This window comes from Eriocheir sinensis, chromosome 40 (genome assembly GCF_024679095.1).
Source record: "Eriocheir sinensis breed Jianghai 21 chromosome 40, ASM2467909v1, whole genome shotgun sequence".
Lineage (NCBI taxonomy): Eukaryota > Metazoa > Arthropoda > Malacostraca > Decapoda > Varunidae > Eriocheir > Eriocheir sinensis.
In genome coordinates this window covers 7,969,748-8,041,433 of record NC_066548.1, presented here as the reverse complement: position 1 = coordinate 8,041,433, position 71,686 = coordinate 7,969,748, and the positions used below count along the sequence as shown (strand labels likewise).

At 43.0% G+C, this 71,686-nt stretch overlaps 1 protein-coding gene across 1 annotated transcript; it reads right to left on the bottom strand.

The window, feature by feature from the left end:
• Window positions 1-41,536: 41,536 nt before the first annotated feature.
• On the bottom strand, window positions 41,537-63,761 carry LOC127009425 (salivary glue protein Sgs-3-like). Its single transcript, XM_050882519.1, has 2 exons — window positions 63,726-63,761; window positions 41,537-41,935 (listed from the first exon to the last, which is right to left on the bottom strand). Exons 1-2 carry the CDS (start codon window positions 63,759-63,761, stop codon window positions 41,537-41,539), a joined length of 435 nt encoding a protein of 144 aa, XP_050738476.1.
• Between the last annotated feature and the right edge of the window lie 7,925 nt (window positions 63,762-71,686).

Below are 71,686 nucleotides of genomic sequence, written 5' to 3'. Positions count from 1 at the left end.
GCGCGAGGGACAACACGGCGCCGACAGGGGGAGATGAAGAGGGAGTTTGTGTCTCGGTACGATAAGTTGGGCGGGTCCCGAGGCTGCCGGCGGTGTCTGGAGGCGCCCGAATGTGTGCTTATGTGCGAGGTGTGTCAGATGTTGCTCCGCGGCGCCGCCCATAAGCCCGGCAGTCAGGCGCGTCACACGGCTCTGTAAAAATATCCGAAAGTGTGCTAAGAAGGGTTGAAGGCACGAAGTGGATGGGTTCAGAGGGGAGAAGAAGAGTGAAGGAGGGAAAGGGAGGGTTAGAAAACATTGAAGGGGAGAGAGAAGCCAAAGAGAGATAGGAAGGGTAGGAAAGGTTGCAGAGGAAGAGGGAAGGGAAAGATAGACAGGGAAAGATTATAAAAGGTTGTTGTTGTTTTACGTTTTTGTTTATCTTTTGTATCGACTTTAAAAACAGTTTGAACCGAATATATTAGTTTGTGTTATGTTTAAAGGGTTTTCTTGCTGTTTTTTTCCCGCGTAGATATGCATTTTAGTGTTTTTAGAGTTGATTTTTCTTTATATTTATTCTTTCATTTTTTTCATTTTTGTTTTTGTTTCTGAAGACTTCTCACATTACCTTCTTGCTCTTCTGCACCCTCTTTTACCCTCAATAAAGACATTCTCATTCTCCTTAAACAGTAAAATTCCTGAGAGAGAGAGAGAGAGAGGGTAGAAAATTGCGAGTCGAATCTAAAATGTTTCATAGAAGTTTCTGATACTTTTGTTTTTGGTATGATATGAAATACGGTGAGAGAGAGAGAGAGAGAGAGAGAGAGAGAGAGAGAGAGAGAGAGAGAGAGAGAGAGAGAGAGAGAGGACAGGAGGAAAAGGTCTCGACATGAAGGGAAGCCAATATTTAGTTGTATTCTTCCGCTGGTCCGCTCAAGTTGATTCTCTGAAGAGGGTCCTCGAGGGAGTCTTGGGCGCCGCTGATAGAAGAGATGGGGAAGGAGGGAAGGGAGGGGGAAGGTAGAGGTACAGGAAAGGAGAGGAAGATGAGGAAGGAAGATGAGAGAGGTAGAGGGGCGTAAAGAGGGGGAGGAACGAAGGGGAAGGAGGGAGGTGGAGGAAAGGAGAGGAAGGAAGAGGAAGTAATATAGGGAAGTAAGGAGTGGATCAAGGCGAAGGAAAGAAGAGAGAGGTGTAAGGGAGGTGGGTGAGAAGAAAGAGGGTGGTAAAGGATATGAACCGGAGGGAAGGAGGGCTGGTGGAGAGAAAGGAAGAGAATGGAAATAGAGAGAGGAGAAGGGAAAGGATGGGAAGGAGGAATGGAGAGGAGAGGAACGGAAGGGAAGGGAAAGGAAAGGAAAGGAAAGGAAAGAGGAGAGGAAAAGAGGAGAGGAGAGGAGAGGAGAGGAGAGGAAGGAAGAGAAAGAGGAGAAAGGAGTAGAGGAGAGGAGAGGAAGGAAGAGAAAGGAGAGAAAGGAGTAGAGGAGAGGAGAGGAGAGGAGAGGAAAGGAAGAGAAAGGAGAGTAAGGAGTAAAGGAGAGGAAGGGACAGTAAACTCTAATGGCTTTCCACACCACATTTGAGTATCATGCAACCTCCTCCTTCCGTCTCTTCCTTCCTTCCACACCTTTCCCTTCCAATTCCATCTCTCCCCTTCCAAGTCTGTCTCCCTCTCCTTTCTTGCCCTTCCATCTTTCCATGCCTATCTCTCTTCTACCTCCATTTCCTTCCTCCCTTGCTTACCTCCCCTCCCATTTCATCTCCTTGTCCCTTCCCTCCTAAACAATTTCACCTCTACTCGTACCCTCTGCCCTTTCCCTCCCCTCTCATCCTCCCTCCCTCGGCTGCACCACCACCCAGATAGTAAGGGAGATTAGGGAACGGGAAGGAAGGACACGTGCCACCTTAACCTGGGGTGCATAAGTCAAGTTGATGCGTGTTGGTGCGTGTTGATGCATGAAAAGAGAGTGTGCATAGGGCAGAATGTTAATGATGGTGGAGGAGTGCATTAAGGGGCCTATCTTCCTCTTTCTTTTCCTTCTTCCCTTTTCTTTTTACAACAAAGGAGACAGCTCAAGGCCACAAAAAAAGGAAACAGTAATAAAAAAAAGCCCACTTCTCGCTGCTCCTAAAAAGAGTCTACTACTACTACTATTACTCTTAATACTAATACCGTGAGATGATTCATTACTACCGCATTTTGGTCTGGATGAGATGATGAGCTTGACACGTTTTGCAAATAAGTACCCAATTACGTTATGGGAACATTGTATAATAGTTGGGCAAATATTTTTTCCTTATTCTTTTTGTTTTCTGTAAAGTGTTGTATTTATTTAATGGCGCTGAAATATAGAAGTGCATTATCGCAACGTTTTGTGATAGCTGTGCAAACCTTCCCTACTTATATTTTTTTTCCTGTGAGCTTATTTTTTTTTTTTCGTCATGGATTTAACACAGACAGACAGGTGAGGCGAGACAGGCGAAGCTTCTCGCCTGCACGTGTCGCGCTAATTAGTTCACCTGAGTTAGGACTTCGCACGCCGCCGAAAAGACTGTCTTAATTCTCTCCCAGTCATTAGCGGGGCCACGAGGACCACCTTTTATTACTTACCTTTGTCGAGCCGCTTTTATTTCGCTTCGTCGTGTCTTTGTACTTTTTTTTTTGTATATTTTTTTTTAAAGTTTAGTATTTCGTTTTGTTTATTATGATTCAGGTTTTGTATAATTTTCTTTTTTTCTTTTTTCCTTTGTTTTGAGTTTCTGTTTTTCTGTTTGTTTCTGTGCGTGTGTGTTTCCGTGTCTATGTGTTTGTCTGCATGTACTCTCTCTCTCTCTCTCTCTCTCTCTCTCTCTCTCTCTCACTGGACGAAATATTTCTTGAAGTTCCCCAATTCTCATCTGCTTCCACATCGCTCTGCCTTTCCTCCTCCTACCTCTCCTCCTCATTCCTCCTCCTCCTCCTCCTCCTTCTCCTCTCCTCCTCCTCTACCTCCTTGATCTCCCTTCCTTCCTTCCCCCCCTCCTCGACCTCCTTCACTCCCTTCTTTCCCCTCGTCGTCATCGTCGTCGTCCCCTTCTGCTGAATATAGTTGGTCACTCATTGATATGCAGGAAGGGAGGGGAGTCGCCTCAATTTCCGGCCCAGCCCAGCCTGCTCTAGACGCCGACCCCGGGGAGACATCTGGCGGCGCGTCCCTGTAATAATAAACTCGCGCCCTCTAGGTAGGAGCTTGCGAAGAAAGTCTCATTACGCGCCGTCTTGTCAGAGAAGAGTGTTGTTGTTGTTGTTATGATGGTAGTGTTGTTAAGAAAGAAGGACTACGTGTATTGTTAAGTTTCCATGGTTACGGTTATTGAGGTGGAGTTTCAGTGTTCTTGAGTGTCTTTTGTTGTCGGGTGAGTGTGTGTGTGTGTGTGTGTGTGTGTGTGTGTGTGTGGGGGGATATATATGTGTGTAAGGGGGTGGATGTGTTTTGTTGTATACTTTAACTTTTTCTTGCTTTTTTATGTCATATCTTAAGTAGTGGGTGATAAAAGTAGTTTAAAATACAGGAACAAGAGTGTAAAAATGTATAACAGCACACACACACACACACACACACACACACACACACACACACACACACACACACACACACAAACGCAGATTTACGTAAGTTGGATAAAGTATATGTTATTCTTTTCCCTTGCAACACACAGTTTTCATCTTCATCACAACCGTCTTCATCATGATCTTTATAAGCGTCACCCTTTCTTCTTTTGTCTTCCTTTTCTTTTTCCTCCTCCTCCTCCACACCCACCCACACACACATATACAGTTTAGCATTACTGTCGCAACCATCATCATCATTATAATTTTTTTCTTCTTCTTCCCGTCCTGCTTTCTCCTCCTCCTCCTCCTCCTCCGTCGTCTTCACCAGATCATCGCCAGCTGGGACACTCGTAAGGACGCTGGAGTGACGGAACGTGGACGGATCGTTGTCTTTATTTACGGGCGGGAGGTGACAGGGTGCGTGCGGGTGTGCCTAGGGTCGCGGCGTGGGATGAGGCGAGGCGAGGCGCTAGATGAAACACGCTGAAGGGATGAGGGGGGGGAGGAGTATGAATTTATTGCAGAACACCGGAAGGAAGGAGGGAATGGATGAAGGAAGAGTTGAGACATGGGATGACTTTGAGGATGAGAGAAGGGATGAGGAGCAGGATAAGAAGGGATGAGTGTATTACAGTGGAAGGAGTGAAGGAAGTTATGAGGGAAGACGAATCGGTGTGAGGGATGAGTTGATAGGTGGGGTGGCAGTGAGAGTGAGGAAATACATGAAGTTTGGATGAGTTGTGTGAGTTTGTTGCAAGGAACCTGAAAGAAGGAAGGAAAGAATGAAGGAAGAAGAATGAATTTGAGGAAAAGTTAATGGTTGGGATGATTTTATGGATGAAAGGATGAAGGGCAGGATAAGAAGGGGAATGAGTTGACTGCAGGCACCAGAAGGAAGGAAGGAAGGAAGGAAGAAAGAGAATAGGGGCAAAATAATAGGTTAGACCGTTAGATGAAAGAGTTGATGGGTGGGATGATTTTGAGAGTGAGGGAATGGATATATTGTGGATAAGAGGAAAGAGTACATTACTAATAACTGGAAGGAAGAGAAGAATGAGGGAAAAGGTTTCAGGGAAGGGTTGATAGGTGGGGCATTTCTGAGGGCGAGAGAATTGATGAAGTGTGAATGGATTTATAGCACAGTAATATTAAGAGAGATTCGTGTAGAAGTTATTGAGTGGGGTGAGAAATAATTTGAGGATTCTTTCTTTATTTAGTTATATTGGATTGGGATTCAGGGTTAGAGATGGTGTAGATGGGATCGGATTTTGGCATGTTGATGTGAAGGACGAGGAGGGTGACGGGTAAAGAAATAGGGAGGACTGAAAAATGGATTGGGGAAGGATTGAATGATAAATATGCAGATAAAAACTTTTACAACTGTAGTCCTGGCAACACTGCAAGGATGTTTATGGCCATCCTCGGTCTGACATGAGCGTGCACGTGGCCGCCGGTTGGAGTCTAGTAAACTCACCTCTTCACGTTTCTTATAACGGGGCCGAGTTGTCAATTGGATTATGTGTAAAATGATGGCTTGCTGCGTGGATGAATCTCGTAAAACAGTTTATCCTTTATATATTTTTAATCTGTCCGAGGCTTACTGCATGATTACCTCAACATTCACTGATCTTTTGCTGATCGTTGGATTTTTTTTTTTATGAATGTTTTTTATTATTTTTCTCCTCACCGATATTTTTTGTTTTAGTTACGCCTTTCGATTTTACACATTTATTCGTTTATTTTTTACTTGTTTTATAGTTCCTAATTCCGTATGTTGTCAGTTTAATTATTTTTCAGTGCATTATTTTCGGTTTATTTCTTAATTTTTATTGCTATCCTCACTGATATTTTCTGTTTCAGTTACGCCTTTCGATTTTACACATTTATTCGTTTATTTTTTACTTGTTTTATAGTTCCTAATTTCGTATGTTGTTAGTCTAATTCTCTTTCAGTGGGTTATTTTAGGTTTATCTTTTAATATTTATTGCTACGTACTCACACCTTCGTCCCATGCTATAAATAATTCAAAACAGACGGGTAGAAGAAGTCCTCGCACGACGGCTCCACCGCTCCCAACAATGGACGCCTGATCGACAATTGGATTATCATGCCGACTCTCTTTTCAAAGTAGAAACGTCGAAATCAGGAACTGCAGAGCTCAAAATATCCTCCAATTGATCACTCATTTTCCGTCTCCACTGGGGGGCTTTGGGAGGCTCACCCCGTTTTCTTCTTTTCCTTTAGTAGCGCAGAGACAAAGAAAATGGGATCTGGCGAGAGGGCCATTAAGTCCTTAGTCCGGCGTGCCAAGTGGAGCAGCGGGCCAGTAGAACAAGAGAGATTCAACAAGCTGGAAAAAACTAATGGCTGTCGCACCTCATTTTATTTTATTTTTATTTTGAATGAGTGAGCAGGTTAAGAGAAATGCCAAAGAATTAAAGAAAAGAGAAAGGAAATGCGAAATACAGCAGTGGAGATGAACAGAAGGCTAGTAAGGTATGGAAAGATACTAAAAAGATTGAACTATGTATACGTAAATTCAAGAGAGAAAATGGGAAAGGATAAGAAACTAAAGAAAAGAGGAAGGAAATTCGTAATACAGCAGTAGCGTTGAAAAGGAGACTTGTAAGGTATAAAAAAGATCCTAAAAAGATTAAACTATTATTCGTAAAGTGAACAAAGAAAGTGGGAAATGGATTAAAAGGTGAGGAAGAAGATGAAAAGGAAGAAAAAGAAGAAGAAGAAGAAGAAGAAGAAGAAGAAGAAGAAGAAGAAGAAGAAGAAGAAGAAGAAGAAGAGAAGAGAGAGAGAGAGAGAGAGAGAGAGAGAGAGAGAGAGAGAGAGAGAGAGAGAGAGAGAGAGAGAGAGAGAGAATCACTTATCTTTACGAGTATACCCATTAATAATTAAGAAAAACGGAGGCCATGTGTTTGTAATATAAAGAAGAAAGCCTCATAAAAGTACCCTTATAATTTAAACAAACGCCCATTGTCTTAGGTGATTTGTTTTGAGACGCGGGAGACTGAGGGTTTTAGAGGTGAAAGGGGGAGGAAGTGATGGAGGGCAGATTAGGAGGAATGATATAAAGGAGTCTGAAAAAGAAAGTAAATAAAGGAATAGAGAGGAAGAGGAAGGAAATAACGAGGGCGGATAAGAAAGTACATAAGTGGAAGAAGAAGGAATCAAAGAAGAGGGGGAAGAAAAAAAGGAAGGCGGAAAAGAAGGTGACTAAAAGGAAGGTGGGAAGAGAAGGAAGCAAATAAAGTAGGACGGAAAAGAAGGTGACTTAATGAAGGTGTGAAGAGAAGGAAGAAATATAGAAGGGCGAAAAGGAAATTAATTGAAAAAATGGAAAAAAAGGAGGGAAGGATATGAAAAAAAGTCAGGCAAGTAACATTTCTGAAACCTCTTTGTATTTGATTGCCTTCCTAAACTTATTTGCTAACTTCTTTTGTCTTTGAATAATGAGAAAGGTGTGTGAGTGCGTGTGCGTGTGTGTGTACGTGTGCGTGTGCGTGTGCGGCGGCGATTGCGAGAGCGAGAGCAGAGCGAGAGCGAGAGCAGAGCGAGAGCGAGAGCAGAGCGAGAGCGAGAGAGAGAGAGAGAGAGAGAGAGAGAGAGAGAGATGGAGGGAAATACTATAGCTTTTTTCTATCTCGGCTTTTGTAGGTGAGAGGAAATTGTTTTGCGTGTGTGTGTGTGTGTGTGTGTGTGTGTGTGTGTGTGTGTGTGTGTGTGCGCGCGCACGCGTGTGCATGTGTGTCTGTCTCTCTGTATGGAAGCGCGCATGTGATTTAAACATTTTTTCTATCCCGGATGTTGCTGTTGGTAGGCGGAGGTTAAAGAGAAGAGGAGAGGGTGAGGTGAGGCCCGAGGTGGAGGAGGAGGCACAGGTAAAATGAGGAGATAAATAAGGGAAAGTGGGTGTTTGCAGTGTTTTGTACGGGGGCAGGAAGGCATAACAGGGCTGAGACTGGTGGCGAGGGAGAGAGAGATAGAGAGGCACAGAGCTTGCTTTTTGCTTGTATATTCGCACATGTTTTTCGTTTATTTATCAGTGTGTTTATCTTTTATTACAGAGTTGGGTTTTCGTTTGAGTTGAAGGGTTGTTTGGATGAGTTTGATGGAAGCGTGTGTTTTAAGGGGAGAGAGAGAGAGAAAGGGAGAGGGAGACGTTGTGAAATTTCATATATACAACTTCTAAAAAATCATTCAAGAAATGAAATAAAACTAGTCTTTGTGAATGTTACTTGCATATATATATATATATATATATATATATATATATATATATATATATATATATATATATATATATATATATATATATATATATATATATATATATATATATATATAGTGTCTTTCGGAGGATTAGGAGGCTGTGTTAAGTGCTTCGGCTCGCTTTTAAAAATGATATGCTTTTTAGGTGGGTTAATTTACATGGTTTATGCTCTTTTTCATATACGTAGTTCCCCGTATCTTTTTCTTGTTTCCATCAGATTTTTGTATCTGTCCCTTTTTTCCTACCCTTTAAACGGAGATGAAATCCTCTAAACATCCGTGTCAAAACATATGAGCTTTGTTTCTGCTTTGATGTTAGTGAAGGAATTATTAATGTGCATTCAGGAAATCAACCTCATGTGCAACCAGGAAGGGTCATCAACAGGTAGTGATTATGAATTTACAACACATTAAGTTCCGTGGGGCACTGCGGAGGCTTCGATGAGGGTGCTTACTAATTGACATTGGCGTCTGTATAAGCTTCATTAATGTTGTGTTTATTGTTATTTTTTTTTATTTTGGTTATCGTTGTTGTTGTTGTTGTTAGTAGTAGTAGTAGTAGTAGTAGTAGTAGTGATAGTGATAATAGTAGCTGTAGTGTTTGTTGTAGTTGTAGGAGTATTAGTTGTAGTTGTAACTTTTTCTCATTTCTTTTATGTATATATATTATCATTGTTATTATTAAATTAAATGATGAAGGTACGTAAATTGGGAAAACTGGGACCACTGTAAGTCATCTGTAAACACTATTCTTAGGCAGTATTCGTGTTCCGTGCTTAACATGTGTTCTGAGGCAGCGTTGTAGTGTTCATCGGCCCTGCTCGGTAACGTTGCCAGATTTTCGTACTCAGCCGCTTATATTTACCGACTTCCGACCCAAAACTGTCTCCTGGGCCCCAATAACGAGATTCACTTAGAGTTATCGTTAAAATAGTTAATTCCTGATGTATTTTGGGAATAATTAGGCGTCAGAATCCGGTAAATGCTGTGCTCTGAGTACGATAATCTGGCAAGGGTGCTTCTCGGTCAGTCCTCGGGTTGATATAAGCGTCGTGCGGCGGAGGGAAGAGGAGGAGAGAGGGAAGGGGGGAGAAAAGACCGGATTGGGAGAGGAGGTAACTAGGTGAGGGTGGTGAAAAGAAGAGGAAAGGGAGAGATAAAAGGGCGGAAGTGGATTTACTAGGTTACAAAAGAGGCCATTATCTGTCCTTGTCTCCCATTTACTCAAGTCTTTGTTGCCTTTATTTTCCTTCTTTCCTTTTATTCTTTCTTTCCATAATTTTTTTTTCATTCTTGCTTTCCTTTTCTTCTTTGTCCTTTTTTTCATTTTATCTTCAGATTTTCACTGATGTCTTTTTATGTAGTATGTCAATTTATCTATATTTGTCTGTTTATATATTTATCTATATCTATTCATTTATATATCTATTTATCTCTGTATCTATCTATATATCTATCTGTCACTTTATTTACAATTTTGTCGCTCTATCCATATTTGTTAATCTGTCGAAAGATTTGTGTATTCATATTTTGTAATTTACATCAGTGTGTGTGTGTGTGTGTGTGTGTGTGTGTGTGTGTGTGTGTGTGTGTGTGTGTGTGTGTGTGTGTGTGTGTGTGTGTGTGTGTGTGTGTGTGTGTGTGTGTGTGTGTGTGTGTGTGTGTGTGTGTGTGTGTGTGTGTGTGTGTGTGTGTGTGTGTGTGTGTGTGTGTGTGTGTGTGTGTGTGTGTGTGTGTGTGTGTGTGTGTGTGTGTGTGTGTGTGTGTGTGTGTGTGTGTGTGAGAGAGAGAGAGAGAGTGTGTGTGAGAGAGAGAGAGAGAGAGTCGCCGCATTATGTAGGAGTGTAATAAACTTTCTTATATTTACCTGCTGCTGCACTTTTCCTGATATTTGCCATCGTCATTTCCTTTCCTTATGAGATGTATGTGGCCTCGCTCTGGTGTTTGGGAATTGTGCGAGCCTGCATACCCTATTTTACCTCGTATGCATCGTCTAGATTAACTTCAACAGAATTTTAGAGGAAAGTAAAGTAATAGAATGAAAGAGTTAGAATAAGAAAATAAAAGAAGAATAAAAGAATTAAAGAATATAATAAAAGAACTCAATCATAAAGCGTATTCAAATAATCTTCAACAAAAACGATTAAATTTTAGTGCAAAGACTTAGTGTGGAATTAGAAAACCGATTCAAGCTGCTAGAGAACGCATGGATCACGTTAATCAGTAGTAGAGAAGGGACACTTGTTGTAAGGTGACGGTCATAGGTAGGAAATTTAAATGAAGGCGTCGTTGATGTTGACTGTAGTTATAGTAAGATCCATCAAAAAATCCTTCATATTAACTTGCCTCTGTTGATATAAATGTTTCTTCCAGACTATGGGCAAAAATTAAAAAGAAACACACAGCCTTTCCTACTCGGCTACCCACAGTTTTGATTTAGCTCGGGTCTCAGTATTGCCGATGCTCTCAACTTGTTTACTCATGAAACTTTTATTAATCTCTTGATAAAATAGTTTCGGCTTTTTGTATCGTCTGTTCTAAAGCTTCTGAAACGGTGAAGCACTCTTTTATGTTTGTGGAATTATACCATTGTTGCATACGGGGCTGAATTTATTTTGTTCATGGACTAACCAATCACCAGCTTCACAGTGTACGTTGGTCAGTAATGGCTGGCTTTATATAGATGCTTCATTTGTTTTAATTAATTGTGTGTGTGTGTGTGTGTGTGTGTGTGTGTGTGTGTGTGTGTGTGTGTGTGTGTGTGTGTGTGTGTGTGTGTGTGTGTGTGTTCGTGCGCGTATGTGTAATCTGCTTGCTATAAATAAACGCTTCATTCTGGTAGGAACCCTTTCAGTTTTGTGTTGGGAATAACAAACAATTATTGCTATGTAAAATATTAATCTTTCCTTTCTTTTTTTTTTTCATTGTCTTACTACACGACAGAAGGCTTCCTGATGACTAGTGCCGCCGCATTCGTAAGAAAGAATGACTCGTGTATTGGAATTTTCGGAATTTTTTTCAACTAAAGATGTTGATTTAATTTTTTTTTTTCACTACAATGGTCATTACTTATTAACTGCTCGTATTCTCTGCTTTTTTTTATTACTGAAGTCCTTCCTCGTTTTGTATATTAATGGTTAGAGTACACTGTGTTTCCTTACCTCCATTCATGAGATAAACATCGTATTAGGTTACTCATTGTTACAGGTAATGAGTCAAGTTTTTTCGTGTATTTTATTTTAATTTTACCTTTTGCGTGTACTTTTTTTTTACATTTTCTATTCATGTAACTCATTATTTTCTGTTCTCTGACTGTGAATATGTAGTTTTTTTTTTACATTTTCTCCTATTCTAGTAACTTTTTTTCTATTCTCTGACTGTGAATATGTCGTTGTTGTTTTTTTGTACATTTTCTCCCATTCAAGTAACTCATTTTTTTTTCTCTTTTCTGCCTGTGTGAAATGTGTAAAACTTCCTGGAAATAAATATTAAATTCTCCCTCTGTTTTTTTTTTGTGCTTGTATTTTGCCTCCTTGTTTTTCCTTGTTTTATATATGTGTATATATATATGTGTATATATATATATATATATATATATATATATATATATATATATATATATATATATATATATATATATATATATATATATATATATATATATATATATATATATATATATATATATATATATATATATATTTATATATATATATATATATATATATATATATAAATATATATATTTCTATATTCTTCCTTAGCTTCTCTTTTTTTTTTTTGTATTTTGCTTTTTTTTATGTTTGTTTTTTTTGTATTCTTTCTCTCCTGTACGGCTAACTATTTTCCATTTTCTCACTGTAGGTATATATGAAACGTGTATAACCTCATGGAAAATTGTTAGGTTCATTCTCTTTTTTTTTGTGTGTGTGTGTGTGTGTTTGAATTTTGGTTCCGTTTTCTTTTTGGTTGCGTCATTTTATTATTTTCCTTTTATACGAATAACTTTAATTTCTATCCTCTGTTGACTGAGTGTATGTTAGTTTCTTTCTATATATTTCTGTTTTTATTTTATTTCCTCGTTCCTCTTTGGTTGTAGATTTTTTTTAATTATTTTTCTCCTATTCTTCAACTTGTGTTTATGAAATGTATAAAGTTCCCGCAAAAAAAAAGGTTAGTTTCTTCCTCGTTGTTAACTCCGTGCTTTTTAGTTTTCGTTACACACACACACACACACACACACACACACACACACACACACACACACACACACACACACACACACACACACACACACACAGACACACCGCAAAGCTCGGAGCTAAAGAATGTAAAATGCATCAACTCCCGTTTTTTTGTGTGCTATCCGCGTCTCCGTTTTCGCTCCCACTTATGTATTCTACCACCTTTTTTCTTTTTTTTTTCTTTTTCGTTCAGGGGTAAAAATATTATCTGGGGTGGTCTGGAACAGAATGGTCAATGGGGGTTGTTTTTTGTGTTACTCAATTCGTCCCTCCTCGCTTCCTCGCCTCCTTTCCCCCTTCCTCGCCTCCTTTCCCCCTTTCCTCGCCTCCCTCCGCCCCTTCCTCGCCTCCTTTCCCCCTTCCTCGCCTCCTTTCCCCCTTTCCTCGCCTACTTTCCCCCTTCCTCGCCTACTTTCCCCCCTTCCTCTCCTCCTTTCCCCCTTTCCTCGCCTCCTTTCCCCCTTCCTCGCCTCCTTCCCCACTTCCTCGCCTCCTTTCCCTTCCTCGCCTCCTTTCCCCTTCCTTCCTCCCTTCCTCCTCCTCCCCCTTCCTCGCCTCCTTTCCCCCTTCCTCGCCTCCTTCCCCACTTCCTCGCCTTTCCCTTCCCTCGCCTCCTTCCCCCTTCCTCCTTCCTTCCCCCTTCCTCGCCTCCTTTCCCCCTTCCCCTCCTTCCTCCTTTCCCCCCTTCCCCCTTCCTCGCCTCCTTTCCCCTTCTCGCCTCCTTCCCCTTCCTCGCCTCCTTTCCCCTTCCTCGCCTCCTTTCCCCTTCCTCCTCCTTCCCCCTCCTTCCCTCTTCCCCCTTCCTCCTCCTCCCCTCTTCCCCCTTCCTCCCCTTCCTCGCCTCCTTTCCCCCTTCCTCCTCCTTCCCCCTTCCTCGCCTACCTTCCCCACTTCCTCGCCTCCTTTCCCCCCTTCCTCGCCTCCTGTCCCCCTTTCCTCGCCTCCTTTCCCCCTTCCTCGCCTCCTTTCCCCCCTTCCTCGCCTCCTTTCCCCCCTTCCTCGCCTCCTTCCCCACTTCCCCTCCTTTCCCCTTCCTCGCCTCCTTTCCCCTTCCTCCTCCTTTCCCCTTCTCCTTCCCCTTCCTCCTTCCTCGCCTCCTTTCCCCCTTCGCCTCCTTTCCCCTTCCTCGCCTCCTTCCCCTTCCTCGCCTCCTTTCCCCCTTTCCTCGCCTCCTTCCCCACTTCCTCGCCTCCTTTCCCCTTCCTCGCCTCCTTCCCCTTCCTCGCCTCCTTCCCCTTCTCCTTCCTCCTTTCCCCCTTTCCTCGCCTCCTTTCCCCCATCCTCGCCTCCTTTCCCCCTTCCTCCTCCTTCCCCTTCCTCGCCTCCTTTCCCCTTCCTCGCCTCCTTCCCCTTCCTCCTCCTTTCCCCCTTCCTCGCCTCCTTTCCCCTTCCTCCTCCTTTCCCCCTTCCGCCTCCTTTCCCCTTCCTCCTTCCTTTCCCCCTTCCCTTCCTCCTCCCTTCCCCTTCCTCCTCCTTTCCCCCCTTCCTCGCCTCCTTCCCCTTCCTCGCCTCCTTCCCCTTCCTCGCCCTTCCCCTCCTTCCCCCTTCCTCGCCTCCTTTCCCCCTTTCCTCGCCTCCTTTCCCCCTTCCTCGCCTCCTTTCCCCCCTTCCTCGCCTCCTTCTCCCCTTCCTCGCCTCCTTTCCCCCCTTCCTCGCCTCCTTTCCCCCTTCCTCGCCTCCTTCTCCTTTCCCCCCTTCCTCGCCTCCTTCCTCGCCTCCTTCCCCTCTTCCTCGGGTCCTTCCTCCCTTTCTCGCCTCCTTCCTCCCTTCCTCGCCTCCTTCCTCCCTTTCTCGCCTCCTTCCTCCCTTTCTCGCCTCCTTCTCCCTTTCCTCGCCTCCTTCCCCCTCTTCCTCTCCTCCTTAATTCCATATTGACGTTATTCTCTTTCCTTTTATGTTCAGTCTGCCCTTACTTTAGGCCATTCGTGTTCCTTTTGAAGTTATCTACCTTTACGAACTCTTAATTAAAACGTTGTACTTCCATTCCGTACCTTTCTTTATTCTTATTTTACAGTTTTTCCCTTTTGATATTTAAGTTTGAATGCTTTTCTTTTTCACATGGACATTTTTAGCCTAGTTCTTCTTATATATTTCCTGACACTTTTTAGCCTAGTATTTAATTTTTATCCTAACACTTTTCAGCCTATTATTTATTATTTTTCTAGCCTAGTCTATTTTTACTGACTTCTTAGCCTAGCACTTATTATTTTCCAGGCACTTATTAGCCTACTATTTCTTATTTTTCCTGATACTTTTTTTTAGCCTAGTCGTTATTATTATTTCCTGACACTTCTGAGCCAGGTTATTATTATTATTATTATTATTATTATTATTTTCTGGTTTGTGTCTTAATGTTTTGTCTCACGCCGTTCACCCGTTTTCTTTCCTTCAGAGCTGGGTAGTGGAGGAAGACACCGGCGCTGCCCATTGTGTGAGTACCCCTTCTTGTTCCTAATTTTTTGTACATTTTCATGGGTTTAATTTTTGGCGTGGATCCGTTTTTCTTTGTATCAGATAGAAAGCTACGCAGCCGATCTACCATTCTCTTGCTGCCGATTCTTTTGGTAGGTATTTCCCCCCGACTTTGAACTTTATTTTTTATTCAGAGGTTTTTTTGTGCAGGTTTTCCTCTCCTCCTGTTGCATTATTCTGCCTCAAGGTCTGAGTGATGATTTTTGTCTTGTCTCGTGAATTTCTTAGAACTTTAGTGCGCGATGATTTTTTTCTTTTTCTTTTTCTGTTTTTTTCAATTCCAAATGTTGCGAGTTATATATTTATTTACTTTTATATTGGGGGCCACCATTACCCTTTTCTTTGGGGAGATTTTTTTTTGTTTTGTTTTGTTTTGAGGAATCTGATGGTGCTGGATTGTTTTGGAGTTGTTGTTTTTTAAGCTCAGTACTTGGCAACATTTTTTTTCTTCTCGTTGAATTTTTTTTCTTATGCATTTTCTTTTCATTTTACTCTGCATTTCTTTCATACACATCATTTTTTTTTCCTTCTCGCAGCTTTATTTATTTTTCGTGTAATTTTTCCTATTGTATTCTGCGATTATTTCATACATTTAATTTTCTCCATTCTTACCATTTCCATTTCGTTTACATCCTCATCTCATTTAACTATCGCAACGTATCCCATCTTTTCTCTCTTTCCCTCTCTTTTCTCTCTCTCTCTCTCTCTCTCTCTCTCTCTCTCTCTCTGCATTTCTAGATCTATGAGTCTATCTCTCTCTCTCTCTCTCTCTCTCTCTCTCTCTCTCTCTCTCTCTCTCTCTCTCTCTCTCTCTCTCTCTCTCTCTCTCTCTCTCTCTCTCTCTCTCTCTCCCCTCTATTTCTTACTCTTTTATACTAGTCTTATTTTTTCCTCCCTCCATCTCCTCTTCGTTTACATCCTCTTATTATTTCACTCGCAACCCATCCCACTTGTTACCTATCCTTTTTTCCTTATCCTCTTTCTCTGCATTTCTTTCAAACTTTTTTTCATACTAGTCTTTATTAGTTTTTTTTCCTCATTTTCCTCATTCTTGGTCACACTCTCCTCCTCTCATTTCCCTCTCGCAGCCTGCCCTATTTATTACCCTTTTCCCTATTTTCTTTTCCTCTTTTACTTTGCTTTTCTTTCATTCACGTATATTCAGTTCGTTTTCACTCACTATCTCCATGTCGTTCACAACCTTCTCTCTCGTTTCAGTCTCGCAACGCAACAAATTTATTACCCTTTCCTGTTATTTTCTTGTCTTGTATTTTGCATTTCGTTCATTTACGTATATTCAGTTTTTTTTTTTTTCACTCACTATCTCCATTTCGTTCACAACCTTCTCTCGTTTCAGTCTCGCAACGCAACAAATGTATTACCCTTTCCTGCTATTTTCTTGCACTCTTCATTGCTTTCACATCCATCCACTCATTTCTTTTTCACTCACTATCTTCATTTCGTTCACACCCTTATCTTATTTCACTATCGCAACCTACCCTATTCATTACCCTATTCCCGTATTATTTTTATTTTCCATTTCTGATGCAGCGGCTGGCTATCCTGGAGACCTATACCTACATTTTACCGCAACCTCGTAGCTCTCTTTATACGGATTAATTTTCTTGTAATCAGCTAATTGTCGCATCGCTACGTACACTTTTTTGCCGTAATTACCGTTTCCTCACGGCCGCGGGACAGGGACAAATGGAGCGGCCCACGTGAGCTCTTATGATGATTGCCCTCACTTGCCCCCAGGGACGGACTTGAGGTCGAGGTGAGGGGGGAGGGTTTGAGGAAAGGGTGAAGAAAGGATGTTAGGGTAGGGGTAGATAGAGAAGGAGAGGAAGGGGAAGGAAAGGGAGGTCAGGATAGGGTTGATCGAGTAGGGAAGAGAAGAGATAGGAAGGTAGGTTAGTGATGATACAGAAGGGAAAGTCATGGAAAGGGAGAGAGAAGAAAGGGGTGGCAGGCAGGAGAGGAGTGGAGGGAAGTAACTGCAGATACTGTTGATAAGATAAGAAAGGGTCATGGGAAAGAAATCGAAGAAAATAGGAAAGGCAGGAGAATGATTAAAGAGTAGGAAATGGCATGAGCAGGGAGGGAGAAAAAAAAGTTGGCAGGATAACATGATAAAGGAAAGGGGATGGGAAGGAAGGCAGAGAAGAGTGGGATATCAAGATGACGATGGATGTTGGAAGGAAGACGGGGAAGCCAGGATAAGGGTTAGGATAAGGAAAGGAAGGGGAAGGCAGATAGGACAGGGGTTAATAAATGTAAATAAAGAAGAGATACCAGCTTAACGTTCGTACAGGATAGTTTAGGGAAGGTAGAATAATGGTGAGGAAAAAGAAAAGAAGGGTATGGCATTTAGGAGAAAGGTTAACTAATGTAAATAAAGAAGGGACACCAGCTTAACGGTCGTACAGGATAGTTTAGGGGGGGTACAATAACGGTGAGGAAAAAGAAAGGAAGGGTAAGGTATCTAGGACAAAGGTTAATAAATGTAAATAATGAAGGGACAGCTGGCAAACGGTCTTACAAGAGAGTTTATAAAAAAATAAACAGGAAAAAAACACACCGAAAACATCTGAGTTCGAGGATCCTATCACGTACTTCCCGACTGCTTCCTTGGCGGTGTCGTGGGGTGGGGAGGCGAAGGGGCGGCTAAGGTGAAGGGGAGGGTGGAGGGGCTGTGACAACCAATAACGAAGCAGCCGCCGCGTGATGTATGGCTTTTGGCTGCATAAGTTAGCTACTTCGAGTCCCGCTGATCCGGCACGCGTTTTTAATGTGTCCACGAGTTGGAAGTTGCCTCGGCGCTGTCAGCTGGTCCGAGGGCACAGAGGACGGTAGGGACACACACACACACACACACACACACACACACGCACACACACACGCACACACACACACACACACACACACACACACACACACACACACACACACACACACATTATTATTATTATTATTATTATTATTATTATTATTATTATTATTATTATTATTATTATTATTATTACTATTATTATATCATTAATATCATTATCATTGCTTTTACTGTTATTGTTGCCATTGTTGTTGCTTTTGTTTCTGAGGTTGCTTAAAAAAAATAATGTTCGTGGTGATTTTTAGAGTAAACAAATAAAAATACAGACAACTTTTTCTCTCATTTTTCCCTCTATTCCCGTACTTCCCTTTAAGTAACTTACCTAAACGACACTATCTGTTTATTCCCTCCTGCTTTATACCCGGTCATTCCCCTCGGTCCCACCCAGTAAAAGACACTCCCAGCTTACCTAATAAAGCCGCTTATTCCCTCCTGCATCACCCGTTCATTCATTTCAGTCCCACCCAGTAAAAGACAATAAAGCTGCTTATCCTCCTGCCTCTCACTCATTCCTTCCTTCTTCACATCCAAAGACGCAGGAGCTACCTAATAAATTATACCTTCCTCCCCTGCTCACCCGTTCATTCCCTTCAGTCCCACCCAGTAAAAGACACTCCCAGCTTACCTAATAAAGCCGCTTATTCCCTCCTGCCTCACCCGTTCATTCCCTTCAGTCCCACCCAGTAAAAGACACACCCAGCTTACCTAATCCAGCCGCTTGCTCCCTCCTGCCTCACCCGCTCATTCCCTTCAGTCCCACCCATTAAAAGACACACCCAGCTTACCTAATCCAGCTGCTTATTCTCGCCCGCCTCACCCGCTCATTCCCTTCAGCTCCATCCAGCAAAACCTTCGCTCCCGTCTGCTGTTTTCCCGCCCGGCCGGCAAGCTCTGCGGCCTGACGTCATGACACCCGCCAAGCGTGGAATTCGCGGGGCGGAGAAATTTGCGTGTGTCCGCGGCGGCAGCGAGAACACGGAGGCCGGAGGGAGGTTAATGAAAGAAATTCCTGTGTGTGTGTGTGTGTGTGTGTGTGTGTGTGTGTGTGTGTGTGTGTGTGTGTGTGTGTGTGTGTGTGTGTGATTCTGCAAAATCCGTGAATGTGCATTTTTTTTTAACGTTTTTTTTGTTTTCGTATTTTGCTTTTGCGTTTTGAGCGGTTGTTTTTTCTTTTTCTTTTTCGTTGTGCTGATTTTTTTCCTTTTTTTTAGGGGGGGGACAGCAGAAATTATGGACACACACACACACACACACACACACACACACACACACACACACACACACACACACACACACATATATATACACCGCTCCTGTAGCTCAATCGGTTAGAGCGTCGCGCTGCAAGGCTTCACGGCCAAACAGGCGGCGGTTCGAGCCCCGCTCAGGCCGGATTCTTTTCGATGACTAGGAGTGGTTACTGTCCCCCCATGAGCAAGGGGGATGGGGCGTGTGGTGTGTGAGGTCGACAATAATGAGCACTTGCTTACATCGTGATGGTGCCTGTTGGCGAAAGCGAGTCCAACTTGTGATCAGGCCGTGGTGAATTACACACACACACACACACACACACACACACACACACACACACACACACACACACACACACACACACACACACACACACACACACAAGTTAAGAGGCAAAACTACCGGGGAAAATATATACAAAACGAAAATAAAAAATAAAAAAAGAGAATTGCAAAGAATGAAAGAAACGAAGATCAAACAACATTCAATTTTATCCCAGTTGAAGAAAAATACAGTTGTCTTTTTTTATGTGCACTGAGAAAAAAACAACAACCGTAAATAACGATGGGGGATGAGGCGGAGGAGGAGGAGGTGAAGGAGGAGGAGGAGGAGGATAAAGAACAGGAGGAGGAGGAGGAGGAGGATAAAGAACAGGAGGAGGAGGAGGAGGATGAGGAGGATAAAGAACAGGATGAGGAGGAAAAGAAAAAGAAGATTAAAAGAAAAAGAAGCAACTCCACACTGGGGTTTCATGGTATAAAAGGACACTCAAAAAAGGTCCGCCCACTAACAATACACTGTGAGCGGCGAGAAAGAAAGGCCGGGAAAAACGTGAAATGGCCAGTTACTGTGTTGTCATTTGAGCCGCGAGTGAAGAGGAGGCGCCGCGAGGACTGAACGGGCGCGGAAATGACGCGGAAAGGATGCGAACAGCGACGAATGGGAACGTGTGGAATGGGAAAGCTTGAACAATAACAGAAAAGGAGGGATGTGAGAAACGAAATGGGAGTGGAATGAGTTGCGTAGCTGTGAAATGGAAAACCTGGAGCAGGGAATACGAGATGAGTTATGTGTGGGAAGAAACGTGCAACAATAAAGAAAACCTTGTGAAGAAAACGAAATGTGGACAGCGAAAGGGGAATACGAGATGAGTTATGTGTGGAATGGGAAACGTGTAACAATAACAGAAAAGGAGGGATGTGAGAAACGAAATGGGAGTGGAATGAGTTGCGTAGCTGTGAAATGGAAAACCTGGAGCAGAATAACAGTCACACAGAACGTAGAAAAGTTGACCTTGTGAAGAAAACGAAATGTGGACAGCGAAAGGGGAATACGAGATGAGTTATGTGTGGAATGGGAAACGTTTAACAATAACAGAAACGGCGACGGACTGAAGAAGCATAGATGTGAACAGCGAATAGGAAGTGGAGGATGAATTACGTTGCTGTGAAATGGAAAACCCGGAGCAGAATAACAGTCACAAAGAACGTAGAAAAGGCGGCGCAGTGTAGTAGTGAACGACAAATGGGAACTGTGGGTGTTTGAGTTACGTGGATGTTGAGTGGAAAACCTGAACATGAAAACAGTCGTACAAAGCGTAGAAATAGCGAAGGAGAATGGAATGTGAGCATCGAATGGGAACTGGAATGGGCAGCGTATGGACTAAAATATCTGGCACTGCATGAAAAAAAAAGATATCGCCAGGAAAAAAAAGGAAGCAAAGGGAAAATGTTTAATTGTGGATGCATGATTGTTTGTGTTGATGTACCTGTATGGATTTTTTTTTCTGTGTATATATCTATGTATTTTTATATGTATGTATGTATATTTTTACTGTATTTCTGACTGCATGTATAACTATCAAAATGCAAGTGTGCGAGTCTTCATATACGCGCACAAAAATATTTCACCTCGCCGGCCGGAGCATTAAACAGGTGGACCATGAACGCGAGGGTTACCTGGCGCTCACCTGCCCGCCTGTCACGCCCAGAGCAAGGTGCGTAATTGCGCTCTCATGGTCTTGCCTAACCTGCAACTACACCCACACCACTGTCGTCTCTTTACCTTTTCTCGCATTTTGTTGTTCTTTTTTTTTCACGCCATTACCTAACTTTCAGCATTCGCGACCTCCTTTTTTAACCGACCTCATATGCTAGTATTATTTTTGTTTTGTTTTTTACTTCCTTTCGCTACGGCCACATCCAGTATTTTCTTTTTTTTGGCGTCTTGTTTACCTGTTTGCCTTTCCCTAACCATTACTCTGTTCAGTTCTCAGTATTAGCTCTGTTTTCTGTTTTCACATTCTCTCTCATTTGTTTGCCTTTCTCTGGTTTTCAATGTGTTCAGTTCTCGGTAATTTACCTCTCTGCATTGTTCTACACGCTCATTCTCTATCTCTCTATCTCTCTTTTCCTTTCCTGATCTTCGGATTCCCTCTTATCTTCTTCCGTCCTTCCTTCCTTCATTAACTGCTTCCTTCCTTTCAGTCTTTCCTCCTTTCTCTTTCTTTCTTCTTCACCCTCCTGACCTTTAATCTCTTCCTTCCCTGACTTCTCATTCTCTCACCTCTCATTCTCACACACACCTTCTCTCAGCTACTTCCTTCTGTCAGTCTTCCTCTATGTATCTCTATGTAGCATTAACTTCATTTTCTCTCATCTCCTATTCTTTCGTTCTTTCTTCCTTAGCTACTTCTTTTCTTTCACTCTTCCTCTCACTCCTCCTTTAAGTATTTTCTTCCCATCCCTGTCTTTTCATTTTCTCTCATCTCCCATTCTTTCCTTCTTATTTAATCTTCAGCCATTTCCTTCCTCTTACGTTTCCTTCGTCAACATCTTCACTCACTCACTCACTCCTCCATCGCCATTCTCGCTTCTCCACTTCCTGCAGCTTAATCCACTCTCATTCGTCTGTTGAACGCTCCCACTTTCATCCACTCCTATCCACTCATACTTCTCCCGCTTACAATATCCCACTGCCTCCCTACCTCCCACCTCTCCCCTCCAAAGCCTTCCTCTTCCTCTTCCTCACCCAGTCACCCTAACTCTCTCCTGCTCAACACAGATTAAAACGATTCCTGCACATTTTCGTTCTGCCGGAAAAAGAACTGTCGGTGTCCTTTTTCTCATTTTTCTTTCTTTTTTTTTTTCGCTTTTCCCGGAAATATGATGCGTGGCCGATGGCTCGTTTATTTATATTTTTTTGTGTGTGTTTTTACGGAGATCGTTAAGTGCTTAGTGTTTGTGTGATACTTTTTGCTTCATATTTTATCAAACGTCTCTGCTAAGCGGACGTCATTTTATTTGTGTTCGATATTTGGTGGTTTATTTTCATTTTATTTTTATTTTTATTTTTTGATTGCGCACGTGTTTACCTGAGCGGCAGACCTGTTGGCTTTGTTTATGTATTTATGTATGATTTTTCCTTTTTATTTCTGGTAATTTATGCACCCTTCTCTCTCTCTCTCTCTCTCTCTCTCTCTCTCTCTCTCTCTCTCTCTCTCTCTCTCTCTCTCTCTCTCTCTCTCTCTCTCTCTCTCTCTCTCTCTCTCTCTCTCTCTCTCTCTCTCTCTCTGTGGCCCTACACACTCACATTGGAGATATAATGAGCTAAAAGATGTGCAAAATAATTATAATCTTTGGTAAAATGTTTCTTTATAGGAAGTGAAAGAGGAAGAAAATAAAACACAGGTTGTCTGGAGCGTGTGAGCGCAGAAAATAGATGACGCATGGGAAAACAGTGAAGAGATAACTGAACAGACAAATAGAGAAGAATGTAAATTGCAAGGAAATGAATGCGTGAGGATAAAATAGGAAGAAATATTATATGAAGAGGATAGAGTCGTGACACATAAAGGAAAACCTGAATTATTCTATGGATTTGCAAATCAGAAGGTAGAACAAAGTATAATATGATTAAGAGAGGCTAATAGAATGTAAGAAGAACTGAAATAAGTGAGTGAACTACTAATTATGAACTTTTTGAGTGTGTTTACGAAAAAAAAGCTGAAATTAGCCTGCCGCATCGAGCGAAGAGAGACAAATGTGGAAAATTAGGTTAAAATGGGAAAAAAAGATACGGCAAATGTGGAATTTGGAGGAAAGAAAATAAATAGGAGCAGACTGGGTATGAGGACATCTTTTATGGGAGTGTAGACAGCAGCTGCTTGAACCGATCTATATTAAAGTTGAGTGGTCTAAAAAAAAAAAAAAAAAAAAAATCCCGGAAGCGAAAAAAGAGCTCATGTTATCACGAGTTATTGAAATAAAAGAATCATTGAATAGTGAAGTATATAAACCTTCAAATAAAAGTTACCAAGAAGTAATTGACAGACTATTTAGAAAGAAAAGATATATTAACGGACTTTTTAGATTTAGAAAAGGAAGATCATGCCTTACTAACTTATTAAACACGCAGGAGGAATAGGGACAGTGCAGAAAAAAGGCCTGGCGGACGGACGGACGAATGCATACATGAACCTAGAACTAAAAAAAGATAGTGTCCCATATTAGAGATTATCATGGGAGTTGAAAAATACGAGGTGGCTGAAGGGAACAATTAAAATCTGGAAAAAAATGAGAACACTGGGAAATACAAAGAAGTAGAAATGGAGGACGAATGCATATTTGAACCTAGAAAAAAAAAGATAGTCTCCCTTATTAGAGACTATCATTGGAGTTGAAAAATACGAGGTGGCTTAAGGGAACAATTAAAATCTGGACAAATGAAAACACTGGAAATTACAAAGAAGTAGAAATGGAGGAAAACGATCGACAGTATCACTCAACATCACTGGTATTTCATTGTCTTATACTGATGAATCTTTTTGTATCTTTCTCACCCCGGCAGTTATCAGACTTTCTTAACTTGAGCGGCTTTGTTAAGTATTATAAAGTTTAGATTCTTCACCTTCATCCTCTTTCTCTTCCTCCTCCTCACACTCCTCCCGACACCAGTACTCTTTCTTCTTATTTTCTTTATTTTTTTTTCCTTCTTTTACCTTCTTATCGCTTTCTCGATTTGTTTTGTTTATTTAATTCGTGTTCCTTATTTTCTTTTCCCGACTCGCTATTATCTCTTTTTATTTTTTTCTCCGTCACGAATTCTTTTCTGTCTTTTCTTCTTTTCACCTCCATCCGCTGTCTCCGTCCTCTTCCTCATTATCCTCTTAACGCCCATTCTCTTCCCCCTTATTTTCTTCCTTTTATTTCTTCCTTTCGATCTTTTTATTCTTTTGTATTCATTATCTTGGATCAATTGAGGAATCGCCCCCCCAGAGTTCCCAATTGAAGATTCGCCCCACCAACTCTGCTCAACTGAAGAATCCCTCCCCCCCCCCCACCACCACCACCAACTAGAAATATCGGAAATTATATATTATATTTGGTTTATGCCATTTATTATGCATAACCTTTTATTCTATATATTGCATTATTTATAACTAATAGTTTTATTGTTATGTAAATGTATACTAAATGGGTGTGAGAATACACAGCATATGTGAAACACTTTATTTTTTGTATTTTTCACATAGGGAATTGAGTGGGAAAAATGAATACACTGATTTCCAAATGCATTGTCAAAAAATCGGTCGCACCACATAAATTCCTGCAGATATGAGTGAAGAAAATCGATGTTGTTTAAGGCAATTGATGACAGGCAAAGGATCCTCAGTCAGCAGAGGGAGCACGACAGGCTTGAATGTGTCACGGGCCATGTCGAACAATAGACAGAATACATGAACCCAACGGTGCTAAAACTGATCACAAGTTGTGTCAGGTTAGTCAAAAATGTTAGGGTGAGGTTTTGATCCTCTGATGTCAGGTCCACCGTTGAGGTGAGGCTTTGATCCCCTGATGTCAGGTCTATACCGGTGAGGTTTTGGCCGCCCGCTGTAGTCCTGTCATCAACTGAAGAATTGCCCCCCAACTCTGCCCAACTGAAGTATCTCCCCTCCAGAGTGGTCTGGGTGGGCAATTGCTCAATTGATCCATTATCGTTATTCTTTTCCTTCCACGCTATCCTCTTTTTATTTTTCTCCTCCCTAATGAACTCTATCCTGTCTCTCCTGCTTTTCCTAGTCCTCCTCCTCCTCTCTTCGTCCTCTCGTCCTCTTCTCGTCCTCATTCCTGAATCGGACCGACCACTATCTCTGTCGCCGGCTAATTCACTAATGTTCCGTATGTGTGTGTGTGTGTGTGTGTGTGTGTGTGTGTGTGTGTGTGTGCGTGTGTGTGTGTGCGTGTGTACGTATGACTTTCACTCGCTAAAAGCAGCTCGTGATAACTCTGATTGCACCGAGGCCGCCTAATGTAGATCCTGGTGATTAATGGCGCGGCTCTCTCTCTCTCTCTCTCTCTCTCTCTCTCTCTCTCTCTCTCTCTCACACACACACACACACACACACACACACACACACACACGCATACACACACACACACACACACACACACACACACACACACACACACACACACACACACACACACACATTGTTGTCGAGGATTAGCGAAGCAGTGTTTCCCCGCTGTGTCATAGGGGAATGAGGGGAGGGGGAAGGGGAGAGGAGTAGAGGGGAAAGAAGGGGAATGGAGGGAAGGAAAGGGAAGGGAACAGAATGGATGAAAGGGGAAAGGGATGGGAGGAGGGAAGGGAACGAAGGTTGAAGGGGAAGGGGAGGGAAAGGGAAAGGGGATGGGAAGAGGGGAAGGAACGGAAGGGCAGGGGAGAGGCGAGAGGAAAAAGGAGGAGAGGGAAGGGAAGGGAATGAAAGAGGGAGATTAGGGAAGGTAGAGGAAGGTTTGGAAAGGTAGATGAGGGAAAAGGGAGGGGGAGAGGGAAAGGCGACAGGAGGGATTTGAGAGGGGAAGGGGAGGAAGATAAGGGAAGAGAAGGGGAAGAGGATAGGGAGGGGGGATAAGGGATGGAGAGAGGAGAAAGGAAGAAAGGGGAAAGTGAGGAGGGGACGGGAAGGAGGGGAAGAGAGCGAAGGGAAGGAAGGAGGGAGAATAAGAGAAAGAAGGGAATTGGAGGGGTGAGGGGGGGACGGGAAGAGAAGGGAAAGGAAGGGAGGGAAGGAAACAGGAGGGGAAAAGGAAGGGCAGGGGAGGGGAGGGGAGGGAAGAGGAGGAGGAGGGGGGGTAAGGGGTTGGGAGGGGAAAGGGGAGGGCGCAGCAAGAGGGGAGGAGGGAGTCACTAGGCCTCACCTTGACAGAGAGGGATTTATGGAATTGCAGAACACTTTGGGTGATGTTTTTTTAGTTGTTTGTCCCTGTGTGTGTGTCTGTGTGTGTGTGTGTGTGTGTGTGTGTGTGTGTGTGTGTGTGTGTGTGTGTGTGTGTGAATCTCGTTGTCTCTTACCTATCTATCTATCTATCTATCTGTTTACATGTCATTATTTAGAAGAGAGAGAGAGAGAGGAAATAAGAAAGAAAGCGAGGGAGAGAATCAGAGTCAGAGTCGGAGAAAAGAAGTCTTGAAGGTGGAAATTTCGCTCATTAAACAGAACTCCGTCCCGTGTTTCCTTTTGACGTAGTGGCAGCTCATGGGCAAACTTTTGTAATGCACGGCGGGAAAATACAATAATAAGCTCCCCCATTTCTCTCTCTCTCTCTCTCTCTCTCTCTCTCTCTCTCTCTCTCTCTCTCTCTCTCTCTCTCTCTCTCTCTCTCTCTCTCTCTCTCTCTCTCTCTCTCTCTCTCTCTCTCTCTCTCTCTCTCTCTCTCTCTCTCTCTCTCTCTCTCTCTCTCTCTCTCTCTCTCTCTCTCTCTCTCTCTTCAACCCCTTTTTTCCCTGTTCTTGCCTTTCTTTAACCCTTTTCACCCTTTTTTTGTCTAATCTTTTGGGGAGCAGGGACATAGTGGACCTTTTTTTCTGCATCCTTTTTTTCCCTTTTTTTTATTCCCTTCAGTCTCCTTCTTTACTGTCAAAACAACGATCCCTTTTCTACCGTTTCCCTTCCCTCCTCTTCTGAAAATTGAGTCTTCGTTCCCTTCCTCACCTCCTGATCTCTGTCTCTTTCCCTTGCAGACCCTTACCACCAACCCTTTCCTTTCCTTCCCTTTCCTCTCTAATATTTAACTTTCTCATCCTTTTTACTCCCTTTCCCTTTCACCCCTTTTCGGAAAATCAACGCTTCTTCCCCTTCCTTCTCATCCCTTTCACTCCCTTTCCCTTTCACCCCATTTCCGAAAATCAACCCGTCTACCCCTTCTTTACCTCAACCCCTGTGCCTTCCTTCCAAACCCTCCCTTTCTTTCCTTTCCCATGACTAATACCTAACCTCGTCATACTTACACTCTTTCCCTCTTACCCCTTTCCGAAAAATCAACCCTTCTCTCACTTTACCTTCTTTCCCTTCTTCTTCCTTACCTCAACCCTTATGCCTTCCAACCCCGCCCAGACGTCTGCCAAATAAGTTCGAAATTACTTAAAGACTCTCCGATCTCTGGGCCTTTGTGAGGGGAGTGGGGGATGAAGGAGCGCTGGACAGCCCCTCCACCTCCCTCTCTCCCTTCTCCCCCCTCCCCCCCCTTCCCCTCGCTTTACCGGACTCGGCCGCCCGTGGCAATAGATAAGCCTGAGGGGGAAGCGGCGGCCGGGAAGAATGACTCGGGATGCCTCCAAGAAACGCGAACTTCAGCCCACTCTGTCTCCTTTTATTTTTTTTTCGTCTTCTGTTTTCTTCTTCTCCTCTTCTCTCTTGTTCTCTGTGTCTTTATCGGGTTGTCTGTCTGTTTGGCTTCTTTTTGTGTTTTTCTTGTTTGTTTTTATTTTTATTTGGCTTGTTTATGGAGTTTCGCTCACTTTATTTTTCGTCGCTTCTCTTTTTTTTTTTTCGTTTTTTACGTTCTCATTTTTTTTTTTTTGAGTTCAGTTCACCTTATTCTTTCGCTTTTTTGTCTTTTTTCAGAAACATCAACTTCTCAGGCTACATTTTTGTAGTTTTTCTTGTCTTTCTTGTTTTCTTTCTCTGTCCATCTATTTATCAATCTTTCTGGTTTCTTTTGTCTCTTTTTCGTCTTTTTTTCTCTTCTGCTTGTTTTTGTAGTTTAGCTCATTCAATTCTTCGCCTTTTTCTCCTTCCCCTACTTCGTTACTTCATTGTCTTTTATACTTTCTCTCTCATCTGTTTTCTTTCGTTCTTTTCTTGTTTTTTTTTTCGGATTTATCCTTTTTTTTTCAGACTAGACATTCTTCTCTCCTTTTTTTGTCTTTTCCCCTTTTTCGTTCTCCTTCTCCCTACCTCATCTTTTTTTTCGTCATTTTCTTTTCTTTTTTTCTTTTTTGGTCATTGTGGATTTTTTAGTTTAGCTCACTTTATTTTTCATCCTTTTTTTGTCTTTTTCAGAAACTCAAACAACAAGCTACATTATTATTTTTTTCCCTCTTTCCTCTTGTTGTTTTTCTCTCTATCTATTAATCAGGTTACTTTTGTCTGTCTTGTTGTTTTTCCTTTTATCACATTTGTTCTTGCAGTTTCATCCGCTTTATTCTTCTTCATTTCTCTGTTTTCGCCTTTTTCGTTCTCTTTCTCTCTTCCTCTTCTTCTCTTTCATCTGGCCTCTTTCTCGTCCGTCTCTCCTTCTTGCCTTTTGTTCTTTTCTTCTCATGCTTGTTTGCAGTGTAGCTGACTAACTTTATTCTTTTCTTTTGTCTTCTTCAGTTTGCTATGTGTACCAGTCACTGAGAATCTCTTGTGTCTGTCTTGCCCGTCTGTCTGTCTGTCTGTCTGTCTGTCTGTCTGTTAGTTGGTCTTGAGTATACAGTCATTCGTCTTCGTTTCACACTTCTTTATTTTTCCCCGGTTCTGTTTCTCTTCTTCCATTAAAACAAGACAATACTTTTTCTTTATCATTGTCTTTTTTCTTAGTTTTCTGTTCTTCGTGTTCACTGTGTCTTCGTCATATTCCTCTTCACGATATGCCACACTTTCTAATCTTCCTCTCTTTCCCCCTAGTTCTTATTTTCCTTGCCTTTATAACATGAACTAAGATTTTTTCCTTTATCGTGTTCTCTTCTTTCTTCTCTTCTTCGTGTTGGTCATCATCTTCCTCGGCCATGTTATGCTTCACCTTCTCGCATCCTCTCGCATCCCTTTCTTTCCACCCCTTACACTTTTCCTCCTCTTCACTGTTTATTAATTTACTTACACAATAATACACAAGGAGACTACATCGTTATCTTTCTCACTTAACCAACAATCTCATTACCTTTCAAACTTAATTACAATCTTATTACCTTATTAACTTATTTCCCTTTTCATTACTTCACATAAGGCTGGTCGGTATACATAAGGCAGCTTCCCTTCCCATCATCCTAAACTCTATCTAATCTCCATTTAAAACTTTGAATAGGGTTACCATCACTTAGATATCTGCTTACTTTGTTGCAAACTTTTACTATACCATTTGTGAAGCAGCTTTTACCTATTTACGTTTTGAGCCTAAATTCACTGAACTTATACTCAGCCATTACTGCGTGTTTTGATATATCTGTTTTCAGTCTAAATCGCCCTTATTACTCACTTTAACTTCATTTGAATATGTACTACTACTACTACTACCGCCATTAACCCTAAACTATTTCCACCACAACCAAAAAGAAAAATAACCAACCTTCCTCGACCCTTCTCTTCCCCTGTCCCATACCTTCCCCTTTCCCTCTCTCATCTCCGCCCAAACACATCCTTCCCCCTTCCCCTGCCCCTCCCCGCTCTTCCCTGACCCCCTTCCCCACTCAACTCCCCTCCCTCCCCTCTGGCCTGTCCCCCGAGATACATGTGTTTTGTTTGGCGGGCCGGCTAAAAAATCTGATTGTAAGTCAGGGTTTCCCATTAGCCGGCTTTCATTAGTCACAATTATCTATTTCGGTGGGGCCAGACTCGGAAAGTTAAGAGATCACGAGCATCCCCCGGGTCCCTTCTTTTCCTCCTTCCTTCCTTCCTTCCTTCCTTCCTTCCTTCCTTCCTTCCTTTCTTTCTTTCTTCCTCCTTTCCCGCCCCTACACTTTTACTCTCCGATATTCCTTACTCATTTTTAATTCTCTTTCCTTCCATTCTTTCTTTCTTTCTTTCTTCCTTCTTTGCTTCCTTCGTTCCTTTTCGCTCCTACACTTTATTTCCCTTTATTCCTTAGTTCTCATATTCTATTCCATCTCTTGAGTTCCATATTCTTTCCCCCATTCCTTCCTTCCCTCTTTCCTTCCCTTCTTCCTTCTTTACCGTCGCTATACTTTTACTCCTAACTCTTTATCCCCTAAACTCTCCTACCCTTCCTCCTACTTCCTTCTTTAATATTTTTCCTGCCTTTATTCCTTCCTTCCTTCCTTCTTTCTTTCCTTCCTTCCTTTTCCTTTCTTCCTTCCTCTCTCTTCGCCCCCACACTGTTACTTCGTTTATTTCTTCCCTCTTTTCATCTTCTATTCCATTTTCCTTTTTCGGTTCTTCCTCCCTCTCAGCCACTCCTACTCTTCTTAACCGCCAACCCTTTTTCATCTTTTATCACATCCCCTTCCTTCTATTCTTTCTTCCTTTCCGCCCCGTACATTTTTACTCCATTTCACTGTAACCTCCCTTTTCATCTTTTTTTCCATCTCCTTTCTTCCCTCCTTCCTTCCTTCCTCTTCTACCCTCTTCTACCCTTTTCGTTTAATCTTCTACTGCATCTTTTTTTTCCCTTTGCTCCTCCTTCTTTACCACTTCGCTTTTCTTTTTACTCCTTTTCTTTTTTCAACAACCCTTGTCCTCCTTTTTATTGCTCTTCCTCTTCCTCGTTTTTGTTCCTTTTGATACCTTCCCCTTTTTTCTTCCTTCCCCTTGCCCTCCCCTTCTTTCTATCTATCTATCTATCTTTATCTCCTGTAACTTCTTCTTGGTTTCCTTTCCCAAATTTTCCTTATTCTTTCTCACTTTATCAATAACTCCCTTCCTCTCCTATCGTTTTCTTCCCCTTCCTATCTCAATGTTTTTCTCCTTTTCTTCGTTTTGCTTTCCCCTTTTATCCCCCCTTCCCTTGTCTACCTCTTTCTCTCTCTATCAATATTTCTTTTTCATATTGTCTTCTTCCCCATTTCTATCTTGGTATTTCCCTTCTTATCTTCGTTTTCTTTTCACCTTCATATCCTTTCTCTGTCTACCTTCTACTTGTTTTCCTTCTTATCTTTTCTCTTTACCTTGCGATCCTTCCTTCCCTTCTGCTGCAGCATACTTACGTTCACTTTGCAAGGATATTGACTGAAATACTTCGATACCATGTTGCTTTGAAAGAGGCATCGGAGGAGGAGGAGGAGGAGGAAGAATAAGAGTAGAAGAAAGACGAATTGAAGTAAGGAAGATAGGAAAAGTTGGCGTAAGAGGAGAAAAAAAAATGAAGGATAAGAAATTGCATAAAAAGAAGAAATTGGAGCAGAAGGAGAAGAAGGAAAGACTGATGTAAAAGGAGAAGGAATTGGAATAGAAGAAACAGGAGAAATTTAAAATAAGAGAAGGTAGGAAGGACGAGGATAAGAGAAGGAGGAGAAGGAGGAGAAGGAGGAGGAGGAATTGGAATCGGAGAATGATGAAGATGAAGGGAGAGACACAAAAAAGAAGAGAGAATAAGAAAAGGGTGAGAGAAAAAGCAAGGAGGAGGAGGAGAAGGAGGAGGAGGAGGAGGAAAGACAGTCAAAAGGTGCAAGATGAGACGGAAGAGGAGGAGGAGGAGGAGGCGTTGAAAGAAGAGAAAGAAAGGTGAGAAGAGGAGGAAGCAAAAACAAAGAAGAACAGAAGAAAAAGGAGGCGAAGGAGAAGGAGGAGGAAGAGGAGGAGAATAAGTGGAAGAAGATGAAAAAGAATGAATATAGAACAAAGAAAACAGAACATGCAGAAGAAGGAGAAAGAGAAGAGGTAACTATACAAAGAAGAACAAGAATAAAAACAAGAACAAGAAGAACAAGAAGAGAAGAAGAAGAAGAAGATGAAGAAAAAGAAGAGACAATAGAAGAAGAGTATTGCATCGTCAGGGATAGTGAGAAAAAAACGAAGGAAAAAGACGAAAAAAAAACAAGTAAAGAAAGATGGCAAAGAAAACAAGGAAGGAGACGAAGAAGAAGAAGACGAAAAGGAAGAAGAAGAAGAAGAAGAAGAAGAAGAAGAAGAAGAAAAAGAAGAAGAAGAAGAAAAAGAAAAGAAGGGAAAAGAAAAAAAGAAGAGAAAAAAAGAAAAAAAAAGAAAAGTATAAAGAAGAAAAACGAAAGCAGGAAAAGATTGCAGCGTCAGGGAGAGGAAGAGAAAGGACACAGAAGGATGGAGGACAAAGAGAGGTTGGCAAAGAAAACAAGGATGAAGAAGAAGAGCTGGAGGAGGAGGAGGAGGAGGAAGAAGGGCAGGAGGAGCAGCGCCTTTGGCCTTGAACGAAGAGCTCTGAAGGCGAGTGAAGGAAAGAGATAATTGCATCAAAACTTTCCGGCCAAGATTTGTCTCATCAATAACAGAGCCAGACCGAAATTTTGCCCCAAGAGGAACCCGAGTCTCCGGAGAACGCTCTTTTAGTGTTAGTTGAAGGATGTTCTCTCTCTCTCTCTCTCTCTCTCTCTCTCTCTCTCTCTCTCTCTCTCTCTCTCTCTCTCTCTCTCTCTCTCTCTCTCTCTCTCTCTCTCTCTCTCTCTCTCTCTCTCTCTCTCTCTCTCTCTCTCTCTGTTTCTATATCATCCTCTCCCCTCTATGTCTATCTGTCTATCAGTCTGTCTATCTAGGAGTTCTGTTTATTTACGAAGATCAGCGTTAGTCTTCTGAGAATGTTATTTTATTGTAACTTTAAGGGTGTTTTTCTTTCTCTGTCCGTCTCTATTTTTCCCTCTGTCCCTTTTCATCTCTATCTATCTTCCTATCTATCTATTTGTCCGGGAGTTCAGTTTTTGCACGAAGAGGAGTTTAAGTCTTTAGGGAATGTTCGTATATTGTTACTTGTCGGGTCGGTTTCTTTCTTTCCCTTTGTCTATCTCTTTCTACTTATCTATCTCTGTATTTGTCTTGGGTTCTATTTTCGAGACTAAAGTTATTATGATGTTTTCCAGACTGTTTCGGCACGATATATCTTCATCTTATCCTTTTTCAGTGAGACCTCTTCTTGCCTTCTTTGTATCATGATGACTTCGATGTCCTACTCTACCGAAGTCGAACTCGAAACAACTACTTGCCAGAGAACGTGTGAATGATCTTCGGACTTTGAACTGTAGTTGGAAATATTTAGAAAAGTGTAGTTGGAAATATGTAGAAAAGTGTAGTTGGAAATATGTAGAAAAGTGTAGCTGGAAATATTTGGTTACTTATGGACTTCGAACCAGAGACACCCACGTTTGAACCTCTTCCATGCAGTGCTGACAACACGTATTGGCCTCCCTATTGTGCCTGGGTGGGGAAGGCATCTGTGTGCGTGTGTGTGGAGGGGATCTGCGTGTGCGTGTGCTCGCGTTCGCTGATGTGGCACGCCGTCTCCACTACACGTTTCAATATCTGGCTCTCCTTTGCCATTGTGACGGGAAGTTACTGCGAGTGTCTGGAAGTTAGTCCGCCTGACGAGGACTTGAAGTGTCTGGGATGAGGCTTAAGTTTGCGCCGAGTAAGCAGAATTAGCTCTCAACCCGCAAACTCCCGCCGCCATTCTTGAAGACCGACTACAAACACTCCGTCAGGATATAATCAACCTGCCGAGTCGCTGCGGGGAATAATAAAGCGACTAATTTGACTGACTAATTTTGCAATGTTGATGTCGATTATTGTTGCAACTTAATATTGACGCCACCAACTCATTTAAGTCTTTTTTTTTTTTTTTTACAGTAACAGCATCATCTCAAGGGTAAAATAATAAATGATAGAAAAAAATAAGCTCCTATAGAAGAGAGTAAAAATGTGTGTCCAAAAGAGAGGTCAATTTCGGGTGGAGAGTCGTCTCGATACTTATTATATTTTCCTTTTATTTCATTTTACTTATTATTTTACTTGTTTTATTTGACTTATTATCAACACCACCAACCTTTTTTACGGGCTTTGATCTCTTATGTTATTATTTAAACTTATGTATCATGCACAGAGAAAGATAGATATGTAAATAAATTATGATAATTCTATATATTGTAACCGCTAAGAAACTGCCCTGGAGTATAGTGGATTCTTACCCGACATAATCAAAGGCCAATGGGACGGAAATGAGCACTGAGGCTACGCGCAACTTACCTTACTTATACCTTACTGATAACGTACTGAATTTACTAACATATTTACCTCTCTATTATGCGTGTAAAATAGTGTTCGTGTGTGTGTGTGTGTGTGTGTGTGTGTGTGTGTGTGTGTGTGTACTTCATAGAAAAGCTTCGATTATCTGTTCCACCAGTTCTCGTTACTCAAGCTTTGCACGCTCCCCTCAGCTTTAGTGTGCTGCTCCTTGGTGTCCGGAAAATGGCATCCTGAAGGCTCCTCTTAATGCGCTTGGGATACATGCACGAGTTTGTTACCGTCTACTGTTATGTTTTCCCCTACACCTTCCAGTTTGCTATTGGAAGAGCGTCTGAGGAGGCATGCGCGAATTTGTTACCTTCTACTGCCTTGTCTTTCCTTATGCCTTCCAATTTGCTAGTGGAAGAGCGTCTGAGGAGGCATGCACGATTTTGATATCTTCTACTGCCTTGTCTTTCTTTACGCCTTCCAATTTGCTAGTGGAAGAGCGTCTGAGGAGGCACGCCTCATGCGGCTACCCAAAGAGTCATAGTTACTCCCGAGTCTCTTCTACTCGCTTGTCTTCCCCTACACCTTCCAATGTGTTAGTGTAAGTGCGTCTGGGTAGGCATGCACGATTTTGTTGCCTTCTTCTGTTATGTCAGCCCCTTCGCCTTTCATCTGGTTGTGCTACATGAGCGTGTGCGTGTTGATTTAGCGGGGAAGCTTCCTGTAGGTCACTGGCAAGACAAAGTTGAAAATTCGGCTGAGAAATATTACTTTTGTCAAGAAATACCTGGATGATAAAACTATGAAGATGCTTATATATAAACATGTAACTAGTAAGCTGGATTATTGTAACTCACTTTATTGTGGCCTTCCTAAATATCTGCTGAAGAAACTACAACTTGTTATGAACAGAGCTGCAAGGCTAATACAGGGTCTGCCCCCCCGTGAGATAATAACACCTGCACTTATAGAATAGTCTACAAAATGTGTCTTGACTTATCAAGCAACGCGACTTGGTAAACCTGGATATTTGAGAAATATACTACAGGATTTTTATTTGGACACCACCATGTCAGTGAGACAGTACAGAACGGTATAGACTCTATGAGCCCAGGGTCAACCTGGGACCCGGTTTCAGAGCATTTGAGAAGAGTGCCCCGCGGCTCTATAATGAGTTACCCGGGGATGTTAAGAACAGTGACAGTCTGGCAATCTTCAAGAAAGCGCTGAAGACTCACTTATTCACTAAATCCTACGACTTAACAAATATGAGGATTGAGGACAACTTTAGGTGCTAATATTACTGTTATAATGTTAGTGGCCCTGTGGAGCGCTGCTACGGCGGCGGACCGGGGCCTGAAACCTCATCAACGGCATCAGCGGTATTCTTTCAGTGTTTATCCGCTTAGTATTTAGCTGTGTAGGGCTACAGAGCGTAAGTGTGCAGGCTGTTGCGGTGAGCAGCGATCCTCCCTCCGTCAGCAGTACATGCCCCGCCCTCTGGTGATGACGGCTAGACCCAGGCTGGAAGGAAACACAGAATTATCTCGTTAAGTCTCCCTCGTGTGTGTGTGTGTGTGTGTGTGTGTGTGTGTGTGTGTGTGTGTGTGTGTGTCCCTCTGGTGGTGATAGGAGGCAGGAGGAGGGAGAAAAAAAAGGTGATGACTAAGGGAGAGAGGAGAGAGAGAGAGAGAGAGAGAGAGAGAGAGAGAGAGAGAGAGAGAGAGAGAGAGAGAGAGAGAGAGAGAGAGAGAGAGAGAGAGAGAGAGTCGGTCAGTCTGGGCTCGGTTCCAGGGTTTGGGTCACAATTCCCTTCGTTTATCCAATCCCGGGCCTGGGAATCCCCGACTTCTCTCTGCCTCGAGGGAGTGAATCAAGGAAACAAGGCGCACGACATCACTTTTTAACCTTCAGCCTTTAACCTTCACCAAACTTATAATGCGGTAACAGGTAAGTTTAATCTCCCGGGTATTATTTAGTGTTTGTTTTGAGTTTATTTTGAAGTGCTAATAACTCCCGGAAAGTTCAGGTATAACATTATTTCTTAACCTCTACTAAACTTATAATGCAAGAACACGCAGTAGTAGTATGTGGGCTTTTTTTTGCGTTTTTTTTTTTATTATTGTTTTATTTTTTTTCTACGCCCTTGCACTGTCACCTCTGCTGTAAAAAAAGTAGTGCTCCAGATACTGATGAAGGATAAGAAACTGCGTAAGGAGAAGAACTTGGAGAAGAAGGAGGAGGAGGAGTCTTCTTCTTCTTGTCAGTCTTTTTCCATGTATCCCTCTCCGTCTTTTTCTTCTTCGTCTTCTTTCTCTTCGTCTTTTTCCTCGTCTTCATTTTCCACGTCTTCGTCTTCATTCTTTATTTCCAAAAAAACTAATGAAGTAAAGTATCTATAACATTTTTCTTCAACGTGTGATGCAAGAAAACACAGGATCAGGAGCAAAGCATAAGTGATGTCTGTGCTGGTTTTAACATCTTTCTTTAACCTCAAATGCAAGAAAACTCAAGGAACGGTTGTGTTAGTAGTGTTCCAGGCATCAATAACGTATTAAAGTGGTGTATGTGCTGGCTATAACATTTTTTCTTCAACCTCGAATGCAAGAAAACTCAAGAAGCGGTTGTGTTAGTAGTGTTCCAAGCATCAATAACGTAGGAAAGTGGTGTATGTGCTGGCTATAATATTTTTCCCTCTCTATTGCAAGAAAATCCAAGAAGCAGTCGTATTTGTATTGTCCCAAAGATCAGGAGCGAAGTAAAAATGATGTTTGTGCTGGTTATAACATTTTCTTCAACCTCGAATGCAAGAAAATCCAAGAAGTAGTTGTATTGGTATTTTCCCAGGGATGAAGAGTCAAGTGTCTTCAGCCTCTAATGGAAGAAAATCCAAGAAGTAGTTGTATTGGTAGTGTCCCAGGGATGAAGAGTCAAGTGTCTTCAGCCTCTAATGCAAGAAAATCCAAGAAGTAGTTGTATTGGTATTGTCCCAGGGATGAAGAGTCAAGTGTCTTCAGCCTCTAATGCAAGAAAATCCAAGAAGTATTTGTATTGGTAGTGTCCCAGGGATCAAGAGTCAAGTCTCGTCCGTGCTGGCGCTCCGATACGTAATGGTTTTCGCGAGGGCCTGGAGTCGACGGCCTGATGGAGAGGGTGAAGGAGGCGTCTATTTGGAGCTACAGTTGAAGCCTCGAGGTAATCAGACACCCGCACCCCGAGCCCCGTCCCTCGAGGCCTGGCCCCATGCCTACCTTTCTGCCAAGCCTTTCACTTCTCGTTTTCCTTTTGATTAAGTTTCCTTTGGCACGTTGCTTCCTCAATTCCTTACCTTTCTTCTCCTTTCATCTTGCTTCCTGACTCGTCCTCTCTCCCTCTCTTTTTCTTATTTTCTTTCTTATTTTCCTTTCCCGTTCCTTTTTCCTCCTTCCTTTCTTCACTATTTTCAGCTTCTTTACTCTTTAGCTTTCTTCTTTCAATCTTACTTCCTGCCTCTCCCTTCCATCCATTTTTTCCCTTATTTTCCTTTCCTTTTTCCTCCTTCCTTCCTTTCTTTCCTCACTACTTTCATCTTCCCTACTCTTTATCTTTCTTCTCTTTTCATCTCGCGTCCTTCCTCCTCCTCCTCCTTCCCTCCCTTTCTGTTCTTTTTTATTTTTCCCTTCCCAATTTTTCTCCTTTCTTCCTTCACATCTTTACTCTTTACCTTTCTTCCCCTTTCATCTTGTTTCCTGCCTCGTCCTTTTTCTCCCCCATATCTTTTCTTCTTGTTTCCTTTCTCCTTTTCTCCTCAATTTCTTCCTTCACTAGTTTGACCTTCATTATTTTATTTTATCCTTTTCATTTATCTGTTTTGTACTTTTCCTTCTTAGTTTCATCTGTTTGCATTCACATTTCTTCCATTTTTCTTTTACTTTTCTACCTTTTAACATATTTATTCTCTCTCTCTCTCTCTCCCTCTCTCTCTCTCTCTCTCTCTCTCTCAACCAGGTAATGTAAGAGCGCGTCCTTCACTCACTGTCCAGGTGCTGTTGTTTACCTTTTCACCCAATAATTCTTTCTCACCTTTAGCGCCGATCCCAGAAATGAAATATGAACTCGGATTTCCACACACACACATTTTTGCCTCTTTTCATATTTCCCTCGTGTGTGTGTGAGTGTGCGGGCGCGCTTGACTCTCCCTGACTTCCTGACTCAGTCCTTCTCTGTGGTGATTGATGGAGTGAGTGACTGACTGACTGGTTGATGTGGTGGTGGTTGTGGGGGTGATGGTGTGATTTTTGGTTGCTGTGGTGAATCGTGTTGGTGATGTAGAGCTTAGGTACTGTGGTGGTGGGTGTGGTGACTTGTTGGTGATGATAGTAGTAGTGGTGGTGATGGTGGTGGTGGTTGTGATGGTGGTGATGGTGATGGTGGTGGTGGTAGATGTGTGGCGCGTAATAATTCATTTCTAGTTGGTTGTTTTCTTCTTCTGCTGCTCTGTTTTCCTGGTTATGTATGGCTTCTCTCTCCCTCTGTGTGTGTGTGTGCGCGCGTGTGTGTGTGTGTGTGTGTGTGTGTGTGTGTGTGTGTGTGTGTGTGTGTGTGTGTTTTATTGAGTGTGTGTGCATCCATGAGTACTAAGCAAGCGGCGAGCAGGGTGTGAGAAGGGTCCACGTTTGTTTGATATTCCGCGGTGCTGAGTGGCGCGAGGGAGGGAGTGTGTGTCGTGCTGTCCGCTGTTCCATATTACTGAGTGCCTTATCAATATTTCTGCCGGTGTGTTTAGGATTAGCACTGTAAGATTTTTGTTTCTCATGTTTTTGGGGAAAGGGAAGGTATTAGGAATTGTAATTTTTTGTGTGTTTGTTCAGTTGTCATCAGTTTTCTGTATTGTTTATGTGGACGAAGGAAGGAAGGAAGGCAGTTAGAGTTAGACAGTTAAGAGACAGTTAGGGACAGTTAGAGCATGATGAGTGGAGAGGAAGAGATTGGAATGGAAGTGTGCAGGTTTAGAGGATGAGGAGTGGAGAGGAAGAGATTGGAATGGAAGTGTGCAGGTTTAGAGGATGAGGAGTGGAGAGGAAGAGATTGGAATGGAAGTGTGCAGGTGGAAGAATAACAAACAGTAGTAACAAAGAGAGGAGGAGAGATGAGCAAGACCGAACCTCATCTGCAGTGGTAAAAAAACTCTGGAAAATACATGCGGTTGTAAAGGTGAACGGAAGGTCAATAGTTGTGTTTTATTTTGCGAAACCAGAAGCGACCACCCGAAGCTATTTTTGCCATTTTAGTCATCGAAGTCTTCTGGTGGTGGTACCCTTCCGCGACCTGACTCCCGAAAAAAAAACCCTGAAAACTTTTACTTTGAAATATAGGGGAGAAAAAAACCACGGCCACTCGATATCAATCAGGCCACGTAAAAATATCACGAGAAAAACACCGTGTTAAAAAAATATAAAAGTGGTTAAATGCCCTCACTGACTAAAGATAAAAACACATGACTGCGTACCTTGTGTATAAAAAGGGACAAAGAAAATCGATAGTCACCGCGAAAAGGTGCGCCGCCACGTGACTGGTCCACGGCGCTTCCGATCCCGCGGTCACGACGATCCCGGACTGACGGATGGGAGCGTCAGGCGGATCGACACCTTCCTTCAAACTCATTACTTGTGATAATTACTGGCCGGTAGACGAAGATGGGGGGAAGAGGGGGAAACGGGGGGGAGGGTGAGAGATAGAAAGGGAATGTGAGGGTGGTAGAGTGAAGTTAGGAGAGGGGAGGATGGCAGTGGGAAAGGATGAACGGAAGGGAGTGATGGAGGAAGGAAGGAAAGGAAGAAATGCGATGGAGTGCGAGTAGGTGAGAAAGGATGGAAGGAAGGAAGGGGGCAGTTAGTGAGTGAAAAAGTGGAAGAAGGAGAGTGGAAGAATACTGATGGAATGAAATAGGGATGTGAAGAGTTAGTGGGAATATGGGGGAGACTAGACGAAGGAAGGAAGGAAGGTAAAAAGGAAGGAAGGAATGGTGACAATTAATGGGTCGGGAAGTGAATGGAGGAGAATGGAAGCCAGAAGGTGAAAGTAGGATAGTAGTTGTAGTGAAAAGTTAGTCAGGAGAGTGAATGGAGGGCTTGCAGAGTAATGTAAGCAGCAAGAGAGTTAAAGGGAGAAGTAGGAGAGTTACAAGGGAGAGTAGGGATGTGAAGAGTTAGTGCCGAGAGAGTGACAAGGGAGAGGAAGAGTAAAATAAAGAGTAAGAGACTTCAAAAGGAGGCGTAGGAGAGTTATGAGGGAGAGTAGTAAAGTGTCAAGAGTTGCTGGAAAAGTGACAGAAGGGAATGAAAGAGTGACATGAAGAGAGGAAAGATGAAGTGAGAGACCTTGACGGGGTAACTGGATTAAGTGAAGAAGAGGCTGAGAAGAGGAAGAAGAGTAATGAAGTGGAAATATTGTTAACTTTGATGTGAGTGATGTGAGTCTTATGTGAGTGTGAGGTGACTGTCGCAGAACTTCCTTACCTAACCCCCCAACCCCACCCCAATCTCTCACCTCGCCTCACCTCACCTCATCTCACCTTGACGTCTCCGTGGTCCATAGCGTGACGGCAGGATTTCAGGCCGCGTCTCTTGCCTTTCCTGTGACTGGCTGATTGGCTGTCCCTCTTCAAAGGCCTCCGCCAATCCCTTCATGATTAGTTTCAGAGCCGTCAAGTGGTGGGAATATAGTTGTCGCTGCGGCCGGCTTGTGAAGGGGAAGGGAGGGGAGGGGGAGGGTGTGGTGGTGGTGGTGTGGCAGGAAGGGAAGGAGGGGGACGGAGTGCAGGTGACGTGAGGTTGTGTTGATTGATGGGTGGATGGCAGGTGATGTGTGATGGACGCGGTTACAGGTGTGTGTGTGTGTGTGTGTGTGTGTGTGTGTGTGTGTGTGTGTGTGTGTGTGTGTGTTTGTGTTTGTTTATGGAACCTCTTAAACAAACAAAAGGCGCATAAAAAGCAGAGGTATTTAACCATACACACGCACAGTCCAGGCCATGGTTCTCTGTGTATTTAGGTTCGTTGTTTAGAGAGCACAGTGTTCATGCTCAGTCCTTCCTCCGTAAATATATGTTTCGCCACGAAGAATAATGTTAGTACTTTATTGAAGAATCCGTAAGCGAAACTAGTCAAGAATACCCTCACCTTACTACACCTACTACTACTACTACTACTACTACTAATAATAATAATAATAATAATAATAATAATAATAATACTGCTGTTTTCTTCCTCCTCTACCTTACCCGGAACACCAAACAAACATGGACGTAAGTAGAGTAATTTTGCTCTGGTCGGAACGAAAAAGAGAAATTCCACAGTACTGATTTTCCAGCCTTTGATACGAAGCTTGAATGATTAATCCGCGACAGCATGTGCTCGTAAAGCCATAGTCATTTATCCAAACCCAAGAGACAAGGCTAAAAATAATGGTAAAAATCCAGATTCTGAGGTAGAGATGTAGACAAAGGTCGGTCATGGATGTGAAGGTCTTAGGTCACTCATCAAAATTGAAGATCTCTGAGTTAGTAGTTGTCGGTGATGAAAGGCGATGCGTTGCCGGGCTCCCACAGCTGTTGGACGGCTCGGCTTGGCTTCGCTTGGCTTGGCTTAAATTGGCTTGGCATGGCTTGGCTTGACTTGGCTTAGCTTAACTTGGCTCGGCTTGGCTTGGCTTGACTTGGCTCCGCTCGGCTCGGCTTGGCTCGGCTTGGCTTGGCTTGGGTCAGCTTGGCTTGGCTCGGCTTGACTCGGCTTGGCTTGGCTCGGCTTGGCTTGGCTCGGCTTGGCTTGGCTCAGTTTGGCTCGGCTTGGCTTGGTTTGGCTTGGCTTAACTTGGCTTGGCTTGGCTTGGTTTGACTTTGCTTTGCTTGGTTTGGCTTGGCTTGGCTTAGCTTGGCTTGACTTGACCCGGCTTGGGTTGGCTTGGCTTGGCTTGGCTTGGATTGGATTGGATTTTCTTTGCTTGGTTTGTCTTGGCTTGGCATGACTCGGCTCGGCTACGGTATCCTGGTCTTGGATGGAGGCGAGGCGAGAACTGTATATTCTTCTTTCCTCTACCCTTTTTCTCTTTTCAAGAAGATATCAAGACAACAAACTATTTGGGGTGGTGGAGGGGGAGCACCTTATCTCTTTGTTTAGTGTGGAGGGAGCATGTGGGTGTGTTCACATAGTTGTATTTTACAGGATTTGAGTCATATATTTTTTTTTGTCACCGGGCTTTTTTTTTTTTTTTAGCAGAGTTTGATTTTTGGTGAAGATTTTTTCTCGAGCTGCTTCCTTTGCTGTTAAAAAAATAGCCGTTTTGTACAGACTCCCTACCCAACCCTCCTTATGCAACACTCACCTTCCTTATCCAACACTTTTAGACTCGTGAATATTCCTCGCTTGAGCCACCTCGGGATTGAGACAAATGTATCCTTTTACCAATTAGTCGTCAACACATCACTCACCCTTTGTGTTTTAACCTGGCGGGGACGTCCTTTCTCATGGCGGCGGCGCTGCTTCTTCGTTCCCTTCCTTGAATACCTCCACTTACACCTCCTCCTGGAAAGTCTTACCTCCCCCTCCCCCGCACCTCCTTGTGATCACGGGGACCCTCCACACCTGTTACCTGTTGCCCGTCCAACCTAATTAAGCCTCCGATGGAGATTTATTCGCAAAATCTTTTACCAAAATTCGCAAAGTTACACACGTGGAAAATTTTGCTGTAAGAGTTTGTGAAGTTTCTTAATTAAAGCGTATTTTTTTTCCGTCAAGATGCAACGGATCACATGTGGCAGGAAAGCGCTGAACCGAGAGGACGTGGGGGGGGAGGGGGGGAGGACGTAGGGGGGGAAGGGAAGTACGTAGGAGGAGGGGAGGAAAAAACATTGGGGGCGGGGTGGCAGAACGAGATGGGTGAAGGGAAGAACGTGAGGGTAAGGGAAGGGAAGAACGTAGGAGGAGGGGGTTGAGTAAGTGGGTGAGGGAGGGAAGGGGGTGGAGAAAGTGGAGGAAGGGGGAGGGAGGGAAGAACAAGGGGAGGAGGAGAAGAACGAACAGGGACGAGAGTGAACAGGAAGGAAAGGAAAGAGATAACAGACGGAGGGAGAATGGACAATGGGAGTGTAAGGAAACTGATGAGAGAGAGAGAGAGAGAGAGAGAGAGAGAGAGAGAGAGAGAGAGAGAGAGAGAGAGAGAGAGAGAGAGAGAGAGAGAGAGAGAGAGAGAGAGAGAGAGAGAGAGAATCTTCCCCACAAACCTAAGGAACAACACGTATTTATACTCTTCATGGCACTTCTCTCTCTCTCTCTCTCTCTCTCTCCAGCCCTCTCTCCTTCCCTCTCCATCCTCCTCCCTCTCCCCCTACCCCCCCCCCCCCCACCACGGAGACCAGGGCAACAGGTGTCTGGGGCTTCGTAATATTGCGCCGAGCGAGAATAAGTGTTGTGGTCAGCCTCCGTAACTTCATTCTTTTTACTGGTGTAGCACGGGTTAGCGAGGGGGGGAGGGAGGAGGGGGAGAAATTGGGACAGGGAGAGAGAGAGAGAGAGAGAGAGAGAGAGAGAGAGAGAGAGAGAGAGAGAGAGAGAGAGAGAGAGAGAGAGAGAGAGAGAGAGAGAGAGAGAGAGAGAGAGAGAGAGAAAAGGACGTGTGGGGAGGGATTAAAGATCGGAGAAGAACGTGAGGGAGAGGCAGAGGAAGGGAGAGAAAAGGAAGGTACAAAGAGGGGGAGGAGGAAACGGGAAGAATATCATTGGAAAAAGGGCACACAAGAGGGGAAAGAAGGGGAAGAATGTCATTGGTCCAAATCAATTCACATGCTTATGATTTTTTTGTATATGTAATAACTATAAAAATTAACACACATACGCACACACTCACGCACACATCCAACCCCCCCCCCCCTCACCCCCTTACCCACTCCCCACCCCACCCCCACAAAGAAAGGGAATAAAAAGGCATCCAAACATATTACGAGAGACAAAACAAAAACTCGAGGAAAAGAAACAAAAATATATAATCCGAGTAAACAAAGTAGGCGGGAGGAGGCGAGGAGGGTTGGGCGGGGCGAGGCTAACTAAGGGAGATAATGAGACGAAGGAAAGCAATCAAAGGAAGGGAAAGAGAGAAGCGGGAGGGAGGGAGGGGAAAAAAAAGAAGAAAAAAATCTGAGTAAAAAAAGCATTAACAGAAAGGTAAGTGGAGAGGGGAGTGGGAGTAGGAGTGTAGGAAAGGGAGGTGGGGAGGGGAGGAGAGGAAAGAGGAGAGAAAAAAAAGCGGAGGAGGAGGGGAAAAGAATGATGGGGAGAAGAAACTGGGGATAACATGGAGATAAAAAGAAGGAAAAGAAACAAGGGAAAGGAGAAATAGATGAGAAGGAAAGGGGAAGAAGAGGAGAAGGCTAGGATAAGGAGGAGAGGAGAAGAAAGAAAGGAGAAATGGGAGAAAAGAAGGAAAGGGGAAGAAGAGGAGAAGGATGATAGGAGAAGAAGGAAAGGAGAAGAAAGAGGAGATAAGAAAGAGAGGAGAAGGGGAGAAGACAAAAAAGGGAGAAGAAAAGAAGAAAAGAAAGAAAGAAAAAAGAGAGAAAAAAAGAAAGAGAGAGAGACTACTACACTTCTCCCTTTCTTGCATCTTAAAGAAAATCTGCGTCCTTTGAATGGAATGTCTTGTTTTTTTCCTCCCGCCTTAAAGATACCGTCAAGAGGAGGAGGAGGAGGAGGAGGAGAGGAGGAGCAAATTGCATGAGCGCAAATAAGAGACAAAAGACATGGGGTGGGAGGAGGAGGAGCAGGAGGAAAAAGAAGAAGAAGAAGAAGAAGAAGAGGAGGAGGTTTTGAAGGAGGAGAAAAGTGATAAAAAAGAGGAGAGGGAAGGAGACGTAAAAGGAGAAGTGAGAGAAGAAAGTCGAGAGGAGTTTACTGGAGAGGGATTCTAGGCAAGCGTGGGAGGGAGGTGGAGGAGAAAGAAGAGGAGGAGGAGGAGGAGGAGGAGGAGGAGGAGGAGGAGGAGCGGAGAGAGGAGATTGAAAGTAAGGAAGGACGGAAGGGTTGTCTTATATATGGAGAGAGAGAGAGAGAGAGAGAGAGAGAGAGAGAGAGAGAGAGAGAGAGATTTGTTTAATGCCAGAGGGATCTTTCTCACCAGTGCCAAGTCCTTTCATCCGCCCTTTCCACCTCGTCACAGTCCTGCCTTTACTGCTGGCTGTCTAATCCTCCTCCCTCGCTCTCCTCTTTCGCCTACTTTTCCTCTCTGCTTTTATTCCCACCACATATTTGTTCCCTGTTTCCACTCTCATTTTTCTTCTCTCCTGTTCCTTCCTGGGATGAAGTGAATATTACTAGAGTTGTGTATTCGAATACTAAAGCAAATACTTGAAATTCTAACGAATATTAATACGAATTCGAATACACTGAAATGATTTTAATTCGCTTACAAATACGAATACTTCTTGAAAGTATTCATGAATACATTTAATGATACTTTTCATTGAAAATTCCTTTCTGGACGTAACAGAGTATATAGCACTGTTTTAAAGTTATGTGACAGTTAAATGAGCTCATGAACCTGTACTATACACGACGATTACACGTGCGCCTACGAGGCTAGAGTTGTAAGGAACAACGGCTGTTATTTCTGATATTAAATTTTGAAGTAGCCTATTTGTCAGATTATTCGCAGAATACGTTTACTTTTCCCTTGTATTCGATTACGAATGACAATACTTTGATCTCTATCAATAATTATTCGAATACGAATGCACCCAAATGCGGCGGTATTCAAGTATGAATACCGACTACGAATACTTCATTCCTGGTTCCTTCCCTTCTTTTCCTTCTCTCCTGTTTCATATCTCCTGTTCCTTCTCTCCTGTTCCTTCGCTCCTGTTTCTTCTCTTCTGTTTCCACTCCCTTCACTGCTTGCTTGTTTCGTTTTCGTGTTTTCTCTCCCTTTCGTTTATATTCCTTCCTCTTCTTCCCTTCGCTTAATCACTCCTCGTTCCTCCCCTCCCTCCAGTTGTCAGTCCCGGCCTCCGTCTATCTTCTCTTTCCTGTCTGTCTTCCCTGCCTGTCTGTCTGTCTTTCTTTGGCCAAACTATTCACTTGATTTCGTTTTCTTTCGCTTCGTCAGACTGTTACAGAAACCGGTGTTGACGTGGAAGTTTTAATATTCATTCATCTACGTTATTCTTTTTATTTCCTCTGTCTTCGTTAGGCTATTTTTCTTTTAAAGTTTTGATTCACTGGCTACAAAGGGCAGGCGTGTGCAGGGTGTGAGTCAGAGAGAGAGAGAAAGAGAGAGGGATAGAAGTAAGAGGGAGAGAGATAAGTGAAAACAATTTGCTCACTCCAATAGGCAACATGTCTATTCAAGCATGCCTCTAAATCTCTCTCTTATTCCACAAAGCCTCACGTGCCATTCCACCTTTTTCCAGCGGGGTCCTGGCCAGACACGCCGGGGTCCAGTTGCAAAGCTATGTCACCATTTTTCGGCGGAGCAAAGTGGGAAGGTAGATTGTAGGATTCCAATTAATTTCTCCTACCTCTCCGCTTGCCCTGGATACGTGGCTGCCTCACACACACGCCAAAGCAAGGGGAGGGCAATAGGGTGACCGACACACTACTCCTCCCTTTTGAAGCCGCTGGACTGGTGGACGGAATGGGATAGGCGGCGAAGTTTAGTATAGTTGGCTCAGTGAAGATTGTTGGAAACTTGTAGTGAGGTGACGCGCTTCGAGTACGTTGTGTGTGTGTGTGTGTGTGTGTGTGTGTGTGTGTGTGTGTGTGTGTAGGATGGGATTTGCTGTGCTGTGTTCTGTAGTGGTTGAGACACGTGTAGGTTGGTTTCACACACACACACACACACACACACACTTTTCATTGTCCCTCCCTCTTCTTCTCATTATTAAGTTCAGTCTCCATCTCTCCTCCCTCCGCCGCTGTCTTCAGAGTCTTCCCTTCACCTCCGCGTCATCTCCCCTCCCCGTCCGCTCTACCTTTTGGAAATGATCATCTCGTCAGGGTGAGCGAACATCCGGGCAGGGGAAGAGGCGAACCACTTAGCCTTTTTGTGCTGAGAGGAGAAGGGTAGAGGAGGCCGCGCGTTCCCTCACAGACTCATACACTCGCACCACAGAGAAGATACATTAGAGGGGAAGATGTATTAGCCATTTGCCTTCCCTTGAATAGACTAAAGATGTCAAAACAACTAGATAAGAACTGACTCGATTCTCGCTCACTCTAAAATCAGACTAATCCCCACCACATTGCACTTCCTTTTGCTGTAGGAAGGACGAAGCACCCGGGAACCTTTAGCAGTTAGTGGAAGGGCAGGAAAGGGAAGGGAAAAGGAACGAATGGAACTTGAGTAGAATAATGTTATTGTCTATTCCGGCTCAGTTGACAGCGAGACGGCAAGAAGCTTCTCCTTTTAGACAATGAAGGAAGAGAATAGCCGCTCTGTTGCTGGTGGTTGCTTGACAGTTACTAGACCATTTTTTTTATACTACGTGGACCAGGAATGAACACCTAAGTAGCACTCTCGTTCCGTTTTCTTTTGTCGAAGCAGCGTCTCACTAGCCTATTTATTCCAGTCCTTGTTTCTTGCCCTTGAACTACCATCCTTATTAAAAAGAAAAAAATCCCGAATCCCTCCGTGACATCTCCACCCTGAAACACAAAACTTAGTGACGAAAACAGAAGGAAGAAAATGAATAAAAGAGTTCAAAGGAGGCAGAGGCGAGACAAGACGGAGAAAGGAGAGGAAGGGGTCGAGCAAAGTTTCGGAGTCTGTCTGCCAAACGTGAAGTTGTCTGGAGGTGCCCGTCTCTGAAGTTGGCCGGAGTTCTTTAATCTTTATTGACTCGCCAGTGATGATTCTGACAGGAGCGCAGCCAACTCCAAGGACTGACTGATTGACTGACTGACTGACTGACTGACTGGATTGGCTGACTGACTGACTGACTTACTGACTAAATGGCTGACTGACTGGCTGGATGGCTGACTGACTGACTGACTGACTGACTGACTGGCTAGATGGCTGACTGACTGACTGACTGATTGACTGATTGACTGACTAAATGGCTGACTGACTGGTTGAGTGATGCCTGGATGGATGGTTGACTGCCTGACTGATTGACTGACTGACCGACTGGCTGACTGTTTGGCTCCCTCCACTCCTTCCTCTGTGACCGCCTGGCTTACCTTGACCCACAAAAGCACCTATTTGTACGTCTATCTGGTGTGTTTGTTTGTTTGTTTGTTTGAATTTTTTTGTGTGTTTGTGTGTGTATGTGTATGTATCTAATTGTGTATTCGTGTACCTGTTTTCTTTATCTTTTTTGTGTGTGTATGTTTGTGTCTGATTGTGCGTATACTTTTTTTTTTTTGGGGGGGGGGGAGGTGTTGTGTGCGTGTGTGTACGTGGGCGTGTGTATGTGTGTGTTTATCCTTCTTTCTGTCTGTGCATTTAGGATTCATTAGCATTCCCGTCTTAGTCTCAGGCCGGGACCGTATTATCAGCGGTGTTTGCGCGGCTGTGTGCTCGCCTTGCCTCGCCTCCTGCTCTCTTTATGCACTCGTATTTGCCTCTGCATGGAGCTCATAGTTTTGCACCGCTTTCTTACCTCCAGGACGAGCTTGTGTGTGTCTTTCTCTTGTCTGTGTTAAATACTGTCTCGACTAACTAGAAGACACTAATTAAGAGTCTCAAGAAATGTTATGTTAGAGGTTTCCGAGAGGTTTTGAGTTAATATCGGATACTGAAGACCTTCCCGTTTTATAGCTGATGTAGTTTTCCTTTGTGTGTTAAAAACTGTCGACTAACTAGAGGACACTAATTAAGAATCTCAAGAAATGTTATGTTAGAGATTTTCGAGAGGTTTTCAGTTAATATCGGATACTGAAGACCTTCCCTTGAATCTCACTCGCTCTCCGACGTTTTATAGCTGATGTACTTTTCCTTTGTGTGTTAAATACTGTCGACTAACTAGAAGACACTTTCATTAATAGTCTCAAGAATTGTTACGTTAATCTTGAATGGTGTTGAGTTAATATGGGATAGTAAAGACCTTCCCTTGAATTTCACTCTCCTTCAACGTATTAGCTTATGTATTGTCTCTTGTGTTGCTGTCTCCACTAACTTTCATATCAAGACAGTTTACGAATCTCAGGAGCACGTCGGACAGGTTAGGGCCCCGGCAGGACAGGATGACGGCCAAGGTTACGTGACAGATAACTAATGGCTGATTTGATCCTGACAGCCCGAGGAAATATGTTGAAACTGTGCGAGTATTGTTATGAAAAGACGTGCCCTTTAAGCTCACTCAATTCGCGTCGATACTACAAATCACTTGGTCTCCGAAGTATTAACTACAAATCTAATAACCCGTTGCGAAATAAGTAGAAGTAAAACCCACAGCAAGTTCTTAGAGTAATGTTTAAGGCGTTCGAGTAGTGTTAAGTAAAATGTGGTTAGTAAAGACATTTCGCGTCGATACTACAAATCATTTACAAATCTTCCAGTAATCCGTTGGGAAGAAAGTTAAACCCACAGCAGGTGTTAAGTGTAATCCCTCGTGTGTGCGCCACTTTAATGTGCTTGAAATCTCGTTTTTGTCTGGAATATGTGTGGAATTTTTCACAACGAAGACAAATCGAAAATTGAAACTGTATCATGTGTTTTCCTTTCACTTTTAAACGAGGATGAGATACAATGTTTATTTTTTATTTTTTATCCCTTATGATTTATGTATAATGGCATTGGCTTCCTTTCCTCCCTTCTTTACTCCTTCCTTTCCTTGCCATCTTCCTTTCTCCATCCTTCCCTTCATCCCTCCCCTCTTTTCCATCCCTCTCTCATATCCATCACTCCCTCCTTTCTTTCCCTCCTTCCTTTCCAGCTCTTCCACATTTTTATCTTTCCCTCCATTCCATCCCTCCCTTCTTTCCATCCCTCTCTCATATCCATCACTCCCTCCTTTCTTTCCCTCCTTCCTTTCCAGCTCTTCCACCTTTTTATCTTTCCCTCCATTCCATCCCTCCCTTCTTTCCATCCCTCCCTCATATCCATCACTCCCTCCTTTCTCTCCCTCCTTTCTCTCCAGCTCTTCCACCTTTTTATCTCTTCCTCCATTCCATCCCTCCCTTCTTTCCATCCCTCCCTTTTACCATCCTTCCCTCCTTCCCATCGCTCTTTTCCACCCCCCATCCTATCCCTCCCTACCTCCACATTCTTCCCTCCTTCATATCTTCATCTCCACGTCCTTTCGATTATGTTTTGACGCCATATAATCGTTGCTGTTACACGCGTTTTTTTATTACTGTTAGGGAGGCAGCTCAATGGCATAAAACAACAAATAACAACAACAAAAAAATCCTCTATGTTGTTTTCATTATCAGACTCTGTGGCCCTGGGTTCCGCTGGTCCGCCACTACCCTCGCCCCTGTGATGACCCCGGATAGGAGGTGCACATGGTCTCTGTAACGACGCCGATGTTTTTATATGAAGGCGTCAGACTGTGTGGGAACGATGATTTTATTCACGTGTGCCCCAAACAACAACACCGCCCCCCTTGCTATCCTGCCAGCCTGTCTCTCTCACCCCCCGTTCCGAGTTTCCCGTTCCCTTCATTTTTTTTCTTTAACTTTCACGTTTTTCCTGTTTCATTACTTGTTTCTTCCCCTCTTTAGTTATTTTTTGTTTATTTATTTTCGCATTTTTCATTTCCTGGTTCACCGTATTATTATTCTTTTTACGATTATCGGATTATACAATTTTCCCGTTTCCTTAACTTTATCCCTCCCTCGTTATTTTTTGTTGTTGTTTTGTTTTGGTTTTCATGCAGATCCTCTTTCCCCTGTTTTTTTTTTTGTTTTTTTTTGGGGGGGGGCAGTATTTTTTTCTTTCATTACCGCTTCCTATTATTTTATTTTTATTTTTTAACGTTTGGTAGTTTTCTTTCTTTCTTTCTTTATTTTTTTTTGTCTATATCTCGTTTCTTATTTTCGTCCTTCTTTAGCTTTCTCTCCCATTCAGTTCCTTCGCTCACTCTCTTTCCGACATCTGCTGCCTTTTTTTCTTCCTCTCCATCTGTTATATCTACAGGTATCTCCTTTGCTTCCTTTATTTTCAGCTTTTTTTTTATATTCAGAAACAGTATTATTTTTTATTTTGCCCATAGTCTGCCATCCTCTTCCTCCTCCTTCTCTCTCCTTTTTCTTCCTTCTTCCTCCTCCCCTTCTTTCCTTTTTTCCTTCCTCCTCCTCCTTCTTTTACTTCCTGTTCTTCCTCTTTCTCTTTTTTATCAAACAGCATTATTCTCATTTTGCTCATAGTCTTTACCCTCCTCGTACTCCTCATTTCTGTCATATGCACCAACGCGCGGAGCTTAATACCCAAACGGGATGAGTTACTTGCCTACGTTGACGTAGAAAGACCGGACGTGATTACCATCACCGAAACGTGGGCCACCTCTGACCACCTAATGACCGAATTCTCAATTCCGGGATACGAGAGCTTCTACAAAAACAGACTTCACAAGAAAGGAGGAGGTGTTATATGTTACGTCAAGAACAAATACCCTGCCGTGAAAATAACCAAAGAGGACTCAGAGAAATATGACACTGTATATGTTGAACTGGAGACTAGCAAGCACAACAAAATAACGATTGGAACCGTTTACAGACCTCCAAAGCAACAAGCAGCGGACGACGCAGCGCTGTATGAGGAAATTCACACCATAACACAAAACAAACAGTCAGTCATTATCGGGGACTTTAACTGTTCCAACATTGACTGGACCACGATGATTGGAGATCGGGAGGGTAACAGATTGCTCGAAATGTTAGAGGACACTTTTCTAACTCAGATTGTTACCCAACCGACAAGGGAAAATAACTTATTAGACCTAGTACTCGTGAGTGATTCAGATCTCACACGTGAATGTCAGGTCGGCGAAAAACTAAGTGGTTGCGACCATCACCTAATTCGCCTAAAGATCAGAACAGACCATGAACTCACCGAAAACACGTCCAGGATTCCAGACTACAAAAGAGCCAATTTTAATCTCGCTCGTGAGCTGCTAACCCAGACAACTTGGGAACCCATGAACCTCACTCCTGTGGGCGGCGCGTGGAACGGTTTCAAGAACAAACTCCTAGAGGTAGAGAGAACAACTGTTCCCATGAAGACTAGGAGAACAAATAATGCCATAAGCCCACCATGGATGACTACCCAAGTTCGACGGGCGATTAATTTAAAGAAGAGAAAATACAACTTGCTAAAGGAAAACAGCACTGACGAGGCACGCGAACAGTACCATCAAAGCCTCAGAGCTTGCAGAACTCTCATTCGCCAGCGTAAACGCGACTATGAAAAGCAAATTGCACGCGAAGCCAAGTCCAACCCGAAAAAGTTCTTCACGTATATAAGAACCAAAAAGAAGACAAAAAAGCAATATCGGTACCCTAAAAGATGAAAGTGACGCACTAACACAGGACAGCAGACAAATGGTCGAAATCCTAAACAGAAACTTCGCGTCTGTGTTCACGGTCGAGAACACCCAGTCCGTACCCGAGAGCCCTACCCCACCGATGGGAATCACTCCCCTAGAAATTGGCACAATCGACGAACGGGATGTGAAAAAGTACCTAGACAAACTCGAGACAAATAAGTCCACCGGACCCGACGACTTGTCACCCAGGCTGCTCAAGGAACTCAAGCAGCAAATCCTCAAGCCACTCACCGCCATCTACAATCTGTCACTACAACAAACAAAGTCCCGAAAGACTGGAAACAAGCGAACGTAACACTGATCTTCAAAAAGGGAGACAAAAGCGTGGCCCTAAACTACAGACCAATCAGCTTGTCCTCAGTGGCGGGAAAAATCCTCGAGAAGATCATCAGAGACAAACTCGTTAGGTTCCTTAAAGACAACAACATCATTTCCGATGCTCAGCACGGTTTCAGGAATAAGCGCTCATGCTTAACCAATTTATTGGACTTCTTCCAAGGTATCTATGAAAACTGGGATAATCATATCCCCAGTGATGTTATATATCTAGACTTTCAAAAAGCCTTTGACAAAGTGCCACACGAAAGACTCCTCAAGAAACTCAAGTCGGCGGGGTTAGGCGACAATCTGTCAGCGTGGATCAAAGACTGGCTCACTGGAAGAAAACAACGAGTTGTACTCAACGGACAGGCCTCCGAGTGGCTCCCGGTCACAAGTGGAGTGCCACACGGGTCAGTGCTGGGACCCATACTCTTAATCATATATATCAACGACCTAGAACTAGGATTAAAATCCAATCTTTCAAAATTTGCCGACGACACAAAGGTGGGTGGGAAGGCCCTCACGACGGCAGACTGCGAAATTATCCAGAGAGACCTGGACCAGATCACTCGGTGGTCAGAAAAATGGCAGATGTCCTTCAACACTACCAAATGTAAAGTAATGCATATCGGATCCAGAAACAGCAACCACACATACCACATGGGTGGCGAACCACTACATGTAGTGCAAGAGGAAAGAGACCTCAGGGTCACCATCAGCAGTGACTTGAAACTAACAAAACACTGCAATTCCGCCTGTAAGAAAGCCAATATAATGCTTGGGTTCATAGCGAGGAACTTTAAATACAAGACGCCGGGAGTTATGTTATCCTTGTATAATTCGCTGGTAAGGCCCCACCTGGAATACGCCGTGCAATTCTGGTCTCCAAATTACAGGAAAGACATTGAATTACTTGAGAGAGTACAGCGCCGCGCCACGAAGATGATACCATCACTGAGGACGAAGCCCTATGAAGAGCGACTCGAGCGACTCAACCTCTTCACGTTGGAAAAGAGACGACTGCGGGGAGACATGATATAAGTCTTTAAGTACCTGAACAAGCTCAGCAACGTTGATCACTCCAAACTCTTCACGCTACAAACTAACTGAGAACAAGAAACAACGGAAAAACAATTCAAGCAAAGCGATGCAATACCGACATCGGCAGGAGTTATTTCTCGAATAGAGTAGCTCGCCACTGGAACAGCCTTCCTGCAGAAGTGGTTAGCGCAGAGAGCATCAACTCCTTCAAGAAACGCATTGATCGCCACTTTGCTGCATCGGGAGTGAACTGAACATATCCAAGAGTAGGTGCACAAGTGCTTTAATCCTTCCCTGCAAGCCACTCCTATGGCAAACAGATTGATTAAATCACTGAAAGCAGGCAGCCTAGTAATGAGCCAACAGGCTTTCTGCTGCCTGCTAGTCCATGTTTCCATGTTTCCTCCACTCTCCTTTTCCTCCTTCCTCCTCCTCCCCCTCTGTCCTTTTTTCCTTCCTCCTCCTTCCTTTACCTCCTCTTTTTCCTCTTTCTCTTTTAAACAGCATTATTCTCATTTTGCTCATAGTCTTCCCTCGTCTCCCTCCCCGCCTCCTCTTCCTCCTCCTTTACTTCCTTCTTTCCTCCTCCCTTCCCTCCCATTTTCTTCCTCATTATTATTTTTAAACATATCGTTCTCATTTTGCTCATAGTCGTGCCTCCTCCTCCTCCTCCTCCTCCTCCTCCTCCTCCTCCTCCCCTCTCATTACCTTCCTTCTCCTCTATTTTTTCCCTTCTCTCCTCCTTCTTCCATTTTCTTACTCATTATTATTTTAAGCAGCATCATTCTCATTTTGCTCATATTCTTCCGTCCTCCTCCTCCTCCTCCTCCTCCTCGTCACGGCAGCCTCACGCTAATATCCTCGCCGCGGGAGTGTCTTGCAGGAACATTCTCGGCCGGCCCTGACGCCTTTTGAATGTTATTGAATATTAACCCCGGGCAGCCGTCCAGCCGCCCGTGAGATATTAGCCAATAATACCAGGGCCCGCCGCTCCCCGGGGCTCCACGGCGCGGCCTGGGACGGCGGCTCATCCCCCTGAGGTCCCCGGAGGCTGCGAGCAAAGGAGGTGAGGGAGAGAGAGGCAGAGAAAGAGGCACATGTAGATAGATAAATAGTTAAGTAGATAGGTAGATAGATATAGAGTCAAACAATTAAATAAAAGAAGTTAGAGAGAGACAACCAAACGCAGAAAGCCGTTGAACACAAGGAGAGATAAAACAGACCAACCGACCGTCAGACAGACAGACACAAACATAAACAGACGAATAGATAAGCAGACAGATATACAGACATACTAACAGACAGATACACAGACATACTAACAGACAGATATACAGACATAGACACATAGAGTGATCGATAAAACACAGACGGTTCGTTTTTCAAGTTCCTTTGAAGAATAATGTACCCAAAATAGCCATTCATTTCGGCAATATTTTAAGAAAGAATTGGATGCAATATCAACATAAAGAAGGAATTTTGTGATGTTCTCTCTCTCTCTCTCTCTCTCTCTCTCTCTCTCTCTCTCTCTCTCTCTCTCTCTCTCTCTCTCTCTCTCTCTCTCTCTCTCTCTCTCTCTCTCTCTCTCTCTCTCTCTCTCTCTCTCTCTCTCTCTCTCTCTCTGTGGTTCTGTTTCTTTTTCTCCTTTCTCTTTATGTTGCTTTTTATTTCTCCTCATATTTATTTTCGTCTTTGTATATATTTCTCTGTTCTCTTTTGTGTCCACTTTTTCTTTATTTCTTTTTTTCCTTCCTTTCAATTGTTTCCTCCACCTTTTTATTATTTTTTTATTATTTTTTTATTTGATTTACTGTCCCCGCATCCTTTCTATTCATTGTCGGATATACTCCCCCTTCTCTCTCTCTCTCTCTCTCTCTCTCTCTCTCTCTCTCTCTCTCTCTCTCTCTCTCTCTCTCTCTCTCTCTCTCTCTCTCTCTCTCTCTCTCTCTCTCTCTCTATCTATCTATCTATCTCTATCTATCTATCTATCTACCAATCTATCTGTCTATCCATATCTATCTATCTATCTATCTCCTTCTTCATCATCTTCTTTCTGTATCATTTCCACGTGCAACCATTCTTCCTTCTTCTATTTCTTCATTTTTCCTCCTCCTCCTCCTCCTTTTTTTTTTCATCTATCTTTCCTCTCCACCTCCTTTCATTCTTTCTTCATCTCCCTTATCCTCTCTTTCTCTTTTGTGTCACACTCCCTCCTCCAACTTTGTATCCTAGCCAAGCCTCTTCCATTCCTTCATCCTCTGCATCCTCCTCCTCCTCCTCCTCTTCCTCCTCCTCCTCCTCCTCCACCCTTCACCTTTTCATATCTCCCTCCCTACCCTCCCATCCTTCCCTCCCCCTTTTCCCACCCTGCCCGGTCACCCCCTTTTCATAACTCTCCCTTCCCTCCCTCCCCCTCCCTTCTCTCCCTGCCATTGTCTCCCTTCAAAGCTTGACTTGTCGTATCCCACCGTCAAGAAGTTTGATTGCACTGAGCCACCCTGAGATCCGTGTCAAGAGGGAGAAGGAGAAGGAGAGGGAGAGGGAAGGAGGGAGGGAAGGTAGGAAGTTGTGGCTTACTGAGGAAGAAAGAGAATAGAACGGAGGGGAGGAAGAAATGTAGTGTTGGGTAAGGAGGAGGAGGAGGAGGAAAGGCAGAGAAAATGGATATTGGATAGAATGAAATGGTGAATGATATTGGTACGTGTTAGAGAGAGAGAGAGAGAGAGAGAGAGAGAGAGAGAGAGAGAGTCGTGTAAACCTAGTGACCCCGTTGGAAAAGGAGAAATTAAGCGAAAACAAGCAAGACCAAACTAATTAAAATTGATGCTGAATAGGAAATCACACGAATTGGGAAAAAAAGAGAATTTGCATTTTATTAATTATCTTTTTTCGTCCGTTTTTATTTGCGTTTTAATTTAGTATTCTCCGTCAGACAAATCGTTCTATTCTTATTGTTCAGCATCTTCATCAACTCCCTCCACCCTTCTTTATTTTCCTTTCCTTTCTTCTGCCTTCCTTTTTTTTACATTTTTTCATCATTTCCTCTATCTTCTTCCCCTCCTGTCCATCCCTCCTTTCTTCCCTCTCTTCCCCACTCCTTCCCTTCCTTCGATTCTTATTCTCCTTTACTTTTTCCTCACTCCCATCCTCTCACCCTCCCTCCCTTCCTCCCTTCCTCCCCCTCTTTTACCCTCTTTCCCTTCTTTTCATCCCTCCTGCCTCTCACTCTCCCGCCCCCTTCTTTCCTCCTCCTTTCTTTACTCCTCTCATCCCTCCTTTCCGTTTTTCCTTCACCTCTTCCTTCACTCCCCCCCTCCATTCTCCCTCCCCCCCCCCTGCTCCCCCCTCTAAAGCAATACCTGAGTCCTCCGCGGGGAAGGATGCTTCAGGTAAGAATGGGTCCTCGGCGCGTTTATCTCGGCTCCGGGTATTTTAAGCGCCGTATTTACATAGAGATTGCCGGCCCTCAATACCTCAGCTGACAATGGGTGAAGGGGGGAGAGGGGAGAGGAGAGGGGATGAGGAGGGAGCGTTTATGGGGGCTGCTTCGTATAGGCTCACTCCTCTTTCTTCTTAGCTCTCTTGTCTGTCTGTTTTTTTTCTGTATTTGTAATGTTTTTTAATTTTAATTTTTATTTTTGGTTGCTGTTATGTTGTTTTTGTTTTCTATTTTTCGCCATCATAATTATCATCTTCATCCAGAGATGGAGTATTTATATTCGGTATTCGTATTCGAATACTTATTGATAGTAATCAAAGTATTCTCATTTGTATTCGAATACAAGGGAAAAACATTCGTACTCTGCGAATAATCTGAAGAATACTTCAAAATTTATCATCAGAAATAACAGCCGTTGTTCCATAGACTTCTAGCCTTTTGGGCGAACGTGTGATTCTATTGTATAGTACAGGTCCATGAACGCATTTTACTGCTGCATAACTTTAGAACATTGGTGTACCTAGTTATGTCAAGAATTTAGTTTTCAATGAAAAGTATTCATGAATGTATTCATGAATACTTTCAAGAGGTATTCGTGTTTGTATTCGAATTAAAGCCATTTCAGTGTATTCGAATTCGCAATCGTATTCGTTAGAATTTGATGTATTCGTATTTGAATACACAACTCTGGTGTTCATTCCATCCCTGTCATCATCATCATCATCATCGCCATCATCGTGAAAATATTCTTCCTATCTCCGTCTTGTCTGAATTTGCGTGTCTGAACATATTTCTTTAAGGGCTGCGTATCTCTGTGTCTGTCTGTCTGTCTGTCTGTCTGTCTGTCTGTCTGTCTCTCTCTCTCTCTCTCTCTCTCTCTCTCTCTCTCTCTCTCTCTCTCTCTCTCTCTCTCTCTCTCTCTCTCTCTCTCTCTCGTCACAAATGTGTGAGAGAGAGAGAGAGAGAGAGAGAGAGAGAATATTTGTAAGGGACTTTGTTTACTCTCGCCTTCGTTAAGCCTCTTCTCCGTCTCACGCCAGAGTGTAGGCCTCCCCATGCTTGTTTGAGCTGGGGGCGGCGCGCGGTGAGACGTGGGCCTGTATCCTCAAACATTTTAGGCCTTACACACACACACATTTAATAAGGCTTTCGTAGGGGCTCTGGGTGTTTCCATGGCTAGTTTAATGAGCCTTAGTGATAATCTGACGAGGCTTCTGCACCATGAATGTGAAAAGGACCTCATGAGAACCAGACTAATCTCCTTCGTGACCTTTGGAAGTATTTGTTGTGTGAGCCGAAAGCGTCTGTGGGTTCCTTAGGTCGCAGACTTTTGGGGCGGAATCTTTACAGTAGACGTATGTACCTAACGCCCTCACACATTTTTATAGATAGATCGATAGATAGGTAGATCACGTTACTTTGGTTTTGTATGTTTATTAATTGGGCATGATGGATGAACGGTACTAGTGTTTAGAGGGTGAATGAAATATATTTAGTGTATCAGTGACACAAACTTAGGGAATGACGAACAAACAGTGGATAAGTGTAATATATCACTTAATGAATGAAATAAAAGTGGTGGATGAACGGAACGAAAATAGCTGATAATTGGAATAAATGATGGAAGAATGAAACAGAAATAGTGAATGAATGTAACAAATTATGAATGAATTGTACAAAAGCAGTTGCTAAATGGAACAAGCACTTGATGAAGGAAACGAATGGAACAAAATTACTTGATGAAGGGAATAGAACAAATATAATAGCACGAATAGAACATCAAAATTGGTGGATGAATGGAGTTAAGAGTGAATAAATGAACAAAACTATTGGATGACTGGAACAAAAGTAGCTGAAAATTATTATATAGCTGAATAAATCAGACACGTAAGACGAATGATTAACTCGTTCTTCCTCCGGCGCTTCCTAGTACATGTTTACTCAGCTGCCTTGCCTGCGTCAGCCTCGCGTCACCTGGGCAACGTGGGGCCGGGCTACCTGACCTGCAAACCTGTCCCTGATTTCCCCGACACCTGAGCCGCCCAGTTGTGAGTTTTCCCCTCCGCGTCTCACTACCTAATTACCGTTTTTTCCTGAGACTAATGGATTTCCAGCAAACCTTCTGCGTAAACCAACCAGCCGTACACACGCACACACAGACAGACTGACAGACACACAAACTCTCTCCCAACACACGTACACACACACAAACCTTCTTCTCTCCTCCACATATACACAAGGTTGTTGTTGGTATTTTCTTCTTACGTTCAATTCGTCTGTTAGTCTTATTGTCTATAGAGCGATTTATGGAGATAGATCGGCGCCCGGCTTACACGCCCACACATTCATCTGGCGGCGGCGGAAGGGCGTGACCTCAGCAGGAGAAACCGGGGCGTCGGGAGGAGGATGTGGTGTGGATGAGTATTAGTGGTGGGTTTGTTTTTTAGTTTGTGTAAGAGCGGACGAGTTTTTTTCATTATTAAGGAGAGTGCGATGTAAGTGTGTGATTGTGAGTGTGTGATTGTGAGTGTGTGATAGTGAGTGTGAATGTGAATGTGAATGTGAATGTGATTGTGATTGTGATTGTGAGAGAGAGAGAGAGAGAGAGAGAGAGAGAGAGAGAGAGAGAGAGAGAGAGAGAGAGAGAGAGAGAGAGAGAGAGAGAGAGAATGAATTAGTAAAGGAGTATAATTTGTGTGTTATTTGAATATAATTTAGAACAGATGGCTGAAAAACATCCAGCTTATGAAACAAAACGAAATGGAATTAAAATTAGAAAAAAAGTAATGTTGATGTTTTTTTTAAGGTCCGAATACTAAATGATGAAATATTTTGGGCTTATATGTCTGTAGTAAATACCAGTTAAAAAATATTCACGCCTACGTCGGTATCATTATTTAGTTTTTCCAATCTGTTTCGAATCTCCTCACTCGCAACTAACATGACGTAAGATCCGAAGTACGTCTGAGTTTTACGTAAGGTTAGAGTGAAAATTACGATGCAGTTAGGTATTGTTTTATCATTGTGCTTATGCTGTTATCAAGGGGTCGTAACTCATTCCAGATACTCGGTAAAAACAATAATAAACGTTTGATGGTCAGTTGCTGCGTGGAACATTTACGACATTTTTAGTACTGGAATAATATGAAAAATAATGAAAGCGATATTGTCGAATGAAAAAAAAATATGGTAGCTAGATTTCCACCGTGATTAGGATTTCAGTGTATGAGATATTTAAATGGAGGAGAGTGAAAGTTAAATGGATAGATTAAAACACACACACACACACACACACACACACACACACACACACACACACACACACACACACACACCACCGACCTATCCATATAATCCATTTAATATCAATCACCCATCTTCGGTACCTTCCATCTCTCCTTCCCATCCTTCCTCCGTCCATCCATCCTACTCCCTTTAAGACGTCTCCCGGGGACTCCTGACTATCAGCTCTGCGTCTCCACCTCGTTGTCTGCGGCGGGTGACATCTGACGGGCGTTCTCGCTTGGAAATAGACACAGCCTGAGACTCGTCCTCCCGGTGTTATCTTTTGGCAAGGAAAGTGTAGGTCATGTGGGGGGAGGGGGGTTGGAAGGGGGAAGGTCGTGTAAAAAGAAGAGGGGGAATAGGATATGAGAAGAAGAAGAGAGGGGAGGGGTTGGGAAGAAAATTAAAAAGAGTTAAATGAGGCAAAGGGAGAACTGAGATGGGGAGAAGGAAGATAAAAGAAGGGCTATAAGAAGAGTACCTTGGTGGATAGGATCGGGTAAGAGACGATAGAAAAGAGGTAATTGGAAGCCAAGGGAGGACTCGGAGGAGAGAGAAGAGGAGAGGACGGTGGAGGAGAAATAACATAAGAGAACAGAACGGCTAAAAAGTGAAGGGGAAGCTTGAATAATTATGGATAGTGGAAAGGAAAGGAAAATGCGATTTTGTATGAAATGAAATATGAAGAAATGCAATTAAAATGAGAAGGCTGGGACGAGGTAGAGACTAGAATGAAAAGAGATGTGAAGAGATGAGATGATATGATATGAGATGAAGATAAGAAGGGGAGAACGAATGAAGAAGGGAGGAAAGATTGCGATTTGGTGTGAAAAAAAGAAAGCTAAGAAGCAGAGCAGCTGAAAAAGAAAAGAAAGGGAAATAAAGACAAACAGAAAAATGGTATAAAGAGTAATGATGAAGTAGTCAAACGATATGCAATAGTTTTGTTTTTTTAATCTCGTTCTTCCGCGTTCATTATTCTTTTTACGTTTTCATATTGCATTTTAATATATTTTTACGTCCTATTTCCAGCTCTTTATTATTAACGGTTTTCTTTTTGCATGAGTCGCTCTCAATATTTTCCTCCGTTTCGCATTATTCATCCTCTGCTATCTATATCTTCCTCTACCATTTGTATATTCCCTTCTCACAAGACTTCATTCATTTCTCTACGTCCACCATTCCACCGCAGAGAATGGTATCGCGTTTTCTCTTTTTTTTATCTCCTTTGGGACTGGTCGTATCTCCTTTCAGTGGGGTTCAAGTGTCGTGTTTTTTACTTCTCTTTTGTAGTTCACATTTATCTTCGTTCTTGGTGTTCCCTTTTCACAAGACATCATTTTTCTTCTGCGCTCGTCGTTCGACCTCAGAGATTGGTATTGCTTTATTTTTTTCATCTCTTGGGGTTTGTCGTGTCTCCTTTCATTTCATTGTGGATTGAAATAGTTTTTTTTTTTTTTAATTCCCTTCTGTAGTTCATATTTATTTTGACTCATGTGGTTCCCTTTTTCACAAGCCATCATTATTATTTTTTCTTACACCCTCCCTTCGCTTTTTTTAATCTTTTTTTTGGGATTTGTCGGGTCTTTTCTCAGTGTGGTTCAAGCATCTTTTTTTATACTCCTGTTTTGTAGTTTGTTTTCGTTCACGGTGTTCTCTTCTCACATAATTAATTTTTCAACTACGACCGCCATTCTACCCCTAGGAATGGTATTTTTTTTTTCATATTAAGATTACTCGTGTCTTCTGTCAGTGTCGTTCAAGTATCATATTCTTACTTCTCTTTTTCTAGTTTGTATTTCTTTTCGTTCTTGGTGTTTCCTTCTCACATAATTAATTTTTCTCCTACGACTGCCATTCTGTCACCCCAGAGAACGGTATCATGTTTTTTTTTTTTTTTATCTTTCTTTTGTCATTATACTACTCATGTCTTCTTTCAGTCTGGTACAAGTTTCCTGTATTTTTTTTTACTTTTTGTTGTTTGTACTGATTTTCTTTCGTGGTGTTCCCTTTTCACAAGACATCAGTAATTTTTCTCCTGCGTCCGCCACTCCACCCCTGAGAATATAAATTTTTTTATCTTTCTTCTGGGATCGCTCGTGTCTTCTTGCAATGTGGTTCAAGTATTCTTTTTTTCACCTCGCTTTTGTACCTGAAGTTGTTGTAGACGTTTTTATTTAGGAGGAGTACTTAGTGGATTTATTGTATTATTTATTGCATTGTTTTCTTTTTGCCCTTGAACTGCTTCCTTTGATCTTAAACATTAACTTTTTTTGTAGTTGTAATTGTTGTAGACATTTGTAGTTAGGAGTGCTTAGTAGGCTTTTTTGTTTATTGTTTTGTTCTTTTGCCCTTGATTTGCCTCCTTTGCTGTAAAAAAAAAAATTAAAAAGTATGTATATGTTTCCGTGCATGGCGGGTCTCTTGGAGGAGCTGCGTGCCTGCCGCCGCCGCCTTATCCCGGCCACCAGCTCCCCCCCCCCGCGCCCCAACCGGAGCCCCCAGCCCCGGCGGCGGAACGTGACCGATAAGGCGACGAGGACGCTTTGTTTGCTTAAGTTTTGTGACGTGTGATTCATTACTTAGAAGGACGTCTCTCGTGTGCGTGTGTGTGTGCGTGTGTGTGTGTGTGTGTGTGTGTGTGTGTGTGTGTGTGTGTGTGTTTATATATACCCACCGCCTGGCCAAATCCATTATTCACTCCACATTAGCTTTGACGCATCAATATCCCTCTCTTGTCTCCCTCTGAAGACGGCATTAGACTAGGGTAGAAGGATGAGGAGGAGGAGGGGGAGGAGGAGGAGGGGGAGGAGGAGGAGGAGAAGGAGGAGCTGAGACGGTGAAGGTAATGGAGGGAAGAGAAGAAGAAGGTGTTAGTGGAAAAGGGAGGAAAGGAGAAGGAAGGGTAAAGCCGTGCGTTGTTTTTGGTCTCAACGGCACCATTATAAAACTTGTTAATAGAATGTCGGTAAGCAGTGTGTTGTTCCTTTTTTTTAACGGCACCATTAGACAAAAGACTGTTTGTGGATTGTGCCTTCACCTATGATCTTAATGAAGGCCGTGTCCTCTGATGTAAGAAAAAAAGCCATTCTCACGCCCCTCTGAAGGCTTAACGTAATATATACCGAATCAGATTAAAAGAGGCGATTCAGTAATTCCCTGACATTATAACTTATCCTATTAGTGATTTTAGAATCGTAATATATTTCCATACCTCCGAGAGCGTGCAATTTGCCAACATTTGCATCATGTCGAGCGTAACTACAGTAAATATTATGCTTACAGGTGAGAAGGTCGTCTGCTTCTCGCCTTTGCGCCGATCTAATATGCTTTTTTATTTTCTTCTTTGACACGAAGCTTGGTGTTGACGCTTACATACGCACAGAAAAATCCTCAAGTATATTCCGTCATAACATCATTAATCTATTTATTCCACGTTGCCGTTGCTGTTGGTCTGTCTGTTTCCTCCGTCATGGACTTTGATCTCGTCGTTTCGCTTATTTGCCTGAAGTACGTCTTTGTGTATATATTTTTACATTTATTTCCTTGATGTACACGTGCAGCTCATTAGTGTGCGGGTATTATTTAACTGAAACGCTCAACCTCGTGACCGTTCCCTGTGTATCAACGTTATATATATATATATATTTGTATACAAAGTTCGCCTCATTTTCATCCTCTCCTGATCTTTTAAAGTACAGACCACCGTTGCCAGATTGTCGTACTCGCAGCATCACATTTACCTGCTTCTCTCCCATAAATATCACCAGGAAACAGGAATAATAAACCATTTCAACAATAACTGCAAATAAACTTCATTATTGTGGCCCAGGAAACAGCTTTTGAGATGGAAATCGGGAAATATGAGAAACTGAGTACGACAACCTTCCAACGTTGGTACAGACTGACCGATAAACTAACGGCCAATGACGTAAACAGCAGCGTCCTCATCGGTACGTAGCAGCGGGGCGGGTGATAACAACAACAACAACAATAATAATAATAATAATAATAATAATAATAATAATAATAATAACAATAACAATAACAATAATAATAATAATAATAATAATAATAATAATAATAATAATAATAAACATACATTACCACAACTTTCTTAAACTCGCGTAAATCACCACCTGGCTCAGTTTCAACATTCGGGTTTCTCTTCTGCGTGAATGTACTCTTGCTGCAGGTTGTGTCAACTGTTACTTTTTCTTCATCCCTTCGTTCAGCCGTAGATCATCCCTTTCACACAGGAGCCAACAGAAAAGTCTTGGCGGGCTTGCATATATCTCGGCCGTGGTTGCGGTGTCATGGGGTTTGGGGGCAGCAGGGGTGAGGGAGGCACAGAGAGGCATGGAGGCTGTGGAATGTGCCCGTGGTGAGAGAGAGAGTGAGAGAGTGAGAGAGAGAGAGCGTCACCATCCACCCTCCACCTCCATCTCTTCTAACTAAGCCTGTATAACCCTCCTTCTCACTCTCTTTGTCTCAGTTAGTCTCTCTGTCCTCCAGATCCAATCCTGCCGTACATCTCCGCTCCCTCTACCCTTATTACCTCCCCTCCCACCTCGCCTCCCCACCCCCGCCCCCTCTCTCATCTCCTTCCATCTCTTCTCCCTCCTGTCACCTCTCCTGTTTCATGTCACCGTGTCACTGTTTCACTTTGTCCCCTTCCTCATCTTCCACGTCCTTCCCCTCCCCGCCTCCCTGTCGTCTTTTATTCTCCCCCCGCGGTACTTCATCATTCTCCCCAGTGACCCTTCTCTCTTAGGCCTCTAGTCCAGGGTTGGAAAAAACCCGGGTTTTTTAAAAAAAAACACAACCCACTGGGTTTTTTTGGGTTTTTTTGGGTTATTTTGGGTTTTATTGGGTTATTTTGGGTTTTATTGTTTTTTTTTATTATTCATATTTATATGTAAATCAGTTTAAATAAGCATTTAAAAAAGTAATCTAAAGTGAAATAAAAGGTTTGAAGTGTTATCTGAAGGCCAGACACTTGGTTGATACAAGTTGAACTTGTACTGTACTGGTACCGGTAACGGGTAAGTGGTAACTGGACAGGAACTGAACAGGTCAGGCTTGGCTACTGCTGACTCAGTAGCCTACTCCTCACTCCTCAGAGGCTCAGTGTTGTTTCCATTATACAGACAGAAGAGGAATCAGAGGACCACAGCAGTTAGCAAAAATGCCTGCTGATAGTGGGAGAAAAAAGGCAGCTGAGTGGAATGAAGTTGACATTTTAGAAAATGAAAAACAGAAAGCAGCCTGTAAATACTGCAGCCAAATAATTAGTGCAAATGAGACCAGGAACTTAATCTCAAGATTAAAAGAAAACCCCTGTTTGATGTTATTTATAATTTCTTTTTTATGTTAAATGTATTTTTAAAAAACCCAAAAAAACCCACTTGGACCGGGTTTTTTTGAGTGGGTTTTTTTGGGTTTTTTTGGGTGGGTTTTTTTGGGTGGGTTTTTTCAATGCCAACCCTGCTCTAGTCTCCCTTCTCCTCTCCCCATAGTCCATAGCCCCATTTTTATCTCCCCTTATCCCCTTTTCTTTCTCATCCCTTGGTCCGCCCTGTCACCCCCTTCCCGTTGCTCCATGCTTTTCTTCCCTCTCCATAGTTTCTCCTTATTCCCCTTTCTCTCCCCATAATCCCTTATTTCCCTCTTCATCCTCCTTGCCTGTACTTTGTCTTCCCCTCCCTAAACTTCCTTACCTTCCTTTCGCCATCCGTAACTCCATTTTTTTCTTCCCATCTCCCCTTCTCTTTCTTCTAATCTTCCTGGCTCGCCCTATGATCCCTTCTTCATTGGCTCCTCCCTCCCTTTCCCTTTCTGTAGTACTTAGCCTCCTTTTCTCTTCCCATAGCTTTTTGTCTTTCTCCTTATCCACCTAGCTCGAACTTTCGTCTCCCCCTTCCATTGCGTTTTGCTCTCTCTCCCTTCCCACAGCTCACAACCCTATTTTTCTCTCCCTATAGTCCCTTGTCTTCCTCCTCCTCCTCCTCCTTCTCTTGGGATGGTATTTTCAGACTCTCCCGCCTTTCACGTCTACTAATTTTTACTTATTTTTAAAGACCGAAAAGGAAATTAATCGGGTTTTCACGAGTGTTTTTTTACGTTCACGGTACAGAAGAGGAGCCAAACTACCATCAGGGTCATAAAAGTACCCCTGGAAATGCCCAAAACCCATACGAAAACCTTGTCAAATTGGTGAGGTTGGGCTCCGGAAGGTTTAAGAATATGACCCCGGGCCCCAACCTGTAGCTCCCCCACACTGTTGTCCCATCCTTCCCTCCCTCTTCCTCGCGTCGTATCGCCTCTCCCCTCTCCCCTTACCGCCTCTCCCTTCGCCCCGTATCCATTCGCCCCTCGCCCCGTATCGCCTCTCCCCTCGCCCCGTATCGCTTCTCTCCTCTCCCCTTACCGCCTTTCCCCTCGCCCCGTCGCTCCCTTCGCCTTCATTTCCCTTCCAGATTGGCAATATGAATGGTTGAGTCTGATCGGGTCCGGGAGTAAATCAGGGAAAGAAGTCTTGATTGGGCCTTTCAGAGAGAAGAGTGTACGTCCTGTCTTATTACTTACTAACTTACTGGGCGAGTCCGAGTCTGTGCTGCTTGTTTTCTGCTTGTTTTCGAATTGGCGTCTTCTTTCATGCTCCTCCCTGTCTCTTCGTATTCCTTTTGAAGTCTGTTATCTGCTTTTCTCTCTTTGTGCAGCGGCTGTTTTGTGTGGGGTGTGTTTTATCCGCGTCAAGAGAGTTTCATTGTGATTTTCTTCATATGATCGTACGTGGGAGGGATATGGATAAGGTATGAATGGAGGACGGATCACACAGGACCAAGAAAACAGGGAGAGTAGAAACAGGAGATGGCGTCATATTATCGTAGGTGGGAGGGACAAAGACAAGGTATGAATGGAGAAGGGATCACACAAGGCCTAGAAAACAGGAAGAGTAGAACCAAATAGGATCAAACAGGAGATGGCGCCACGCTCGTCTTGAAGTTGGGATAATTGTAGGAAGAGAAGGAGGAAGATTGGAGGAAAAACAGACCATTCAAGAACCTCCTGCTAAAGGTAAGAGAGACGGAAATGAAGATAATACTGCCTTTCGTGAATAAGAGAAGGAGGGGAAGTACGAGAGGAAATCAACAGTAGGAATCAAAGGTAGAAAAAGGAAGAGAAAGAGTGGAAGAAAAACAACCACCCCAAAACCCTTCAACCCATGGGAAGAGATAAGAAAATGAAGATAATAATATAGCTTTTCATGAACAGAAGAAGGAAGAGTACGCTAGGAAATAATCAGTAGGAATCAATTATTGGAAGAGAAGGAAGATGAGTGGAGGAAAAACAGGCCATTCAAAATTCTCCTGGCAAAGGGAAGAGATACGAAAATGAAGATTATACAGCCTTTCATGTATAGAAGGAGGAGGAGTTCAAGAGGAAAACAACCTTGGATTCTGCTACCAACGAGAACTGATAATCAACGGAAAATACAATAATTTCAAACGCCTATCAGACACGAAAACAGGAACAGTGTAGCATGGAAGGAAGGAATTTGAAGTGCGAGAGCAAATCAATCCAGGAATCTACTACCAACGAAAACGTATAATCAAATGAAAATACAAGTTTCAAACACGTATCAGAAACGAAAACAGGAACAGTGTAGCGTGGAAGGACGGAGTGTGAAGTACGCGAGCAAATCAATCCAGGAATCTACTAGCAAAGAGAACGGATAATCAAATGAAAATACAACAGGTTCAAATGCGTATCAGAAGAGGAGCAGCGAAACGGTTTATCATGGAATCTAATACAGATGAAAAGGGATAACCAATGGAAGGTACTATTGGCTCACGTGTCTATTAGTTGCGTATCTTGTGCAGTAACGAAGCGAGACCGGCGTGTGTGTGAGGCTGGAGGGAGGAGGGAGGTGAAGGGGAGGGACGGCATTAGCGATTCAGTTGGGGCGGGTGAAAGTAGCAATATAAAAGAGCGATGGAAATGGCAATACCGTAGCCCAGCGTTGTTAAAATATCGAGGGACAAATATATGCATGTTAGCTTATTCGGGTTGTTGTGTGTATATGTTTATTAATGCATCGCTGTTTTTTTTCTTGCTTTATTTTCTCGTTTACAAAGAGTACTTTCAATTGATTCTGTTTTAGTCTTTGTGTCCGTTAGTGAAGCTTTGTTACATCTCTCTTTGTAACGCACGTCGACATACTAACACACACACACACACACACACACACACACACACACACACACACACACACACATACACATACAGCGGGAATGTAAAAGTAAAGGATCCAAGTGGTGGGTTTTAATCCCATAAAAGAGTGAAAGTCTCTCTCTGTAAACCTGTTTGAACAACCCGTTCGTTCGTTTGTTCCCCGTGTATTGGCGGCTCTCCCTGGCGCTGTGTTTATCCCGAGCTCACCTTTAATTAAGTTCAAACGACAGGTAAGCCATCCCCCCAACTCTTAATTGCAGCTATACTGACTCCCTGATCAGGTGAATCGCCGCGCGGATGAGAAAGTTTGGAGGGATGAAGCGAGTGGAAAAAAAGAAAACTAAAATTTGGTGCGTGGGTAGGAGAGTGTGAGAATACGAAAACACCGAAGGAAGGGAAGAAGAGACAGAAAAAAAAAACCCTAAAAATCGGTGTGTGGGTGTGAGGGTTTGAGCGAATGAAGGGGGAAAAAAGAAAGGAATGATCAGTAAAGGTATAAGAGAAAAAAAAGAATAAAAGAAAGACGGGGAAGAAGAAGGGATATATAGATGTGGGTGTGTGGGTGTGAGAGATTGAAGGGAAAGGAGAAAAGAATGACCAGTAAATGTGTAAGAGAGAAAATAGAGAGGGCGATAAAGAATGAAAAGTAGTTAAAGAAGGGTTATATAGATGAGCTTGTTATCAGGAGAGAGAGAGAGAGAGAGAGAGAGAGAGAGAGTGTGTGTGTGTGTGTGTGTGCTCAAATATCCTGATTGATTGCTGTACACAGGATCGGTCCACGTGCAGCGGAAGGTCGTTACTTATATTCACTTGGTTTTACACTCCATCTTCTTTCCTTCTTGTTATTTAATTTAATTTTATTGACCTTAGTATAAATTGAGGCATTTGAGTATTGATAAGAAAAAAAAATAAAGGTCTTGTACCACCCTGCAAGAGAGAGAGAGAGAGAGAGAGAGAGAGAGAGAGAGAGAGAGAGAGAGAGAGAGAGAGAGAGAGAGAGAGAGAGAGAGAGAGAGAGAGAGAGAGAGAGATTGATTAAATACTAGAGCAAATACTGGTATGGGAGCTGAGTTAAAAAAAAAGTTGATTTGTTTAAACGGTGATGAGAAAATTAGGGATGCGGTGAAGCGGAATGCAATTTGAGAGAGAGAGAGAGAGAGAGAGAGAGAGAGAGAGAGAGAGAGAGAGAGAGAGAGAGAGAGAGAGAGAGAGAGAGAGAGAGAGAGAGAGTGTTAGTTACTAGATCCCCCCCTCTACTCCCTTTTATTTTTGGCAGTGGCCTGGGTCCAGTGAGTTACGTGGAGTGTCTCGCCTCATGATAGGAACAGTGAGTCTCTAAAGCGGCCGTGTCTTTCCTCAATCACGGACGGCACCAGTAAGTCACCGTTTAAGGAAGGGTTGTATTTCTGTCTTTCGTGTGATCGCTTACTCCCCTTTTCTTCTTCCTCGTCTTCTCTAATTGTATGTTTGTCACTTAGGTTGCAGAATAGCAGAATAGGCAGTCAATTCAAAACGTACCGAACTGAAATGGCCACAGAATCATTGCTATCCAGTATTCTTTCCCCTAAGTTTTTGTGCAGGACATCATTTCAGCTTTTTCTTTTCACATTTTTTCACATGCAGTTTGATGAGAGTGACGAACATTGGCGCATGTCAGTATCAGGGCATCATTACTGGCCTGACAATGTATTTTCTTTTTTAGCATAAACACAACGAAGCCTGTAGCCAATTCATGCAGCAATTTGATAGATGGAAATTACTGGGAACATACACTAGATCATTTTCCTCATCATTTGAATATACATCAGTAACATCATCTAAAATTCCTCTCCTAACAGAAACATTTATATACCAAAGAGCAACCTTATTCTTTTTTTTATATTCCCGTCAGCACGTTGTCTGGCTGGGGGGACGACTGCTGGTCTATATAAAAATACCCGCGGCCGTATGCTCCTCCTCCTCTTCCTTACACATGAATCTTCTTCTATTTTTTACCTCATTCTTTTATTCCTTCGCATGTAGCTTCCTCCCCTTCAGCTTCCCATGGAGAGTAACAACACGTGATACTCTCGCCTGACGTCGGGGGCTTCGTGGTGCAGTGGTTAGCACACTCGGCTCAACCGAGATAACCCGGAATCGATTCCCGGGCGGAGTGGAAAAATTTGGGCGGCTTTTCCGATACCCTACCCCCTTGTCCACCCAGCAGTGAATGGGTACCAGGTATTAATCGGGGGTTGTGTCCCTTCTCCTATAATTCCTTCCCATTCTGTCTCTCTCCGGCATATGACCATAGATGTTGTACCGACTAAACGAAACTTTTCAACTTTTGCCTGACGCTCTGGAATCTTACATGCAAGCAAATATGGATTCATCGTTGCCAAAATAAAGCAAATGCGAGCGAAACATATACTTAGTTGATACATAAAACGAGTCTGACCCTCACTGTATTGATAGTCGAAATGTTCATCGGCTTTGAAAACAAACAAACAAACATCAACTCATTATCCATAAATAATAGTCGTTCATAAACCGTTCTGCACGCCGTTCGTAATTGCTGTCCCTCTCACTTATCATCAGCCCAGCCACAACCACCATGCATAACTAATTGTAATTTTGTGTTGCGCTATGAACATTCTCTTTGGTGACACCGTTTATATTTTCCCTTTTACAGTATCACATGATGATGACACAGTTCCGGTTTTCCTGCCATGCCATGCGTTGTTGAAAGTGTGATTTAACTGGAGCCTTCCGAGTTCATCTTCCATCTTTTTATAAACTTATGATTTCACTTAACTCGGATATATTCGGTTCCATATGACCATTGTAGTTACGGCGCCATGATTATCTGCAGTAGTCCTAATCAATCAATTATCCTTCTGAGTTCAGAGTCCTTTTTTTGATCACTCGGTTGAACTCTAGAACTGCCAGAGTTAGCTT

Excerpts from the sequence above, each read along its gene's own strand:
- LOC127009425 (XM_050882519.1), bottom strand. The coding sequence starts at position 63,761 with ATGATGCAAATGTTGGCAAATTGCACGCTCTCGGAG. Across the intron at positions 41,936-63,725 it reads CAAATTGCACGCTCTCGGAG|GATACCGTAGCCGAGCCGAG; the intron begins GTATGGAAATAT and ends ATCCAAGACCAG.